The sequence below is a fragment of the Lepidochelys kempii genome, chromosome 1, assembly GCF_965140265.1.
Source record: "Lepidochelys kempii isolate rLepKem1 chromosome 1, rLepKem1.hap2, whole genome shotgun sequence".
NCBI lineage: Eukaryota > Metazoa > Chordata > Testudines > Cheloniidae > Lepidochelys > Lepidochelys kempii.
The window spans coordinates 117,327,762-117,395,627 of record NC_133256.1 but is presented as its reverse complement, the minus strand read 5'-3'; the positions used below and the strand labels follow the sequence as shown (position 1 = coordinate 117,395,627).

At 43.1% G+C, this 67,866-nt stretch overlaps 4 protein-coding genes across 4 annotated transcripts; 2 read left to right on the top strand and 2 right to left on the bottom strand.

Annotated features, from left to right (window-relative positions):
• The first annotated feature begins 16,633 nt into the window (after positions 1-16,633).
• Positions 16,634-25,764, top strand: NMS (neuromedin S). The gene is made up of 11 exons (XM_073327663.1): positions 16,634-16,706; positions 17,907-17,962; positions 18,664-18,711; positions 19,207-19,266; positions 19,359-19,385; positions 19,475-19,528; positions 21,188-21,262; positions 22,273-22,308; positions 22,705-22,746; positions 23,746-23,795; positions 25,717-25,764. Exons 1-10 carry the CDS (start codon positions 16,634-16,636, stop codon positions 23,782-23,784), a joined length of 510 nt encoding a protein of 169 aa, XP_073183764.1. The 3' UTR covers positions 23,785-23,795; positions 25,717-25,764.
• Positions 25,765-42,834: 17,070 nt separating this feature from the next.
• LOC140905066 (histone H2A-like) lies at positions 42,835-43,979 on the bottom strand. Its single transcript, XM_073327648.1, has 2 exons — positions 43,899-43,979; positions 42,835-43,269 (listed from the first exon to the last, which is right to left on the bottom strand). Exon 2 carries the CDS (start codon positions 43,255-43,257, stop codon positions 42,835-42,837), a length of 423 nt encoding a protein of 140 aa, XP_073183749.1. The 5' UTR covers positions 43,258-43,269; positions 43,899-43,979.
• Positions 43,980-50,262: 6,283 nt separating this feature from the next.
• LOC140905063 (histone H2A-like) lies at positions 50,263-50,797 on the bottom strand. Its single transcript, XM_073327634.1, has one exon. The coding sequence runs from the start codon at positions 50,795-50,797 to the stop codon at positions 50,360-50,362; it is 438 nt and encodes a 145-aa protein (XP_073183735.1). The 3' UTR covers positions 50,263-50,359.
• An 8,154-nt stretch (positions 50,798-58,951) lies between these two features.
• Positions 58,952-59,443, top strand: LOC140897857 (histone H2A-like). Its single transcript, XM_073311429.1, has one exon. The coding sequence runs from the start codon at positions 58,952-58,954 to the stop codon at positions 59,441-59,443; it is 492 nt and encodes a 163-aa protein (XP_073167530.1).
• The last annotated feature ends 8,423 nt before the right edge of the window (positions 59,444-67,866 follow it).

The window sequence follows — 67,866 nt, the reverse complement described above, 5'->3', positions numbered from 1 at the left end:
GAGGATATCATCAATAAGACTACAATTATCTCACGGAGTCACAGAAGTCACAGAATCAGTGACTTCCGTTGACCTCTGTGACATTTTCTGCCCTGGGACTGGAGTTCCCAGCCAGCCCTGCTCTCGCAGCTCCCAGCCCCCAACCTGGTGGGGGGACTGCCCAGCCATGGAGGGCAGCTGGCAGACCCTGCAACTGCCCAGTGGTGGCGGGCAGCCAGGGGACCTAGCACATCCGCCCAGCCATGGCGGGTGGCCAGCGGACCCTACACAGCTGCTCAGCTGCAGCAGGAGGGCAGGTAGGGGGACCCCATGCAGTTGCCCAGCCACAGTGGCCAGCCGGGGAATCCCGCACAGCTGTCCAGTAGCAGCAGGCAGCGGGGACTCCCCAGAGCTCCCCAGCTGAAGCTGCAGCCAGGGCCAGTGGTTGGGGGATCTGCAGCTACCAGCTGCCTGGGCAGGGGGACCCCACAGCAGCCCAGCCCCAGGGGCAGAGGGACCCTGGAGCTCCCAAGCACCCAACTGGTGGGTGGGAGCCCCAGCAGCAGTGGGCACTGCACCCATCTATCCCTTTTGTCAGGGATATTTTTAGTGAAAGTCGGGGACAGGTCACAGGCTGCCGAGAATTTTTGTTTATTTCCAGTGACCTTTTACTAAAAATATCCATGACAAAAACTTGGCCTTAATCATCAAATCCTTCCCCACATAACTCCAGAAGAAACTCTACAACCTCACTTCCCACGAGCCCACCTCAGGGACCTTATATATGTTTCCCAAGATACACAAAGAAGGGAACCCAGGTAGACTCCATCATATCTGTCCATGGCATTCTTACTGGAGAAATTTCAGGACTCATAGAAACCATCCTCAAACCACTCACCACACAAAGTGGCAGCTTCCTCCAGGGCACAACCAACTTCCTCCAGAAACTGTCCAACATTAATAATCTCCCTCAGAACACCACCCTTGCCACCATGAATGTCACCTCTCTTTACACAAACATTCCTCACAATGACAGCATTGCTGCCTGTCTCAGCTATCTACAAGACAATGTACAACACTCAGATATCTACCCCAAACGCTTTGCCAAACTCATCCATTTCGTCCTCACGCATAACAATTTTACATTCAACAACCATCACGGGATTGTCCAAATCATGGGAACTGCCATGGGTAATAGGATGGCTCCCCAATATACCAGTCTTTTCATGGGCCACCTTGAAGAAGAATTTCAGGACAGATGCACCATGAAACCATCAGATACCTGAGATACATCTGTGATATTTTCATCCTCTAGACATGTGACCTAATCTCCCTCGAAGATTTCCATTGTAACTTTAACAACTACTACCCATCCATCAAACTCTCTCTAGAACATTCCTGCACCAGCATCAACTTCCTGGACACCATGATCAGCTTCAGCAATGGAGCCCTAAAGACAACTGTATATAAGAAACCCACATATCACCACACTTACCTTTACAGATTCAGTAAGCATCCTAAACACACCAAGAAATGTATTATCTACAGCCAGGCACTCAGATTCCACAGAATATGCTTGAGGAGACAGTCTGGAATACACATTTTAACACACTTAAAACTGCCTTCACTAAACAAGGTCACTCCACCAGAGAAGTAGAGCGCATCAGGGAATGGGCCACGCAAATACCCCATGAGAGCTTGCTTCAATACAGAAAAAAAAAAATCTCCCACTGCATACCCCTTCTTGTAATCTCCCAACCCACACTGGAATCCATATGGGGTATCATTAAACAATTACAACCCATACTTGATGGGGATAACGCCCTGAAAGAAATCCCAACCCCCCTCTTCTGGCCTTCAAACAATCCCCACAACCTCTCTAAGCTAATCAGAAGAAAGCTCCCCACAGACCAGAACACCAACTCAAAGCAGCGTTGGACCCTCTTATAACAGGATGCAAAACCTGCAGACATATCCCCACTGCTACAATGATCAATACCCACCCCCCAATATACCTTACAAGATCCCTGGGTCTTACATATGCCTATCACAATATGTGGTGTTGTCATAAATATAAAGGGAAGGGTAAACCCCTTTGAAATCCCTCCTGGCCAGGGGAAAGCTCCTCTCACCTGTAAAGGGTTAAGAAGCTAAAGGTAACCTCGCTGGCACCTGACCAAAATGACCAATGAGGAGACAAGATACTTTCAAAAGCTGGGAGGAGGGAGAGAAACAAAGGGTCTGTGTCTGTCTGTAGTCGTCTTGGCCGGGGACAGAACAGGAATGGAGTCTTAGAACTTTTAGTAAGTAATCTAGCTAGGTATGTGTTAGATTATGATTTCTTTAAATGGCTGAGAAAAGAATTGTGCTGAATAGAATAACTATTTCTGTCTGTGTATCTTTTTTGTAACTTAAGGTTTTGCCTAGAGGGGTTCTCTATGTTTTGAATCTAATTACCCTGTAAGATATCTACCATCCTGATTTTACAGGGGGGATTTCTTTATTTCTATTTACTTCTATTTTTTATTAAAAGTCTTCTTGTAAAACACTGAATGCTTTTTCATTGTTCTCAGATCCAAGGGTTTGGGTCTGTGGTCACCTATGCAAATTGGTGAGGCTTTTTATCCAACATTTCCCAGGAAAGGGGGGGTGCAAGTGTTGGGAGGATTGTTCATTGTTCTTAAGATCCAAGGGTCTGGGTCTGTAGTCACCTAGGCAAATTGGTGAGGCTTTTTACCAAACCTTGTCCAGGAAGTGGGGTGCAAGGTTTTGGGAAGTATTTTGGGGGGAAGGACGCGTCCAAACAGCTCTTCCCCAGTAACCAGTATTAGTTTGGTGGTGGTAGCGGCCAGTCCAAGGTGTAATATTTGTACCTTGGGGAAGTTTTGACCTAAGCTGGTAAAGATAAGCTTAGGAGGTTTTTCATGCAGGTCCCCACATCTGTACCCTAGAGTTCAGAGTGGGGGAGGAACCGTGACATGGTGGCACAGTGGTGGGATTAACCTGAAATCATTTTGAGATCCAGTTGAGATTTTTTGAACTAGAAATACAGATTTTAAAAAGGAATTTTTAGGAAGTCCAGGAAGCAGCTTTGAAACTGAAAGCAGCTTGGTTTCTCTCTGCTTTGTGGCCAAGCAGAGACAAAAGGGGATTATCTTGTGAATTGCAGGTTTTCTTTGCCTGGAGGCAGGGTACTTAACTCCTGCAGGGAAATTCACAGTCTTCCAACCCAGAGGTTTTTTTTTTTTCTTTTCTTCCTAAAAGTAAATAGGGGGTGTGTGCTCTACCCATTTGCCTGGAGACAAAAGTGGCAGGGTTTTTTTTTAGGATTTTGATTTTTTTTTTGTTTTACAAGGAGCACAGGTTTGAAAAGAAATTTTTTTTTTCTTTGGGCTGGGTAAGCAGGTTTCCAAGTAGTTGGAGGTTTTTTGCTTTAATTTGGGCCCAGAGCAGAGACAAGGGAATTGTCTTTTTCTGTAGGCTGACAATCACTATCAGAGAATAGGTATTCTATTCCAGCACAGCAAAATTTTACAGCCAAGTTTTGTTTGTTTATTTCTAAACCTCGGGTGTAAAGTTAGTTAAAAACAGAGAGGTTAGAATGGCCAAATCCTCGGCTCGACTACAGCTGGAATTAGCCAAATTTCAGGCTGAGGAAAAACAAAGGGAACATGAAAGACAGATAGAACTCATGCGGCTGGAGAAGGAGGTACAGGAGGCTGCCCACAAGAGGGAAATGGAGGCAAGGAAGCATGTGGAGGAGATGGAGAGGATAAAGGCCCAGCAGAATATACCAACAAACCCTAGCAATCCTTCTCCAGGTACCACTTCCCATCCCAGAAAGTTCCCCACCTACAAGGCAGGTGATGATACTGAGGCCTTCTTAGAAAACTTCGAAAGGGCCTGCCTTGGGTACAACATCTCTACTGACCAATACATGGTAGAGCTGAGGCTGCAGCTCAGTGGACCCTTAGCTGAGGTGGCAGCTGAAATGCCTAAAGAACATATGAACAAGTATGAACTGTTTAAATCCAAGGCGAGAGTCAGAATGGGGATAACACCCGAGCAGTCTCGTCAGAGGTTCCGAGCCCTAAGGTGGAAACCAGACATGTCATTTACCCGACATGCCTACCACATTGTGAAACATTGGGATGCCTGGATATCAGGAGCAAGTGTTGAATCTCCAGTAAAATTGCCCTTCCTAATGCAAATGGAACAATTCTTAGAGGGTGTTCCTGAGGAAATAGAAAGATACATCCTAGATGGGAAACCCAAAACTGTAATCGAGGCAGGAGAGATTGGAGCCAGATGGGTGGAGGTGGCAGAGAAGAAGAAAACTGGTCGCAGTTGGAGCGGAGACCAGAAGGGACCACCCCAGACCACACCCTATTACCGGGGGCCGCCCAAAGCCCCACCTACCTCCCAAAGAACCCTCCAGACCCCTTATCGTCCCACCACCCCGTTCTCCAGCAACCCACCTTGCCCCGGTGACCCGTCAGCTGGACGATGTTTTAAATGTAACGAGCTGGGGCATGTAAAGGCCAACTGCCCCAAGAACCCCAACAGATTACAGTTCATTGCACCGGAATCACACCAGAGGTCCACAGGCCCAGATACCTCCCAGATACCCTTGGAGCGGAGGGAAACTGTGAGTGTGGGCGGGAAGAAGGTCACCGCGTGGAGGGACACCGGAGCACAAGTGTCAGCTATCCATGCTTCCTTAGTGGACCCCAATTTAATCAACCCAGAGATCCAAGTGACGATTCAACCCTTCAAGTCCAACTCTTTCAATTTGCCTACAGCCAAGTTGCCTGTCCAGTACAAGGGCTGGTCAGGAATGTGGACTTTTGCAGTCTATGATGATTATCCCATCCCCATGCTGTTGGGGGAAGACTTGGCCAATCACGTGAAGCAGGCCAAGGGGGTGGGAACGGTCACCCGCAGCCAGGCTAAACAAGCCGTGGGGCCTAGCTCTGTTCCGGAAACTTCTATCAGGGCCCGGTCAGAGGTGATGGACCCGGACCCCAGGCCAATGTCTGCAAGAGCAGTAGTGGATCCAGTCCCAGAGACCCAGACGGAACAAGTCCCAGAACCGGAACCAGCCAAACAACCAACACCAGACCCCGTGCCAGCACTGAATCCAGTACTTGCAACCTCAACACCAGAGGGCCCCACCGAACCTGAACTGGCAGCAGCCGATAACCCTACACAAGAGGCTCAGCCGGAGCCTGAATCCCAACATAGTGCACCAGCGGAGAGCGGTTCACAGTCAACAGAAACAGCCCCATCCCCTATATCGCTTCCAGAGGGACCAAGCCTAGGTCCACAATCCCATGAGGAACTGATGTCTCCAGCATCAAGGGAACAGTTCCAGACTGAACAGGAAGCAGATGAAAGCCTCCAGAGAGCGTGGACGGCGGCACGGAGCAACCCACCGCCTCTCAGCTCTTCTAATCGATCCAGGTTTGTTGTAGAAAGAGGACTTTTATACAAGGAAACTCTTTCTGGGGGACACCAGGAAGACTGGCATCCTCAGAGACAGTTGGTAGTTCCAACTAAATACCGGGCCAAGCTCTTGAGCTTAGCCCATGATCACCCTAGTGGCCATGCTGGGGTGAACAGGACCAAAGACCGTTTGGGGGGGTCATTCCACTGGGAGGGAATGGGCAAGGATGTTTCTACCTATGTCCAGTCTTGTGAGGTGTGCCAAAGAGTGGGAAAACCCCAAGACCAGGTCAAAGCTCCTCTCCAGCCACTCCCCATCATTGAAGTTCCATTTCAGCGAGTAGCTGTGGATATTCTGGGTCCTTTTCCGAAAAAGACACCCAGAGGAAAGCAGTACATACTGACTTTCATGGATTTTGCCACCCGATGGCCGGAAGCAGTAGCTCTAAGCAACACCAGGGCTAAAAGTGTGTGCCAGGCACTAGCAGACATTTTTGCCAGGGTAGGTTGGCCCTCCGACATCCTCACAGATGCAGGGACTAATTTCCTGGCAGGAACTATGAAAAACCTTTGGGAAGCTCATGGGGTAAATCACTTGGTTGCCACTCCTTACCATCATCAAACAAATGGCATGGTGGAGAAGTTTAATGGAACTTTGGGGGCCATGATACGTAAATTCGTAAATGAGCACTCCAATGATTGGGACCTAGTATTGCAGCAGTTGCTCGTTGCCTACAGAGCTGTACCACATCCCAGTTTAGGGTTTTCCCCATTTGAACTTGTATATGGCCGTGAGGTTAAGGGGCCATTGCAGTTGGTGAAGCAGCAATGGGAGGGATTTACACCTTCTCCAGGAACTAACATTCTGGACTTTGTAACCAACCTACAAAACACCCTCCGAACCTCTTTAGCCCTTGCTAGAGAAAACTTACAGGATGCTCAAAAAGAGCAAAAAGCCTGGTATGATAAACATGCCAGAGAGCGTTCCTTCAAAGTAGGAGACCAGGTCATGGTCTTAAAGGCGCTCCAGGCCCATAAAATGGAAGCATCGTGGGAAGGGCCATTCGTGGTCCAGGAGCGCCTGGGAGCTGGTAATTATCTCATAGCATTCCCCACCTCCAACCGAAAGCCTAAGGTGTATCATATTAATTCTCTAAAGCCCTTTTATTCCAGAGAATTAAAGGTTTGTCAGTTTACAGCCCAGGGAGGAGACGACGCTGAGTGGCCTGAAGGTGTCTATTACGAAGGGAAATGGGCTGGTGGTGTGGAAGAGGTGAACCTCTCCATGACCCTTGGGCGTATGCAGCGACAGCAGATCCAGGAGCTGTGCACTAGCTACGCGCCAACGTTCTCAGCCACCCCAGGACTGACTGAACGGGCATACCACTCCATTGACACAGGTAATGCTCACCCAATTAGGGTCCACCCTTACCGGGTGTCTCCTCAAGCTAAAACTGCTATAGAACGGGAGATCCAGGATATGTTACAGATGGGTGTAATCCGCCCCTCTGAAAGTGCATGGGCATCTCCAGTGGTTCTAGTTCCCAAACCAGATGGGGAAATACGTTTTTGCGTGGACTACCGTAAGCTAAATGCTGTAACTCGCCCAGACAACTATCCAATGCCACGCACTGATGAACTATTAGAGAAACTGGGACGGGCCCAGTTCATCTCTACCTTGGACTTAACCAAGGGGTACTGGCAGGTACCGCTAGATGAATCTGCCAAGGAAAGGTCAGCCTTCATCACACATCTTGGGCTGTATGAATTTAATGTACTCCCTTTCGGGCTGCGAAATGCACCCGCCACTTTCCAAAGACTTGTAGATGGTCTCCTAGCGGGATTAGGAGAATATGCAGTCGCCTACCTTGACGATGTGGCCATATTTTCGGATTCCTGGGCAGACCACCTGGAACATCTACAAAAAGTCCTTGAGCGCATAAGGGAGGCAGGACTAACTGTTAAGGCTAAGAAGTGTCAAATAGGCCTAAACAGAGTGACTTACCTTGGACACCAGGTGGGTCAAGGAACTATCAGCCCCCTTCAGTTCCTCAAGGATCAGTTTTGGGACCAATCTTATTTAATCTTTTTATTACTGACCTGGGCACAAAAAGTGGGAGTGTGCTAATAAAGTTTGCAGATGATACAAAGCTGGGAGGTATTGCTAATTTAGAGAAGGACAGGGATACCCTACAGGAGGATCTGGATGACCTTGTAAACTGGAGTAATAGGAATAGGATGAAATGTAATAGTGAGAAGTGTAAGGTCATGCATTTAGGGATTAATAACAAGAATTTTAGTTATAAGCTAGGGACGCATCAACTAGAAGTAACGGAGGAGGAAAAGGACCTTGGAGTATTGGTTGATCATAGGTTGACTATGAGCTGCCAATGTGATATGGCTGTGAAAAAAGCTAATGTCGTCTTGGGATGCATCAGGAGAGGTATTTCCAGTAGGGATAAGGAGGTTTTAGTACCGTTATATAAGGCACTGGTGAGACCTCACCTGGAATACTGTGTGCAGTTCTGGTCTCCCATGTTTAAGAAGGATGAATTCAAACTGGAACAGGTACAGAGAAGGGCTACTAGGATGATCCGAGGAATGGAAAACTTGTCTTATGAAAGGAGACTCAGGGAGCTTGGCTTGTTTAGCCTAACTAAAAGAAGGTTGAGGGGAGATATGATTGCTCTTTATAAATATATCAGAGGGATAAATACCAGAGAGGGAGAGGAATTATTTAAACTCAGTACCAATGTGGACACAAGAACAAATGGATATAAACTGGCCACTAGGAAATTTAGATTAGAAATTAGACGAAGGTTTCTAACCATCAGAGGAGTGAAGTTTTGGAATAGCCTTCCGAGGGAAGTAGTGGGGGCAAAAGATCTATCTTGCTTTAAGATTAAACTCGATAAGTTTATGGAGGAGATGGTATGATGGGATAACATGGTTTTGGTAATTAAATATTCATGGTAAATAGGCCCAATGGCCTGTGATGGGTTTTTAGATGGGGTAAGATCCAAGTTACCCGGGAAAGAATTTTCTGTAGTATCTGGCTGATGAATCTTGCCCATATGCTCAGGGTTTAGCTGATCGCCATATTTGGGGTCGGGAAGGAATTTTCCTCCAGGGCAGATTGGAAGGCCCTGGAGGTTTTTCGCCTTCCTCTGTAGCATGGGGCATGGGTCACTTGCTGGAGGATTCTCTGCTCCTTGAGGTCTTCAAACTACAATTTGAGGACTTCAATAGCACAGATATAGGTGTGAGGTCTTTTTTAGGAGTGGTGGGTGAAGTTCTGTGGCCTGCATTGTGCAGGAGGTCAGACTAGATGATCATAATGGTCCCTTCTGACCTAAATATCTATGAATCTATGAATCTATGAATCTACAGGCCAAAGTGGATGCTATCCAAAAGTGGCCTGTCCCAAAGTCAAAGAAACAGGTTCAATCCTTCTTAGGCTTGGCCGGTTCTTACAGACGATTTGTACCGCACTACAGCCAAATCGCTGCCCCACTGACAGACCTAACCAAAAAGAAACAGCCAAATGCTGTTCAGTGGACCGGAAAGTGTCAGAAGGCCTTTAACAAGCTTAAAGCGACACTCATGTCTGACCCTGTACTAAGGGCCCCAGACTTTGACAAACCGTTCCTAGTAACCACAGATGCATCCGAGCGTGGTGTGGGAGCAGTTTTAATGCAGAAAGGACCTGATCAAGAATTCCACCCTGTAGTGTTTCTCAGCAAAAAACTGTCTGAGAGGGAAAGCAACTGGTCAGTCACTGAAAAAGAATGTTATGCCATTGTCTACGCTCTGGAAAAGCTACGCCCATATGTTTGGGGACGGCGTTTCCACCTGCAAACCGACCATGCTGCACTAAAGTGGCTTCACACCGTCAAAGAAACTAACAAAAAACTCCTTCGGTGGAGTTTAGCTCTCCAAGATTTTGATTTCGACATCCAACACATCTCAGGAGCTTCTAACAAAGTGGCTGATGCACTCTCCCGTGAAAGTTTCCCAGAATCAACTGGTTAAAATCGTCCTTGAGATGTGGAAAATATTGTTAGTCTTTATGTACTTGGTAGTATATTTAGAGATGCATGTGTCTTATTAACTCTGTTTTCCTAGAGCTCCAGGAAGAAATCCCAGCCAGTGTTTCACCCTAGCTGAGATTTGGGGGGCGTGTCATAAATATAAAGGGAAGGGTAAACCCCTTTGAAATCCCTCCTGGCCAGGGGAAAGCTCCCCTCACCTGTAAAGGGTTAAGAAGCTAAAGGTAACCTCGCTGGCACCTGACCAAAATGACCAATGAGGAGACAAGATACTTTCAAAAGCTGGGAGGAGGGAGAGAAACAAAGGGTCTGTGTCTGTCTGTAGTCGTCTTGGCCGGGGACAGAACAGGAATGGAGTCTTAGAACTTTTAGTAAGTAATCTAGCTAGGTATGTGTTAGATTATGATTTCTTTAAATGGCTGAGAAAAGAATTGTGCTGAATAGAATAACTATTTCTGTCTGTGTATCTTTTTTGTAACTTAAGGTTTTGCCTAGAGGGGTTCTCTATGTTTTGAATCTAATTACCCTGTAAGATATCTACCATCCTGATTTTACAGGGGGGATTTCTTTATTTCTATTTACTTCTATTTTTTATTAAAAGTCTTCTTGTAAAACACTGAATGCTTTTTCATTGTTCTCAGATCCAAGGGTTTGGGTCTGTGGTCACCTATGCAAATTGGTGAGGCTTTTTATCCAACATTTCCCAGGAAAGGGGGGGTGCAAGTGTTGGGAGGATTGTTCATTGTTCTTAAGATCCAAGGGTCTGGGTCTGTAGTCACCTAGGCAAATTGGTGAGGCTTTTTACCAAACCTTGTCCAGGAAGTGGGGTGCAAGGTTTTGGGAAGTATTTTGGGGGGAAGGACGCGTCCAAACAGCTCTTCCCCAGTAACCAGTATTAGTTTGGTGGTGGTAGCGGCCAGTCCAAGGTGTAATATTTGTACCTTGGGGAAGTTTTGACCTAAGCTGGTAAAGATAAGCTTAGGAGGTTTTTCATGCAGGTCCCCACATCTGTACCCTAGAGTTCAGAGTGGGGGAGGAACCGTGACAGGTGTATTTCATCCAGTGCACTAAATGCCCCAGTAACTCCCATGTGGGTGAAACCAGACAATCACTATGGTCTCAGATGAACTCACACACAAAAATTATAAAAGATAAAAACACCATACGATTTGTGGGTGAACATTTTTCGCAATGTGATCCCGCTATATCTGACCTCTCAGTCCTCATTCTCAAAGGAAACTTGCATACCTCCTTCAAAAGATGAGCCTGGGAGCTTAAATTCATAACTTTGCTAAACACAAAAAATAATGGCCTTAATAAAGACCCTAGATTTATGGCTTATTACAACAATCTGGAACCCACTAACCCCCTTTTTTTGTCCTATGACTGCAGGGGTATTAATGGGCCTTTTCACCTTGAATGGTCTCTTAGAATATATGTTAACTATGTATGCTAAACAATTTGTTCCATCTTGTGTTTAGCTGTGATACTCTGGTTACATTTTGCAGTCCTGAAAAAGCGCTTTGTGTAGCTCAAACCATGTCTCCTTCACCAGCCGAAGTTGATCCAATAAAAGATCTTACCTCACTCACCTTGTCTTACCTTCTGTCCACCTGAAGGATGAAATTCATGACCACCATGAACATGAGCTACCCCTCTAGCAGTGAGCAGAACAGCTGCAGGGCCCCCCAATAGTGCTGTGCCAGCCTCAGGGCTGAAGCAGTGGCCCTTGAACTCTGAGCACCATATGCAGAGGTGTGAAATACAGAGCACACCCCATCCCCATTTGATCACAAACTCCTAGCCTAGTTGGAGATGGGATGTGCTATGTTCAGGGGATGCGGCATTCTTGGTGACTGCTCTGGAGCTACCCTTTCTGCAGCCCAAGCAGAACTGCAGTCCCATTGTAATGGGAGCCTTCCACAGCCCCTACACCGCTGGGCAAATGTCACATAAAATTAAGTGAAGTTGCAGTTGCAAATTGCTCCAGTGGATTTCAGGAGACTTTCACTCCCATTACAGAGAATTTTTAGTCCATTGTAATCTATTTCCACTGTGCTAATTTCCTTGGAATGCAGCAATTAACCTAGGAGGTGTAAATGGCTGCATTCCACTGGGATTATCATTTTTCTGCCTCTAGTTGAACAGAAGAGAAAAAAAAAGGTCTCTTAGCACTATTTGCGATTTACGCTCATATGATGGACTCCTGCATTTTTTATGCTCCGTATTAATATAGTGTATGTTGAACTGATCTATTAGGCGCTGGATAGGTACCGGATATGGTGTGTAAACGTTTGTAAGACAAACATTCCTATTTACATTGGCATCTGAGTGAATTAAGGCAGAACTTCCTAGTGCGGGACTTGCTTTTATCCCAGGTTTTTGGGGTTTTTTTTTCAGTTCTTAAAATTATTTGTAAAACATCTAATCTCCATACATACTCATCAGGGGGTGTAGTTTGATTATAAAAGTTCATTTGGGATTGAAACTTGGCATACACAAGATACAGCCTGGGAGGAAGTGTTGTTTTGTATTCATCATATATTGCTCAGATGCATTCAGCATATAAACATAGAATATTTGTTACATAGAATATCAGGGTTGGAAGGGACCTCAGGAGGTCATCTAGTCCAACCCCCTGCTCAAAGCAGGACCAATCCCCAATTTTTCCCCCAGATCCCTAAATGGCCCCCTCAAGGATTGAACTTACAACCCTGGGTTTAGCAGGCCAATGCTCAAACCACTGAACAGTTATGAACGTATGAGAATAAGGCACAAGATATGACTATATTTTAAATGAGTGCCTTGACAAGAAGACAGCATGGTGAAGTGGTAAGGCTATTAGACTGGGTGAAAAGAGACACGGCTCTATTCCCAGCTCAACCACAGATCTTGTGTATGACTGTAGGTATGTTACTTTGCCCTTGTTTATCCTCTCACTCTTTATCTGTCTCCCCTATTTAGACTGCAAACTCTTTTGGACAGAGTATATCTTATGTTTGCACACACTGTGTTATTTCATACATATTACAGTAGTGCCTAGCCCCATTGTGCAAGTGTGATACAAATAATAAATATTAATAATTGTCCTGTAAAAAGCAACCCCAAACATATAGCTTTTCAAAAGGACCACTTCCTACACTGACATTGTGACCAATTAGAGCTGGTCAAAACCAGGGAAGCATGTTTCTTGAAAATTGTTGAAAGAAACATTTTGTTTGTTTCTTCAACATGTTTCATGATATTTTTCATTTTTTGAAACTTTTTCTGTTTTTTTTTAAATGTGTTTTGGTGGGGGAAAACCTACTCACTTTCTTTATTTACACACACACACACACACACACACACACACACACACACACACACACACTTTTTCCCCAGTAGAAAGAGTGTGTGTGTGTGTGTGTGTATACACACAAATAGATAGATAGATAGATAGATTAGATAATATGTGAGAGAAAGTGGAATTTTCCCACCCCCCCTTATAATTTTTGTTTAGGAATTTTGTCAAAACATGAACATTTCACCAAAATTCAGGTTTTCCTGCAAAATTTTTTGCTTTAGTCAAAATGTCATTTTTCATCTAAAAAACTTTAGCAAAATTTTGACTGACTCTACTTCCAACCCTTTAAAAAAAGCTATAAGTTAGAATAGGAAAGACTGAAACAAATAGGAAAGTGACTATTCAGTCTCTCCATAAATAAGTCTGTACTCCGGTGCTTATCTGAAAAATTGTAGTTTCAATTTAATGAATGTTAGTAATAGTTATAAATCTGTGTGGATGGATATGGAAGGGATGTGGTGATCTATCAGGATCACACCTTTAGAAGGAACTCCCCATATATCCTTCCTAACAGCATCCTAGGTCCTTTCTCCAAGGGAGGGATTTAAGTCCATGCTTAAGTCCTGGCCTACATTAGAAAATGTTACCAGCATAGTTATGTTGGTTAGAGCTGTGAAAAAAAAAATCACACCCCTAAATTGATATAGTTATGCTGGCAAAAGCCCTGGTGTAAACTCAGTTATACTAGCATAAAAGTGCTTTGTGGCATAATTTATTCTGTCTGGTGACCTGGTGGCAGACATGATGGTAAAACTCGCACGTTCGGTCCTCTCGGTTTTCAGCTGGCAGTTGTTGTCAGACAGGTTGGTGCCATTGTCCCCCCCCTCCACATCCCCAAAGTCTTTTCTTTTAAGGCACCACAAAAGGAATGATCAGTTTACTAGCACATCCTCTTGTTATTTAGTCCCCCAATTTCTGACACGCCAATTTTGGTACATTGATTTCTCATCCCACACGTCTCTTGTTCACTTGACACGATCATATAAAACAGTCCTTGAGTTCTATTCATGATGCTGGGGGCTTAGGCAAACTCTAGGCTATATATCGAGTAAGAGTCTGTCAGGCTTAATACCGGTTGAACATTATTACAATTAAGTTGCAAAAATTACAGTAAAAACTGTATTGTTTTTCATATCTGTACATTTGTGCTACATAACTTTCATGTGGCTGGGACAGACCCCATGACAACAAGAGCCATTAATCATTGCTGAGTTTCGCTGATAGAGATGGTTACACCCCTTAAGGAAGAGAGTGATCAGCTAATACCCAGTAAAAAGCAACATGTCCAGAGGAAACTCCTTGTTTCTCAATACAACAGGTAGGAACCAGTTTACGGGACAATGGAGAAGGGGCCACTCCCACCCAAGGATGAGTTACAAAGGATTACATCATGGACCCTCCTCCCCCTTACCGTTGAATCCATGAGCCCTAGGGTCAGAACAGTCACATGGCCGGGTTTTCGGATAAAAGCTGCCTACTGAAAGGAAATAAGGTTATTGTTACCAGACTGGATCCTAAGAGATGAGGACTTTGCCAGGTAAAGGACCCAGAGCTGTCACAGCCGAGATAAGCCTCAGAAGCTGAACCTATAAGATTTTGTGGCTTTGAAGTTTTATGAGATAATAAGCTAAGTTTATGTCTTTATCTGTATTCTTAGCATTGAGCAAATCTCTCTTGCTTCGTTTTCATTTAATTTATAAAGCCTACAAAAGTTTATTTTAGGATCAGACTGAGCACTGCCTGGGTGGGTAAAGGAGAGAGATCTAAGGAGGAACTGACCTGTGGTATGAATCTGGTCCTTTTGGAACAGAGGAAGTTGGATTTTCTGGGATGTCATGGTAAAAGGTCCTAATATCACAGGCTCCACTTACTTGGTGTCACGAGAGAGTGGAGATCCCAAGGGGACTGTTTAAACTCTATATTGAGGCTGGCAAAAGCCTAGGGGGTTAATAAGCAATGTGGTTAGCTGCCATGTCTAAGGAGCTTGACCCACAGCTGGCACTGGATTAACTTGACTCTTACTGAACAGTCTGCCCTTAAGTGGAGCCCACGATCTTGAGATACAATATCAACAGGCTTTTTTGTTTGGATTAATTTAGTCTTTTCTGTCTCCTTTTGCACCTTCTCCCATCAGCATTTATTGTTACAGGTCAGAGTCCATGCTTTACCCTGAACTTCTACACTGCTATTTTTACCCCCTTAGCACGAACCCAAGTTAGTTGACCCAGGCTCTGAGACTTGCTGCTGCGGGTCCTTTTTTGCAGTGTAGACATACCTATGAACTTTCACTCACTTTTTGCAATCAAGCACACAATTAGGACAAATTTGTAGCCCCAATTATTACAACTTCACTCTGTTTCTCTCTGTCCCTCCCTCCATGAATTGTCCTCACTCACTGACCCCCAATTAATCCTATTTCCTCTCCTCTATCTTCCTAGTTCAGCCCTGCTTTCTGTCCTCTACACATAGTTGGGCTCAATTCCTCCCTTATTCTCTGGCTACGTTTATCTGTCTACCTCCCCTCATGGTTTTTCTCCCCCTCAGACTGGGCCAGGTTCACTCCTGGTGTAGTCAAGTCAATGGAATTACACCAGGGATTAATCTGGATTGCTATGTATCTCTCTTACATTATGCCCCCCACACTAGGTTCTCCCTCTTTCCATTCCCATTCCATCCTATTCACACATTAGCTTTGCCTCCTGTGTGGAGCACTGCCCATGTAAAAACAAAATGAGGTAATAACCTTCATTTTTAGGTCCCTGAATAGAGGAGGGGCTTGTCTGATCTATTGGGCTGGTCTGCAATGGAAAAATCCATTGTGTTAGAACATGAACATTGTTAACTAACACAACATCAGTTATAACCTAGCACACAGTGTAAACAGGGACTGTCACATTTAACATCACATCACTGGTCAGCACTTGCAAGATGCCTGTAGGACTCAATGGACTTGGTTCTCCACCACCTTGCGCCTCATATAGTTACCTTGCACATGGAGTGCAGGATGGGTGTAAACCACTACTACATCAGAATGGTAGCATTTTATACCCACTTGTAAAGGACTACACTCCCTTAAAATAGAAGAGACTGTTGTACACTCTGATTTAATAATCCCTGGAAAATATTTCTACTTGTGACACCCTGGAAAATAAAGTCTGCTTTTTCATTTAAAAGAATGGGAAATTTTATATAAGACAATTATTGTCTTGTCAGTTTTATTAAGGAGGCCATCACTTGCATCCATAGCTATTTCATGCCTAGGTTTTATGAAATTTTTAAAGTCTTATTAAAAAATTAATCAAAGAACTGCAGAATGATTGTAGTTTACTTTTCCTAGCAAACTTTCACTGAACTCTGATTCTGCAGTAGACAGGCCAGTTTGCATGTAATGATGAGAAGATGTTTGTGATGCAGCAGTAATGTATGTAGTACAGCCTGTTTGCATGAGAGCAGTTTTCCTATAAAGCCTCCTTTATACAGAGGGGGGCAATGCGGATTCCAGACTTCTCCATTCTGTGTTCTTGGAGCCTTGACTACTGGCTGAGGTCGCCTTGCAGAGAGCTTTGATTTGAGAGATATTGCTGCATAAATAAAAGCACAGCGTGACACGTATGACTGAGAAAACAAGGCCCATGCAAAGTGCTGATTGGCTCCCCTTGCAATGGGATACAACTTGTTACAAATACACCTCTCCAGTTTGGGCCAGTAGTCCACAGGCTGAGCATCCTCCCTGCCATCTGAAGTCTGATGTGAAATGCTCAGGTCCTGGGAAAACAACCAAAGTCTGTCTCCAGCTCGAAGGAACAGGTGGCTGAAAATGAAACAGCGCCCTTCTCCCTTCCCTTGGATCTTCGCTCTCTACTGCTTCTGTGCTCTACAGTTCACCCCAGGTAAGACCCGATCTCTCCCCATAACTGCCTCCTACGTACCTGATCGATGTGGATAAAGAATAGTCACTCGATCAGGGACTAATACAGAAAGCGTAACTCATTCCTCTCTCCCTCCCTCACACCCCCGGCTCTGCTTTGTAGTTGGGAGAAGCTAGGCTCGCTTCAGACTGGGAGAGCAGTTGTTCCAGACTGCCCTGAACCTGGTCTCTAACATCAAGCGCTTGAAAGGAGCTGAAGGCGGCAGATAGTTTAAACAAAGGACATGGCTATCGGCGTCCTTCCTCCAAAACCAGCAGCAGCAAAAGACCGGAGCGGGTTTTTAAGTTCTCGTTTGAAGTGGGCAGGGCAGGAGGGGGCTGGGTGGCATGCCCCTTACCAGGGAGAGACAGGGGATGCTTGATGAACGGGGGGGCACTGTTAGTAGGTGCACAATAGGTTCTTCTAAAAGCGACTTGAACATGAGAAAGGGACATTTTCACTAAGCCCCGAGGGAATGGTGGGCAAAGAGGGAATGAATATAGCTCTGGGACCAGAGCCTCAGCTGGAGTCCGCCCCAGCTCAGCGGAGCTGCCCCCATTGACACCAGCTGTCCGTGCCAGGGCTGGGCAAGAGGCGAAAGCGAGCAGGGAAAGTTTGGGGAAGAGAAGGCTGGGGACTGCCTCCTCCGCCGGCGCCTCTGTCCAGGGTGCTGAAGGGGGGGGACCTGCTCTCGGCTGCGCGCCCGGGACCCCGCCGGTGTGGCCGGCCCAGAGGACCGGGGGACTCGGCCGCACAGCGCATCCCGGGAGCGGGTCGGGGCGCCCGAGTGTGTGTGTACACAGCCGATAGGCGTGGGGGCTGCCCAGCCCGACATCTAGATCGGCAATGTCAGAGGCCGGGCCAGGCGAGGAGCGGGGGGGGGTTGGGTTGGGTTATTTTTGTGCTCTAGGGTTTCACATTGGAAGGATACTTTTTTTTTTTTTTTGCTTTGTTGAAAAATATTTTTAAAGAGGACGAAGCTGAGCATCTCTGCTAAACCCGCTGGCTCAGTGTTTTAACCCTGGTCAGGTTTCATTTGTACCCGAGCTGTTGGCCGGGTACAGCTTCCTCGTGGTCTTGGAGAACCCGCTCCCTGAATTTGTACTGAGGCAGCTTTCAAATGCAGGGCACGGTCACCCCCTTCTAGTGGAGAGTATATCTGTGAATGCTTTATCTCAACAGGGTTTCCTCAGCCTGTCTCCCGTTCTATGGATGCGCCAGAGGTTCCTAAAAGAGAGGTAGGAAACGTTTCCATTACGTGGCAGTCATAAACTGGAAGCATGTTCATGACAGGGCAGGGCGCTCTGAAACGCGGCTGAATTACCATTAGGGGATGAGAAACCCCGGACAGGCTCCATCCTTTTCCGGTTAGTCAGTGGCTAAGGGGGCATTATTAAAAACCCTTTGCTCCCATTCCAACAAAACACACACATACATCTGCAGAGTGGAAGACTAATGGGGGTCAATTCAGGAGTGGGTCTAGGGGCTCACCTGTGCCTTTTGTAGGTCATTGGCTATGCTGCAATCCTCAGAGAGAAACAAGTTTGGTAGTACTTACATGGGTTTTACTAAGAGAATAAACAAGCAAATAGGACACTAAACAAATCTACTGCTGACTAATTTACTTACACTTTCCCTAAACTAATTGAAAATATCAGACAATGCAATGATCAAGTCTAGGTTACAGTTGAGGTTGAATTGATAAACCAATGAATTAACAGTAACATGAAATGCGGGAAAGTCCACTTGATCACCTCCCGGTTAGTGTATGTCCCTAAAGCAACCTTTTGCTGCCCATTTTAACAAAATATACACATTAAGAGTAAGATATCTGAGTCGGGAAAGGCCTTGATAGAATATTACTAAAGCTAAAGTTTCTCAGGCTAAAACAGGGGTTTAAGTGTATAACTGACCTTAATGTCTAATCTTTATTTTTAAGCTGGCGCTGTGTTTCAGTCAGTGGACAGAACTGTCTAATCAACCCCAGGTAAACTGATTTAACAATGTATTGAAGTGACTCTACTCTTCCAGGTACATTGGCTATTCCATAACAATTAAACTTAGTTCACATTAAAATGATCTGAAAAGATAAAAAGAAATGTCTCTTCCCTCTCCTCCAAGGAGTTGAATACTCAGCTGTAATGAGGTAGGTGGTTCTGCTGGCTTATGTTCTATTTTCTCATGCAATCAAATTTCACTAAATGATACTATTTGTTTTGTATGCAGCATAGGATTATGCTGACATAATTAATATACTATCAACTTTTTCCTGATAGAAAATATAATGTAAAATATATAGAAAATATAATTTTTTATATCTGGTAGCTGCAGTAAGATTTACTCGGGAATAATGCCATTGGCTTCAGTAGAATTACTCCTGGTTTAAGCTGTTGTGAGATGAAAATCAGGCTTCTTACCTCAAAAGTCATGTACAAAACATACCATAAATGAATGTATGTTTAAAAAACTATTTTTCTTTTAGATCTCCAGTAAAGCAATGGATCTTTGTAACGCTATTTTTAGTAGCATGCAGATAGATGAGGTAAGGTCTAAAGATTTTCTTTCCTTGAAGAAAACTTTCCCAACATTTTGTCTAACCAAATAGAGTTTGACTATCATCATTATCTTTACTAGGAAAACAACGAGGACATATATAAAAGAGTAAGTATTTCTCCATCTTAGTAATATATGCATAACTTCAACTCTTAGATTTGATAAGGCTATATACTAAAATTGCTCTTTTTATGCAGTTTTTATTTCACTACTCCAGAGTTCAAGAACCAACATATCCACTTAAAACCGGGGTCAGTATTTTAACATAATCATCACTTTTGCATAGCGTAAATGTGTGAACAAGATGCTTACTAAGTCTATGATTCAGCAATGTACTTACGCAGATGCCTAACTTTAAGCATGTGAGTAGACTCATTCATTTCAGTGGGGGTGTCTTACATGCTTAAGTACCTTATTCAATTATCTATAAAAGTTCAGGCCTGTGAGATACTGAGGCCCTCAACTCATGTTGATTACAGCCAACGTAAGGTTCAGCTCCAAAGCCATTTTTTCCTAGTGCACTTTTTTGGTTAATGCTAGCTATTCAAGAGCTTTACTCACAAAAATTACAGAGCTCTTTGAACCCTGTTTATATCTGAATGACGTTAGTCAGAAAAGGATAAAATGCACCATGATTATCGAGTTTCAGACAATCAGTTTACTCAGATCACGTGCAATGACTTTAAAATAATTACAGGAAGTGTTTTAAAAAGGTGCTTCTCTATCTTTTCTATACTTGCCAGTTTCTTTAGCTTCTAATTCTGAGCACATTTGTTTGAAACATTTGAATAAAAAAGCAGTACAATATTTACATTGTATTCTAATTGTACAGCCCTCCCCCCAAACAAAAGCAAAACAAAATAAAATCCAAACAAACACCTTTTAGACCTTGACTGTGTAGTAAATATATTTACTACAATGTTAGCTAAACCACAAACCCGCAAAATGCTGATTAGGGGTTTTCCAAAGTCAGCTAGAAATTATGGGTGGAATCCTGATCCCATTGAAGTCAATGGTAGTTTTGCAGTTGACTTCAGTGGATCCAAGATTTCACCCTATCTGATCATTCTTGAGGCCTGGAAGATGACCCACATTGCAGCTTTCCAAGCAATGTAACTGACCTTTGCCACATAGCAGTTTGTGGCCAGGTTTCCAAAATGTGGTCTATTTGGGGCCTTATCAGAATCTATAAGAATGGCTCAGCACCAGGATTAGGTCCAGCTCTGAGGTGTGGAGGAGAGATTCTTGCAAACTCTAAACTTTTGTCCAGCTTCACAGATCTATTATGATATGAATCTCCCTGTCTCTGGCCCACCTGAACTTTCCCCAACACCCTGGGAACTATGGGCTAAGTTCAGCCTTAGCATAAAATGCCATTTCTTATTGCATAGATCCTCCTTTTACATGGTCCTATGAATTTGTGGGGTATCATGTGGATTAGAGTTTGATTAAGGCATTAAGATTATATCTTAACGCAAGGGATGACATCTTTGCCCACTGAAGTCAATGGCAAAATGCCCAGGATTTCACCCAAAACGTGTAGCGTTTCTTAAAGTCACCTGAAAGAGCTGGGTAGAGAGTTTAGTTTCTCCCTCCAATTTTTGTGTAAACTTTACAGCTGGGGTTTTCAAAGGAGCCCAAGGGAGCACGCACATCTCATTGAATTTAGGTCCCTCTCTCGACTAGATTCCTTTGAAAAATTCAACATATGATTATTACAAAGCTCTGTCAAGAAGCTCATGTTTTGCAGTGATTCTGCACTAAAATTAATTAACTTGTATTATAAATAAGTCTGATTTTTGAAGCTGCAGGCTATCAAAAACTTTTAGTCAGTGACTATGTTTGAATGTTTTGTGTCTCATTGATCATCTTAATATAAAACTAGTGTTCACAATCTCTCTTTGTTGTAGTCTTCCCCTGTGCATCCTTTAATGCGCCTTGCTTCAAAGCTCTCTGAGAGAAGAATGAAAAGATTCCTTGATCCTGTATGCACTTGTTTCTTCCATAGTATTTTATGGCACTAAATGTTAATTTCAGTTGTTTTATAAATCATTGTCTTAATGGTCGAACCTTGAACATCTAACAAAGGAAAATCCCCTTGCTTTATATCCTGTCCCTAGCTCTCCTCTTTCCTTCTCTATTTTTTCCTTTTTTAAATTTACATTCCTTCCCTTTTCAACCTCTTCTTCCCCTTTCTTCCTCTCACTGTCTGTTCCCCATTTTCCGGCCCCTCTCCTCCTTTATTTTTACACCTTTGCTCTCATCTTCCATTTTACTTACTCATCTTTAAATCTTGTGCCTGATAATTAAATCCAATCACTGGTGCAGCTGCTGCTGTCACTGATCTCTGCTGATGCTATTAAAAGGGTCTTTTCCATTTAAGGTCCAGTCAAAGCCAGTGGGGCTGTACAAGGGGTTGTCCTTGCAGATCAGATTGAAGAATCAGAGCCTTCATCAACACCGGGCTTGACCTTGCTGCTGCTAAAGTCAATGGCAAAACTTGCATTGACTTCAGTGGTGCAAGATTGGTCCCACAATGAGCTACCTTCTGAAAAATAAGTACAGCATGAGCTGATTTTAGCAGCAGCAACCCAGACTGGATTTAAAATAAAATCAGTGGCAATCTTAATGATGGGGAACCAACCTCATTTCAACAAGGCAAGAAAAATCAATATTACTTTGAATCCTAGTGAATGCTGTTCCTTATGTTCCCTTCAGTTCAAGCACTGCATTGTTCTCAAGAGCATGAGTGTCTAATTTGAATTTCAGTGACAAGAATGTATTTACCTTGAAATCAGTTAAAGTAATACTTAAAATAAAGGCAGAAAATTTTAAGCTGCTTCTAGATTTCCTGTAACTATCTGATTTGTGTTTAAAATTCTCACTTCCAAAAAACAAATGGATTGGAGCGATGTACTTAACCTGTACTAGAGGATTATGAAAATCCCATGACCAGGCGGATATGTTAAAACTGATACGCGCTATCACCTTACAGGAATCACAAATTGCTGCTGCAGAGTTTATAAAGAAGGTACGTTAACTTAATTTCGATTTTTTTAAAAATCGGAGACCACAGTTGCTCTGAGCTAGCTCACAAGCTGCTTCTGAGAGATAATCAATCACTTCTAAACCGGCCTTCAAGCTATTTTCTAGAGCCCATGCAACATCATATTTAATTATGGTATTTTCACATATTTACATCAGACAAAATGGATGGTTCTTGACAATGCCCTCTGGGTGTTAATGTTTAATCGGTAGTTCCGGTGAAAGGGCACTGGGGACTATTAGTATCTAGTTATTTGCACACTGCTGAAAAGGCTCCTGCATTACTGATGACAACAGCTCTGACAATGACACAGAGACTTGTCAATATAGCCATACGATAGTTTACAAATATTTTATTAATGGGTTGTGTTTTATTTTACAGGATAGTGCTGGTACCATGGGACGGCCTTTTTTTCTTTTCAGGGTATCAGATTTGTCTTTTCCTTTTTACAATTTTGAATCGTATACAATTTCATGTATCCATAGAAAACAATATAAACCTGTTTACATCTAAAAATTCTTGCCTGGTATTCTATAGACGCTGCCGTCTAAAGTCATTGCTTGAAAAGCTTAGGGAGTCAATGTGGTGCTGGGGTTAGAATAAAAGGTCTATACAACTGTGAAATCCTGGGCAGTAATGGATTAAAACTTTCTGTTGCACAGGGGTGACCAGTAAAATGTTAGGCCTTGAGCTGTTCTACCTAGAGATAGGGTTTGGGCCAAGTGTTTATTTCCTATTAGACTGACTAGTGCACCGGCCCTAAATTCAGCAGAAAAACATAAGTGTTAGCAGTGCTCTGACTAAATGATCCGATTACCACACTCCGTGCACAACGGAGAAAAAAAAATAGAAATTATGAAAATAATCTGTGGTTAATTTATTTCTCATTGTGACTGTTGGATCTTTGCCCCAAGTAAGTATCTTGCTGATCCTGTTCTAACCCAGATTCAGCTAGTGACACACTATGTTGACCTGGGCAAAATATTTTTCACACGCCTCTAGCAACACAGCCAGAAAAATCAGTTCAAAAGAGGCCCTGACTATAACCTGGGCCCTAGTTTATCAGGATACTTAAAAATGTGCCTAGCTTCTAACCAGGTCAGTATTCCAAGTGATACCAGTGGAATGACGCACATGATCAGAGTTAGGCATATGCTTATGTATCTTGTTGATTGGGGCCAAGTTGCTGCATGAAAAATTAATCAGATTCTTCAGCTGTTGGTCCAGAGGCTGACTGAAGACGTTACAGGCTGTAGGAATTCACCCACCCCATAGATAAGCCCCATTTCCACTCAAGACCCATCACCCATGTGTGGTAAATTTGGAACAAGATTTTATGAGTTTCCTAAATGCACTATGGGAGTCATCCCTTGCTGCGTTTACTTGTCTGACCTCAATATGATTATTTAATTACATTTTCAGCCTAGAAATGGAAGAACTATCGAAGACGGTGGTGAGTAGGCCTCTGAAAGGTGATTTTAAAAGGCTTCATTCTGTTTACTCAACAAATAATAATCTTTGACAGAGAAAGTGTTATTTAGAAATAATTTGTTACATGCCTAAGCCCCTTTACTGCTAACTGCTCTGCACAGGGACAGGTGTCTGTCTGCACAGAACCACTTGAAGGATCAGGGGGTCTTATATATATATATACTGTAAACAAGCTAATTAAGTTGAATTTTTTTTATAAAGTGGGCTCATTATAACTTTAATGCTCTGTCAAAGAGGTAGTAATACAAGCATAAAACATTTGTTTTATGCTTGTATTATTACTTCATTGACAGAGCATTAAAGTTATAATGAGCCCACTTTATAAAAAACTTGGAAATACTGTTATTTACAAGTACAATACTATTCCAAACTTGGAAATACTGTTATTTACACAACACCCAAAAGCATGTGAGGCGCTCCACAGAGATAAATATAAAGACAAGATCTCGGTCCTGAAATGCTTATAATCCAGAACCACCTGATCCTACATCAGAACCCACTAACATGGATCCTTGCACTCATATGGAGTTCCATTGACATCAGGATTGGGACCTAATTTTAGATGAAAAACAACAAACAATAGGGGTGTGTGTGTGACGAAAGATAATGGGTTATAATAATATGTGCTCACTCAGCTTCAGTGTGTTCACATCTTGATTGTTCTATTAAAGTCATGATTAGGTTTTAATGGTAAATTAAGTAGATATTTGTCTATACAGGAAACCACATGCTCTTTTCCCCTCCCCCATCCTCTCCCAACCCTTCTGAACTTTTCAAAAGAAAGGGTCACTATTTTCTGTTTGTGAATTATCTGCTTCCACTGCAAGGGATAAAGCTCGTGATAGGAAAGGATGGTGACTAGAATGACAGCAACAACAAAAAAAAATCTACAAAAATATATTTTTGATATTAAACCATTTAAGGAAGGAACAAGCCATGAATATGCTAGTGGTTCCCAAACTAGGGGTGCCACTTGTTCAGGGAAAGCCCCTGGCAGGCCGGGCCAGTTTTTACCTGCCACGTTCGCAGGTTTGGCCGATCACATCTCCCACTGGCCGCAATTCACCACTCCAGGCCAATGGGGAGCTGCGGGAAGGGCAGCCAGCATGTCGCTCGGCCAATGGGAGCTGCGGGAAGCAGTGCAGGCTGAGGGACATGCTGGCTGGCCTTCCCGCAGCTCCCCATTGGCCTGAACAGAGAACCACGGCCACTGGGAGCTGTGATCAGCTGAACCTGAGGATACAGCAGGTAAACAAACCAGCCCGGCCCGCCAAGAGCTTTCCCTGAACAAGCAGTGCCCCTAGTTTGGGAACCACTGCACTAGCCGATCAATGGAGAGATGTGGAATGACCATGCCTAGAACTTTTTGGCAAAATAATTCTAACCATGGTTAGTGTAAAACATGTTGAAACACTCTGGGTGAAAGTCACCCTATGCCAGGGCCAACAGAAGGCTTATGGCAACAAATAAATCCCACTCAAGTGTTACTGTATGGACTAAAGTGTGCCTTACTTCTGTGCCTCCTTTAAGTTTTCACCCACTGGGCAGTGTGTCTTCTAAAGGGCCAGCTTACTGGGCTGCAAGATAAACACTATGCTCCCAGCCTTCAAGAAGAAGGCCTCCGAGACGGTGGTAGACCTTGGTGATGAAGGAAAAAAGTGTGTAGGGAGGAAGGATTCATAGAGTGAGTGAAAGACCTCACATGTTCAGATAAGCATCCTAGACTCTGGATAATTATTCAAACTTTTTGAGGTTCATCAACCATTACTTGCAGGGGCTAAAATTTTGTGCCATTATATTTCTAGCTTTGGGATGGAATGACATACAGAACTGAATTTTTTCAGTACATCATTTAAGAGCTCATCACAAAGTATAGTCCTAATTTGTGCTAATTTCTTTCAGAATTCCATGGAATATGAAGCTCATGGGTTGACTTAACAGCTTGAAGACTTGATTTATACAAAGAAAAACAATCCTGTTGGACTATGTGTCTATTGTTTTAAGTGACTCATTTGACTAGAGGCTACTGTTCCATAATAAATTTGCAGTCATTAATTATTTTGTACTTCTTTACATCTTTTCTTTGTCAAGTTACACACACTTGTGGTCACTGAGCAGTTATCAGCCTTCTTTATGTTACAGTCCTTTGTCTGGCTCCAAAATAGAGTTCTTTATTTACAGGAACCAAATCAAATTTATTAAGGTAATACAATGAAGAACCATTCTCAAAATGTTTCCTCTATCATCTTTTTATGTAGATGACCTCTGTTAGAATTATACATGATCAACATGCCCTTTTTATGACTATGCAGTGTGTTTTGTTTAGGATTTGAGGTACACATTGCTCTACCGCAAATTGCACAGCACAACATCACTTTCATAACTGAATTATCTTCTCCAAAACAAGAACAAAAGGCGGATCATGATAACTGATAGGTTCAAATCATCTACTTTGAGTGTCACTAATCAACGACAATTGTTATTGACTGACAGTATCTGACCAAACAATTTGCCAAAATGGAAACTGTGGTCTACCTTTTCCACCCTTCCCCTGCTAGGCATCATAAAAAATACATCAGGGACCAAATTATGAGATGTGCTTGTCCCTGTGCCTCAGTAGGTCACAGCTGAGAATACGAGATTCAGGATAAACTGCTGAGAAATAGGGCAGACTCACCTCAAACTGGTGGTTATTCTATCATTAGATTATACCAAGCCAGTAACAATAGCAAACTTCTGTCTCATCACACTGGTTAACAAGAAGCCAGAGGTGCAGTCTCCTTAGGCCTTCCAGCCCTTGTCTCACCATCTAGACACTGGACTCTATGATGAGTGGTTACTGAAAACCAATTTAATTAAATATAGGGTCCTTCTAATCCCAAGAGATCATCCACAAAGCCAGGTCAATATATAACGCAGATCTTATCCAATAATCACACTACTGCTAATCCTTTAGTAACTAAAATCTAAAGGTTTAATAATAAAAAGCAAGAAGGAGAGACTTATAGATGGTTAATAGATCATATGCATACACATAATTGCAAAGTCCTTATATCAGGTTTGTAGCAGTGATGGAATAGTCTGCTAGCTTGTAAAGTCTCTCTGGTAACTTCCAAAAGATTGGAAGGCCCTCATTCCATAGTTCAAAAGGCCCCTTTTAGTTGTAAATCAGAGAATCAGGGCAGGAAAGAGGCAAAGTGAAGATATCTTGGAGGCCTTTTATATCCTCTGCCATGTGCCTGGAAATTTACCATCTCTGTTTGTGGAAAAGTTATTGAGCTAAAATGGAGTCCAGGAGTCACATGAGCATATCACATGTCCTTACATGCTTTAAAGACTCAGAGGGACAGCCATTGACCATATTCTTGCTGATGCATCCAAAGGAAGAGGTGTCTGGAAAACTGATTCTTCTTAATCAATCTTGAATAGGCCATTCACAATGGGCTGGGAAGACTGGATGTAAAGAACCTTCTAGGTGTTACTGCAGGAACAAACACATTTGAGATACAGATATATAACCAATATTCAAAACTTCAGCTAGAATGAGGATACATGGATTTAACCAGCATAATGATATTTGATAGACTTTTTCATTGACACTTTACATGATACACTTTGTATAAGATTTGTTGCAACTGTAGAACAAAAATACAACGGGTCATTCTCAATCAGACAGCATTGCAGTGCTGAACATCTGAATGTTCCATTGAAGTCATGGTCTTTTGGGTCTGTCCAGCAGCTTGTGGTATTTGTGCCCTGAGAAATAGTCAGAACTAGAGTTGAGAGGGACTACAATGCTAGATGAATTGTATGCATAATATTAAAATATGTCGTTACTTGATCACAGTGTACCAGTACTTTCATGGGGAGAAACTATCAGGTATTAAAAGGCTCTTTAATCTAGTAGAGAAAGGCATAACAAGAACCAATGGCTGGAAACTGAATCCAGACAAATTCAGATTAGAAATAAGGCAGACATTTTTAACAGTGAGGGTGATTAACCATTAGAAGAAACCACCAAGGCAAGTGGTGGATTCTCCATGTCTTCAAATCTTTGCCTTTCTGAATAAAATACACTTTAGCCAAACACAAATTTTTGAGTTTAATAAAGGAGTAATTGAATGAAGTTCCCTGGCCCACGTTATAGAAGACATCAGACTAGATCGAATGATTCCTTCTGGCCCCAAATCAAACTGATTGTTGACAAATCCATGGTAATTCACATTTGAAAGGATCATTTGAACTACTCATATACAATTCTAAATTAACTGTAACCACCCAGGGAAAATTTCTGTGGACTGCCCAATGAAAACCTTTGCTCTCTGAACAGTGACAATCAAAAAAGCAAATATACCAAAGGAAATGTGAGGAGAAGGAGGGAATATTAAAATTCCATGACTTAAATTAATATTTCACCTTCAGTTAGAATATTGTGTTCATTTCTGGTCATCCTTGCTGACAAAAGATGTAACAGAAATAAAAGGGCTTCCGACACTTGTGATCAAAATGATCAGAAGCATAGAAAGATTTCGTAGGGAGACAGACTGAAACCATTGGTCCTCTTTTGGTAAGAGAAGAGACAAATAAGAAGGGAGATGGTAGAAATACTGAAAAATAATGAATGGTGTAGAGATAATAAATTTGGTGTCCCTATTTATGGTCCCATAATAAGAGAACAAAGCAAGACATTTGATTAAATTGAGAGGCAACACATTTAAGAAAGTAAAAATAAACTATTTTTATACAACACCTAATTAATCTGTGCAATTCATTGCCAGAGACATGAGTTTAGTAGCATTACAATATATTAGGTATTTATGATGAGAACATCAACTATTATTCAATAGATTCAAGATATATAACAATAACTCATGCTTCAAGTTATGCACAAACCACTAAATGACAGAGGTTAGGAAGAAAATTCTCTTATGGCCAGGTTATTCCATATTTGTTCACTATGGAATTGCTTGCACCTTCATTTTAAGCTCCTGGTACAGAGACTGGATACGGGGCTACAAGGATCAGAGCTGGTATGGCAATTTCTAGGTTCCAAACAAGCATGTTTTTAAAAGAGGTCTGCCTATGTTATCCTTTCATGTATTTATATTGATCAATCCATTCAACAAACTATCAGTTAAAATTCTTCACCACAGCATCTTTGCTAGATTACTAAATTCCATTATATTGCTGCACACAAATAAATACTAGAAAACATTGTTTTTAACATTTAGCATTTATACAGTGTACTACAGGGGTCTCAAACACGTGGCCCGTGGAGTTATTTCCTGCGGCCCACCACAAGCACTGACTCCACTGGCAGCCAAGCTCCCCTCACCCCCTGCCCTCCCTCCTCCCCCACCCTGAGCATGCCACGTCCCTGCTCCTCCACCTACCTGCCAGTGCTTCCCGCCACCAAACAGCTGTTTGGCATCGCTTAGGACTTTCCAGGAGAGAGGGGGGAGGAGTGGGGATGCGACGTGCTCGGGGGAGGAGGTGGAGAAGAGGCAGGGCCAGGGCGGGAATTTGGGGCAGGGGTGGGAAGAGGCGGGGCAGGGGAGGAGCCTCATGGAAGGGGTGGAGTGGGGGCTGGGCCAGGGGCAGAGCAGTGGGGCTTTAACTGAAGTAATTCTAAAAGTAAATGCGTGTTTTGTCGTTTGAGTGAGGTGCATTACTGAGTGGCTATATTTTATTAAAACCCCTCTTCGCATTACAGGTTTTAAAAAGTGAATACATTGACTTTTAATAGCACACTATATTACTTTTCATTTTTTTCATTTTTGACTATACTTTTGTATCGTTGTACGAAAAGGTTTCAGTGATGCGACCCTCGGGCCAACGTACTAGTCCTCATGTGACCCTTGTGGTGATTGGAGTTTGAGATCCCTGGTGTACTACATCTTCAAACATTAATTAATTAATGCCCTAAACAGAGCCCACAGTAAGGTAAACTTCCACTGACTTTAGTGAGAGTGTGACTTCTGAACTCTTGGCTAATACACTGGGGGAACTGAACCAGTGCCTGGGTCTCGGCACATGAGCTAAAGAGCCAAGTCTTTGTACCTGGGGACTGTAACAAGTCATCTCCTCTGCAGATTTTGATTGGGATATGCTGCTACGGTACCTAATGGGAGCTGTAGTCTGATTGCCTTATCTCCCAGTCCTCCTCTGTGGGCTGGGATCCATAGCTGGACTATATCTCCCATAATGTACCATGGCCAGGAACTCCCATGGTGCACCTCCTCCCCTTTCCAAGAAAGGAGAACTAGGGGACATCATGAGAGATGCAATCGGATCAGGAGTCCAGTCTAAAAAAGGAAAATGGGAGCATGAAGCACTACAGAACTGAGATTTTTCAAAGGCTTGTAACTTAGCCAAATACAATTGGATTTTTCCTAGGGATAGAAAAGATGCATCCATGGCACAAAGGTCACACACCCCTTTCCCTGCCAAACTTTAATTTCCCTGCTCCAAAGCACAGAGGCACAAGAGTTTCTCAAAAGAAAAGGTCACCAGAATTTTTTAACTTGAGCAAATCAGTGTTTTCTTTTTCCTAGCCTCGTTTTCACATACAGTTGAACTGTTTTAGCCTTAGTCAGACACTCAGCTTGGAAAATTTCAGCCCACGCAGAGGATGGCAAAGGTTATATGCATCTGAAAACAGGGTTTTATAATGAGAAATTTCAAGCAACTTTAACAAAATGAGATGCTACCAGTTCCACCTATAATATAGGACCCAGACTGCAAAAGGCTTGATAAGTTAAAGTCATCTTCCTGAACTGCACCCAGCAACAAAGCCACTGCAGTCTATGCAGCACATTTGTGAGCAATAATACATGCCAAGATAAGTCATAATGGTGCATTGCCACACTTCAGGTGCATTGCAGGCTGATAGGCACAAGGCCAAGGGCTTAGTGGTACCTCAACCCACTGGTGAATGTGCGCTACAAGTTGTTATGGTGCAAGTACACCCCGTCCCCCTTCTGGGGTGGGGTAGGGGCAGGGGCAGGGGGATGGTAGCCCCACAGTTAAGTTTGCCAGTCTACCCTCAGCATTAGGGCAGTGGAGCCTAGTGGGCAAAATCTATAAAGTCACCCTTTCCGGTAGGACTATGGGGCCTGGTGGCCAAATTCAATGTATCTGCCCTCTCCCTCTGGGCTGTGAGGCCCACCAGAGACAATATGGCTGCCCTTCTCTGCAGGGCTGTGTGGCCTGGTGGCCAGTCCAGTAAGTGAACTGCCACCTAGGGGTTGGTGGCAGACAGGGTAGGGGGACCCGGGCCCTTCCTGCTCCACCAGGTCCCAGCCCAGGGCCCTGGCAGTGGCAAGTGTGCTTGCCACTGAGTATGAGGGGATCTGACCAAAACACACACTGATGCCACCTGGCACAACCACTAGTCCCCCTGAGCTACTTCCTACCCTATCTCTGACACAGTGGTCTGGGCGTCTCCAGGCTCCTCAGCCTGTGCGGCTCCCAGAGGCTCCAACCTTCCTTAGGCATCTGCAGGTGCTGGTATCTGCCTGGGTCTCGGCACTTCTAGCTTCTGTGGAATGGGCTTTCTGCAGTTCCCAGCTGGAGACTACAAGATGCATCCTTCCTCCTCAGTGTTCAGACCAGACTGAGCTAAGTCACTGCCTTTTATACTCATGCTCCAGTTGGAACATGCCAAGCAGGGATGAGGGGGCATGGCTTCCTCTGCCCAGAGTGTGGGGTTAACCCCTCCTTGACCAGTGTGGGGCAAGTACACAAAAGTCCTCCTATAATCCCTAAAGGGGCAATATCTCTGCATGACAGACACCCTCCAATGTTTTATTGCTGTTTTAAAATACCTTATACTGATATTAGAAAAGAAATGGATTGAATGCTTTTTAAAATTTTTATGTCACTAAATAAAGTTTTAGAAAGAAACTGCCAATAAAACTTACCCCTCAACTCTGAATGACTATTTTGGGTTTCCTTCATCTCTGGATAAAGGTGATCTTCACTTCCTCCCACCATCTCTTTCCTTCCAAGTGTGTTTTCCCCTGTTTTCTGGGAGGATTTTTAGCTCAAAATGTAATAGCAAAAAATTATTTAATCCTATCATAGGCTCCATGGGACAGCAACCATGTCTACTTCTGTGTCTTGTACAGTGCAAAGCACAAACACCAGAGCTGAACAGTAAATAATACAATACTTCTAATGTAACTGTTAGACCAGGAGGAAAGAATCAGAGGACCCTTATTATGACTTAGCTGCCATGCTCAGAAGGGGTCACTTCTCAGAAAGAAAATTGTAAAAGCAGAAGGAAGACTCACTCTCTGAAAGTTCCCAGGTAGTTCAGAGTTGGTGTTTCAATTGCTCAGATGAGGGCATGCTAAGGCATTCATCTCTTTGCAAAGTCATTCCTTCCATGGCACACCGGAAAGGAAGGAGAAGTCTGCCAGCATTCTTCTGGAAGACAGCAGCCTTTGCCCAGAACAGGGGCAAGTCTTACTTTGGATATTATTTGCAGCAATTCTCAACTTTATATCAGCAATGTGCCACAGTGATGGACTCTACAAAAATGCTCATAGAGAAATAGGACATGAGCCTGATCTTCCATTGGTGTTACACCAGTTTAACTCCAGAGATCTCAGTGGAATTACTGCTGATTTACAGCTGCTCAGTGAAGGCAGAATCGGGCCCATACAAACAGAGGGAAGAGAGTCAGAAGAGTAACGGGGAAATACATTTAGTGCAGCTAAATGACTATATGAGCTGCAGGTTTTCCAAGTGAATGAGATAAAGTTTTGTAGCAACTAAGCTAAAGCAATTAGGTCTCAACTGAGTTAGTAAACAAGTCATGATAACTCCACTGGAGGAGATCAGAAAGGAAAAAAACAAAATGTGTAACAAGGAGCGATAAGAAAGCTGGGAGGTGGTGGGACAGTGACGTAGGACAGATGCTTAATTCTTCCTCAACAGATGTATAAATGAGCTATGTTTGACTTCTCCAGGAGCAATATGTAGCATTCTCAATGAACTTGGCTAGCACAAATAATTTAAGCCTCATCAAGTAACCACATGATGTTGAAAGGGAGAGTGAAACACAATAAAATCAGTTTGATAGTTCAACAAGCTGTCTGAGCTTTATCCCAGATGTGTCTGAAAAACTTCAATAGGAGGACTACAATATTGGGCAAAAATCAGCAAAGTTACTTGGTCACTTGAGGAACCTCAGTGCTTCTCTTCACATGCTTCCCTCATTCCTGCATAGGGAGGACCCTGGATTCAGTTGCTATCTGGAATGAACTTGATGAAAAAGCTTTGGACATTTCTCCTTCATTATGATCCAGAGGAAGGAAAGCTGTTTCCAACTTATTAGCTTGCTTTTCTCATATCAGCATTCCATGTAATGAAAAGTAATCCTTTTAGACTTACTACCACTTTATTATTAATTATTAGTAGTAGTAGCAATATTAACATATCATCTAGGAGCCCCAGTCATAGACCAGAAACCCATTGTGCTAGGCGCTGTACAAATGCAGAACAAAAAGAGAGTTCCTACCACAAAAGGCTTACAATCGAAGTATAAGACAAGAGATGGACAGACCAATAGGGAAACACCAGGAAACAATGAGACAATATTGGTCAGTATGACAGGGGCTCTGCACATCAGCAGCCTGACTGGTGTCAAATTTGTGTAGGGCTCACAGCAAAAGGGGGCTTTAAGCAGGATGTTGTAGGTGGATAATGAGACAGCTTTGCAGATGTTTACAGGAAGCGTTGCTGTGCTCATGGGGTCTACAAAGTGTACCTCTAGTGTGAGCTCAAATGTAACAGTATGTGAAAGCTCATAGTGTGTTACAATAACCATGAAAAATAAGTCACGTTGTTTAAGATGTTGAATTACTTTAACAAGTGCATGAGAACCAGACAAAGAAGCTAAATTAATCTAAACCAAAATATCCATGTTGATATAATTCAAGGACTATTGAAATTACCTTGATAAAAACTGAAGATTTTTTTTTAAATGGCCAAAAGTTAAAAGACCAAAATCAGTGTGAGGGATATTAGGCCTAATTGGTGGACAAAATAATGAGGAGGATGAACTATGCCACCCGCTTTTGCCCTTTGGGAGTTTCTTTAAAAGAGACTGAAAAAAACCCACTATCAGTTCAGTTGTCTCTCTCTATTTCTCCTGTCCCAGCTTGCATCCCAGCCCATCTCCCAACCTGCCAGCACTGCCGCTCATCTTGGCTCATCTGAAGGACTTTCCTCCTGAGAGGAAGGCCAGCTGGCCTTGATCTTGTTCAAGGACCTTTGTGGTCACCTGTGATGCTGAAAGTCATCACATTATCATGACATCCAGTCCTCCGCCTATCAGTGGGATATCTATTTCCCAGCCCTGCAGAGGTGGATAAGAGCCTGTCTTGTTTTCCCTTATCTGCCCCACTTTCTTTCCGCCTACCATCTCTCTCACTCTCCTGGCTTTTCATCCCATCCTGACGTCAGCTATGCTGTATTTATCTAACAATGTCTTGGCTAAGAAGAAAAGGACCAATCCGATGACATCCCTGACCAGATTGTAAAACAGGGTCCAAGTAGCACATGTCATGGTCAACTTGCCAATCAAACCATCTGCTTGTAACTATCCAGTTGCCCAGTGTTCCAAAACATCAACAGAAGTTGTATTTCAGCCATTTTTCCATCCTCTCTCTCCTCCACTTTGTGTCTGTCTGTTTGTTAAGAACACGATAAGTAAATGCCCTGTACACATCAGGGCCCAGAGTAAAATTAACCCTTTCCTTTTCATCAAAGAAAGGTAGTTCTGAAAATAAGAGACTCTGATATTTGGCCTCCAAAAGGAGAAGGTTTTAACTAAGCTTGTTTTGCATAATCACTCAACCACAGTTGCTGTGCAAAGGGCTATGTTACTTTCCTGTTCTTTCTTGTGTTTAATCAATACACTTTTAATTTGAATTAATGCTTTTGCGTGTTTGCCAACTAACCAAGTAAAACCAAGTCCTCTGTTTAACCCCAAATCTACCTATTAAATGTACTGTTAATGTTGGACAGTGAAAGAGTTTACAAACTCCTTTGACTCTTTAGATCAATATCAATACAACAACTTATTATAAGCATGAGGGGCAGCATGGGAGAAAGCCTGATGGTTTAAGAACGTTTGAAAGTTAAGTTAAGAAACTGAAGAAAGTTTGAAAATTTAACAGGTGGACAATGGAAGCTGATATCATGGCCTGATCGGAGATGGGAGTCGACCTCTTGATAGTGAATGAGATATGATACGTGTGTGGGGATAGTCCACAAAGGGCCTTGAAAGTGAATCCAGCATAAGTTTAATGCAATAAAAAAGGGGGAGCCAATGGAGGGATGCAAAGAGAAGGTGATATCATCAAAGCAACAAGTTAGGAAACAGGGATGCTGGAACAATTTGTATAGTGGGGGTGCTGAGAGCTATTGAACCAAACTGTAAACCCTATAAGTGATGGAAACCACTTCAAGCCAGGGGGTGTGGCAGCACCCCCAAAACCCTTAGTTCCAGCATGTATGCTAGGAAAATGATCTTTATAGCAGTGTTCTGACTGGAGAAGAGTGGAGCAAGTCTGCAGTTCTTCAGGCCAAAGAAAAGGGTGTTACAGTAATTCAGACATACAATGATGAGAGCTGGAGGAGAGTTTTAGCTGTGTGGATGGATAGGAAAGGCCATATCTTAGAGGCGTTATGCAGAAAGAATTAGCAAGATTTAGAAATAACCTGAATGTGAGGACCTAAACAGAAGTCTGAGTCAAAGATGGACAGGTTACAGGCTTGAATGATAGGTAGGATGGTGGTGTCCACACTGACAAAGAAGGTAGCAGGGAGGGCTTGTGATGCAATATTAAGATCTCTATTTTAGTCATGCTGAGCTTCAGATGACAGAAGTGGGTATAAGAGGCTTGGGGAGGCTACGCCTCTCCAAATGTGGCAAGAAATGCCAGATTCGGCACACCTCCCTTTGGAGGCACACTGGCCCGCTGCCTTTGGAGCGCTGCTGCCGGGAGCTCCCGAGAAGTGGGGGGCCAATGACACCCTGACTATGGCCTTGTCCATGCTCTGCCCCCACTCCACCCCATGTTCCAAAAGCTCAGTTCTCCCTCGGTCTCACCCCAAGGATCAGCTCTCCCTCGGTCTCTTCCCCTGTGGCTCTGCCCGCACTTTGCCTTTTCTGCCCCCACTCTGCCTCTTCCCCTCCAAGGCCCTGCCCTCGCTCTGCCTCTTCCTGCCATTCTCCAGCTCTTCCCCTGAGCCCCTTCCCACCTCCCCTGAGGGAGGGGGCAGAGCAAGGGCAGGAAGAGGTGGAATGGGGGCAGGGCCTTGAGGGAAGAGGCCGAGTGGGAGCGGGGCCTTGGGGCAGAGCGGGGGTGGAGCGCGGGCAGGGCCTTGGAGGGGAGGAGGCCAAACAGGGGCAGGGCCTCAGGGTGAAGCAGGGGGCAAGGCCACTGTCCAGGCGCCGGTGGCCCCTTCTCCTTCTAGGGAGCTTCCGGCACTCACGCCCAGCCTCCCCAAATGCAAGAGTATTGTGTTGCCTATGGATGACAGCTAGATATCCACAAGGAGATGTCAGAGAGCCAGGCTGAGATTTTTAGTTTGGACAGAAGGAGACAGGTCTGGAGTAGAACAGTAGATCTGTGAGGCATCAGAATAGAGATGGTGGTTGAATTTGGGTTAGTGAATGAGATTACCCAGAGATAAGATGTAGAGGGAGAAAGGAAGGGAACCAAGGACAAAACCCCCTGGGACCCCACTACAAGCTGGTGGTGCGTGAGACGTTAATGAGAAGAGTATAGGGTGGGGTGAGAGTGGGTGCAAAGGAGATCAGGAGATGGGATTGGATAGGGTCACTGGCACAAGTAGTGAGGCTAGAAGAGGAGGGCAGATGAGAAACTTCAGTATCTGTGACAGGAAGAAGGAAGAGAGAGTTGCGATGAGGAAGAGAAAAAGCGGGAGGTGAGCCAAGAGGAGGGAGGAAGGTCACATCATATTTTGTCAATTTTCTCTTGGAAGAAGTTGAAAATCCAGTGCAGACACAAAAGTGGAGGCAGAAGGAGGGGACAGTTTGAGGAGTGATTCATAGGTGTCAAAAAGGGTGCTGGGTTTGAAGACATGGGATTCAATTATGTTGTAGAAATAGAACTTAGCTTAGCTAGGAAAATCACAGAAGGAGAAATTTATTTCGTAGTGGAGGAAGCTTGCAACAAGTAGTTAAGAGAAAACTTTGTATAACATGTTTAATATACTGGCAACCCTGTCAATGGAAGTAATAACTGGATCTTCTGTTCATTCAATACTGTTCATTCAATCCCCATTTCAAATTCCTCCATTCACTTCTTCCCTAAAGACTGTTAGTTGTTTTTCACCATTATAAATTCACAGAAAACAAAACCTTACATTATTCCCTCCTCTGGCTTTCCCTGTGTGACCAGTCTCCTCTTGACTTTTAGGCTGTAAAGTCTCCAGCACAGGGACAGATTCTTTCTTTGTGACTGCTACAGTAACTCCTCCTTTAACGTCGTAGTATGTTCCTGAAAAATTCTACTTTAAGCGAAACGATGTTAAGCAAATCCAATTTCCCCATAAGAATTAATGTAAATAGGGGGCGGGTTAGGTTCCAGGGAAATTTTTTTCACCAGACAAAAGACATTATATACATATACAATATAAGTTTTAAATAATTTTAAACAATGTAATACTGTTTAAATTGATGATTGTGAAGCTTGGTTGAGGCAGGGGCGTAGCAGAGTCAGGGCATGGGGGCTTGCCCCATTCCGCCTGCCCGGCATTCCAGCTGGGGAGCAGGGTCAGGGACTTGCCCACTTCTTGGCAGGGGCACCAGGCGGGTGGAGCAGGGCAAGCCCCCACGTCCCGGCCCCACTCTCTGGCAGGAGTGCCGGGCGGGCAGGCAGAGTGGGGCCAGCCAAACAACCTTATAATGGAACATTGCTCGACTTTAAACAAGTATGTTCTCTGATGGATCAGCGACCTAATAACGAAACAATGTTAACCAGGACAACTTTAAGTGAGGAGTTACCGTACAGTGACCAGCACACTCTCAGCACTAAGAAAATAATAACTTACAGATTGCTAAGGATAGATGCTCAAAGGATTAAAACCCTTGGCATTGTGGTGGTGACTCTTGTAAGGGATTCCCGAGTTGAGCGTTCCAGTTCAATAGGGAACTCACTCCAAAACAAGGTAAAGGCATGTAGGCACTATATAAATAGCCGTGTTATCATTTTTCTACAAACAAACCTGAACTAAAGAAACAGCCAACTACGCACAATACTGAGAGCCAAAATAGTGGTGGGTGGTAGGGAGGAAGCACTGTTATCACTAGCTACACAGAACTCAAAACAAGGAACAAAGCAATAGCCCAGTCCAGCTCCCACAGAAGTCAATGGAAAGAGCCCCGTTAATTCAATAGGAGCTACATCAGGCTGCCTAGCGAATCACTTAGGGCCTAATCATGCATTCCTTGACTCTGATGGGAGTTCAGGGTAGACAGAGACTATCAGGTCAGTCCCGAAATTTTACTTACTGTGGGTGTGATTTCATCAGCTTTAAAGAGTCTGATTGACTTTTTAACATAATAAAAGTTTATATGGTTAATAACTCACTTTCAGTGTTTTTCTTTTTCCTAGATGGAATGAGCCTTGATGGATGGAACCCCATCACCATACTGCTGGCAAAAATATCTTCACAGATGTGATGCACAGCATCTCTAAGAAAGCCACTCATGGAGTACAGGTAGTTTGAGCTGTTAGAGAAAGTGTCATTTTCACTGCTGTGCTAAGAAATCAGCTGTTCCATTCCTCCGGAAACATGCTTTAAATACCTCTTTATTGGAGGTTTTAATGAGATACTTTCATAAACAAAGTCATGATAGTTAACATTTCTAGCACTTTACAGCTGCCAAGCACTCAATAAACATTAGCTAGTTAATAAGCAATCTGCCCATGAGGTTGGAAAGTAAATACAAGTGGCCAGATAGGAGACCTGAGGCAGTAAGATTAAACCCCAGAATTTTAAAGGTATTTCGGTGCCAACTGGGATTTTCAAAAGCACCCTGGCACCTACATAAGAAGCTGTGGGGTGGCTGACACCTGTAGTCTGTGCTCTGACCTTCTGAAACAATCTAGTAGCCAAGATTCTAGTGCACTGGTGACAATAATGGGCATTGTCTGCAGTCTGCCCCTCCTCTTTCCTCAGTCATGCTCAGCTGCTGCATCATTCACAGGCTTCACGTGACTTCCCGCTTTCAGGTCACACACACGCCCCCACCCTTCCAGCAGCCCAAACGCCTACCTCATTCACCCAATCTCTCACACTTGCACGGAGTTTTCCGTTATATAGTTTTCTCCTTTAAAGGGTGCTGTTCTACCAGCCAATCCACTGCTGGCCTCCACGTGGACCTCCTGGTGCAGCGCATAACAGGTTAGGTTTGGTTCTGGCGCACCTACATTTTAGACCCCACACTGGAGAGATACATGTGCCCAAACCTACTTTGCAAATGCCACTTAGCCTCATGGCTATTTTAATGGCAAAGGCTATGAATAAAACTAAGGGCAAAGAAGGAAATTTAGCCACATTATGCCATGAAATGCCAACAGCACTTAGGTCTAGATCCACAAAAAGTGCTGAGGAGTTGTGACACTGAGCATCATAAAGCCTAACTTGTAGGCACCTAGAACACCATTGGTACAATATTGCAATCCACAAAGCCTGAGTTAGGCACCCAAGCTCCCTATACAATAAACGGGGAGAGACAGGCATCTAGGAATGGGATCCACAAAGCCAGCATGCTAAGCAGGGAGCCGCCTACACTAGCCAATGGGAAATGCTGATGGCAGGGTATTTACTCAGACCTGCCATGAGACGGGTGGGCCTTAGTACACATCCCTGTCATTGGCATCTCCCAGTGGCTAGCTTTGACCACTCCCAGGCTAACATGCTGGCTTTTGTAGATTGCATTCTAAGGCACCTCTCTCCCCTCATTCATTGTCTAGAGAGCTTAGGCACCTAACTCAGGAATTGTGGATCACATTGCAGTGGTGTTTCTGTGATTTTCTAGGCACTTAAAAGTTAGACGCTGTGATGGTGAGTATCACACTGCATAAATTCCTTTTGTGGATCTAGGCCTTATAGTATCCCCAAGAACAAGCCAGAACTTTTGAATTTAAAGTTAAGAGTAGTCAAAACACTAGAAAGCACACTATTTGGAATAATCACCGATTGGCAAGGAAATGAACTAAATGATATAGTAGTGCAAGAAAGATATTTTAATCTCTATCATCTGATAGAGACAATAAAACATGATTTTCCCCCAAACATTCCCTGTAAAATATGTCATTCATCTTGATACAATAACCATTATACCTGATTTTTAACTCGCATGAATATAAATGTTGAATAGCATTTAATGTCTCTTTTCTAAAATGCAATGGTCTTCAGTCCAATCTTTTTGCCTGAACAACATGAAACAAAGAAGCCAGACTACATTGCACTTAAAGTGCAGGACTGCTAGCAAGTGCCATCCCCAAGGGAGTGGGGAAAGGACAGTTATCAGTCACACTTTATGGGTTACTGGATGCTTCCCTCTCTTCTTCAGGTATTGAAAAGGTTGTTTCTGTGACAGGCATTTTTGACATCCTACACTTTTCTTCGCTGGCTGACATTCGTACTGTACCTTGAGTCAAATTTCTTAAGCAACGTGGTTTCAATTAGCCTTCCTTGTTCTTACCTCAGTTCACGTCTCCTCCTTTGGGAGCAGAAAACCTTATCTAAAAAGGTTCATGCATTTCTCTGAAGCACCATCATTTTCTAACGAGACCCTCACCTCCTTATGTTCTCATGCTGTGTCCAGTTTTGGCTGTCCAGGTTACCATATGCTGGCTTCTTTTTAAATAGGAACAGCTCTGCTATCAGCCAGTCTTGACGGACTGTTATGTAGCCTACCAAGCCACACAAAATGAGACCTATGTGCAGAGCCACCCCTTCCAAAGTTTGTCTTCAGACGCTCATTTTGTAGATGTCAGAGGGCTACAGCGAGTGAGAATAACTCTAGCCTGGTTTTCAGGAGACCCACACGACCAGTGGGAGACTCAGGTGTAACCGATTGGCAATTTCCTTGGGAGACCTCATTGGATTAAGTTTAAGTGTCTTTGGGGTCTTAAAGAGTGGTTTATGTATTGTTGTGGGCTGTAATTGTATGTTACCTCTCGAGGGGGGAGCTGTGACATATGTGATTCCTGGAGGTTCAAAGGACTATATTGAACAATGCACCAGACAAGCTTGGACTCTTGGAACAAAAAGTGTTATATGTTTTTCCTGGGAAATATATAGGGGGAGAGGAATACAAATTCCACACTTCTGATTATACAAAAGCCCAACCTTTAAAGCTACAGTCTGAAGAGGGCCATTGTCTGCTGCTCACCTGTCACACGCAGCCAAGATCAAAGGCCCAAGCTCATGGTGGGTCTGAATCTGAGACAGTTATGAACTTGTAACCATAAGGAAAATCCAGTTGCTGGTTATGAAAGGTGCAGGGTTGCAGCTGGAATTGGTATGATCTCTGGTAAGCTTTTTAGCATGGGTATAGGTTCTCTCTTTAATGCTTTTATCCTAAGAATAAATGTGCTTGCTTAGAAGGAGCTGTGTGATGACTTATAACTGCTGGTAATACACTGTTCATAACTTCTGGAAAGAAAGCAAGCCATCTACGCTGGTCTTTTAGATGGTATGGCTTGCTGGGGACATGACAGTGCAGGCAGGGAACTCTGCAACCTGGAGAAAACACAGGCGGGGGGAGAAAGATGTGTACTTATGCATAAGAGAGGTGACAATGGAGGAGCCAGGAGCCTAGAGTAGGTACCCTCAAGGGACCACAGAGGGATAATACGGCTGCAGTTGCCCCCAACTGTGACACCAGGGTCCAGGCCCTCTGCTCCAATGACTAAGTATTTATCCATAGAGGAACAAGTTCAATTAGACAGATTGAGGGAGCCCCACATCTGGGTGGCCCATAGCTCACTGGTTAGAGCGGACATCTGAGAAGTAGAGCACCCCTGTTAAATCCTGTCTCCCCTATTGCAAGGGAGTGCTTTAATCACTGCACAAAGAGTTAAACATTTGGAAGCAGCAGCACCTCCTCTGGCCACCGACCGTCTTAGGCCCTTTCGGCAAATTAGGCAGCCATACATCCTTCTTCCCCGTTTATGGATTGCCTAGAGTGAGGGAGCAGCATATATGCCCAGGGGCATAAACCTAAGTACTGAGTAAACTGAGGAGCCTATGGGGTTCGGAAGGAATTTTGTGGAGTGTAGTGGAGCCTATAATTGCTCATAGGGGCCTAAATCCAGATTTAAGCACTTAAATACCTTTGTGAAGCTACCTCTAAGACCAAATAATGCACAGGTGACGATCATTAAAATTACCAGGGCAGTCCTTCTCCACCCCTTACAGCACAGGAGAGAAATCCACACCTACTGTATCATTACTATAGGGAAACCCGAGTCAAGGTTTCCCTAAACTGCCTAGAGCTTTTGAGTGACCAAATCTGAGACACTATAAAAAGGCCCCCACTTACCAGAAAGCGCTGAGCACCCACCCTCTGAAAATCAGGCCCATTCAAATTAGTCTCACCTCATTCACACGCAATCATTAGTTTAAAATCTTGGCCCCAAGTTTCCTTCAATTAAGAAGTAGCGGGACAGCAACTTCCTTCTCAAGTGTCAGATCACAGTTCCTCCATCCGCCAATTTTAGAAAACCAGTTTCATGGAGTTCTCTATGCACTAAGTATTTATTTCAAAGACATTAAAAACAAAAAAACAAAAACAACCCCCAAGAGGGAGTCCTTCGGAGGTTCAATATTTACAAGCAGTGAAGACATACAGTCGATATATAAATATATGGATTACAACCAAGAATCCAAGGTGCATGAAGTGCTAGTGTTGTGGAGAAAGCCACCCTTAGAACCAGCACACTTTCAGCCGGTTAGCAGTTACTAGAATTCCTGTGACTGGCCATCTTTCAGTCCTTGCTTAGGCACCTTTGTGGTCTTGGGAACAAGAGCAGGAAGGATGTTGGGCATAACTCCTCCTTCAGCAATGGTCACACCTTCAAACAGCTTGTTCAGCTCTTCGTCGTTCCGCACGGCCAGCTGGATGTGTCGTGGCCCAATCCTGCCTTTCTTGTTTTCACGGGCAGCATTTCCTGACAGTTCCAATATCTCAGCCGTCAGATATTCCAGCACAGCCGCCAGGTAGACCGGAGCACCAGCACCTATTCTCTCAGCATAGTTTCCTCTTTTGAGAAGTCGGTGGACACGACCCACCGGGAATTGCAGGCCAGCCTTTGCTGACTTTGTTTTTCTTGGTAGAAGTGTAGGTTTTGCAGCCACCACATTTTTCTTTCCACGTCCAGACATCCTAACATCAATCTAGTGTAGAAAAGGAGGTGAGGGGCAAGTAAGAGTGACCATTAGCCAGAGGCTGGTCTACACTAGAAACTTAGGTTGGCTTAACTGTGCTGCTCAGGGGTGTGAAAAATCCACACCCCTGAGTGGCATAGTTATGCCTCCTGAAGTCCCCATATAGACAACCCTAGGTTTATGGAAGAATTCTTTCATTGACTAAGCTCCTGCCTCTTGGGGATGTGGATTATCTATGCCAACAGGAGAACCCCTGGGCAAGGGTAGATTATGGTTTTGTGGGGCCTCAGGCCAGAGCAGTGGGAGCCCCTTCCCACCCCTTCTGCTTGCAGGATAAGTCCCCACACCATGACCCTACTCCTCAGCAGGAGAGGGGCAAGCCCCCATGCCCCAATCCCACTCCCCGGCAGGAGTGCTGGGTGGGCAGAGAAGGTCAGGGTGCCCATTTTTCTAGGGGCCCCATTAGCTAATGTGCCACTGGGCATAGGAAGGGTCTACAGTTAAGCATTATAGTGGCATTGCTGTAGCATTTTAAGTGTAGACAAGCCCCAGGATGTCATTATAGTATCCAAGTGTTTCTTAAGCTATAAAGAAGCAGGCGCAATAATATGGTGGCAAGATTACATTCACCTTCCCACCTTTATTTGTTCTCTTTAGGAGGAAAGTCCTGATTTTAAGAGGCCAACTTATTAGCTGTAGTTTATCAAGTGAAATGCCTCACTCTCTCTTCTGAAGAAGGAGCCTGTTTGAGTCAGGCAGCTGGTTAGAAGTCCGGTGAAGGAAAAACCGCAGCCCATCAAGAGTCTCCAGTAAATTCAGATGTCAGGTAGAAAAAGCAATGAAATTTTTTCCTGCTGTCCAGAGAGAGAAGTGTTGTCAAGGCTCAGGGTCTTCGACCCAAGATATCTGCTTCTGAAAGAACAGGCGAGGCCCCTTTCTAAGAGGAACGGTCAAATTGGTCAAGAGGTAGAATACATAACATTAAGGCTTTACACATTCAGGATTCTTACAGCTTTGAGAAGCTCTGCATGAAGACTGTATTAAGAGCCTCTCCTACAACACTGGGGACCCCAGGCACGAAAACTAAGCAGTTTCACCAAATCTGCCCCAAAACACACAAACTGGTAAGCAACTGCAAGACAGAAGGATTTTAGAATTTTCTTATGTTGTAGAAGCCCCTTGAAGTGAATTTTGCGATCTTGGAATAAGGGGACTTCAATACAGTTTGAAGCTTTTTTTTAAAAAAAGCCATTAAGTTAATAGTAACTGCTACTGTTCACCATATGCACCTTATTATTAGGTAGCTAGAGAGCGGTAGCTAGGTTTCAGTACAGTTATTTCCAGGATTTGGTAGGGAAGGGAGCCACTATGATTATTAGAGAATCAAGATGTGGGAGTAGTGAAAGTTTTCTATTTACAGTTGGTGATAGTTGAGTAGGGTGCCAGATACAAAGCAAGAGGAGTTTAGGTAGAGGGTTCAGAAGTTGAACAGCAATGTCTTCAGGAGATAAGACCTTACCTCATATCATGATTACAGAGAAGCTAAACTAGTGACTTACACAGAATAGAAACAGTAACAGCAACTGAAGTTATTCCATTTAGAAACCTGCCTTGCACTACATGTCAAATACAGCTACTTAAGGTCTACTTAAACTAAAATTCATAATCATTACAGAAGATACTTCCCCCCCCCCCCAAAATAAGGTATACTTTCCCTTGTGAGAAACAAACACACTTTTACCTTAACTAAATCCTTTACTTATTCTCCTGTCTAGGAACACTACTTTCTGAATCTAACAGATTCCTCTTCTTGTAGAAACTACTCTTTAAACCCTTCAGTAATAGCCACTCATTAGCAGTGTCTACTCCAGATTGTTTGAGCCCCACCTGGATTATTGATGATTCAGTTACACACGCACACACCCCAAAAAGATTAACTTGATTGTAGGGAGAAGAGAAAAAAGCATAAACACCTGTGAGGTTGAGGATGTTTCTCTATTAGTTGATGAGTTAGGTAAGCCTTGATCCACAAAGCCTTAGTTAGGTGCCTAGGCAATGAATGGGGAGAGATAGGTGCCTCAGAATGCAGTCCACAGAAGCCAGCACACTAGTAGGTGGGGAGCCACCTACACTAAGCAATGGGAGCTATTGATGGGTGTGTTAAGCCCTACCCCTCTCACAGAGATAGGTGCCTCCTTGTAGCCTGGATTTAGACACCTATCTCTGCTGGCGATCCACAACAGGAACCCCTCTCCTGTAGTCAGTGGCTAAGCCATTTCTTGTGAGAATGAGCTAGGGAAGTCCTTAATTCAACTCAAAACAATCTTATAACTTTTAGCCCATGAGCCTTTGACAGGGGAGATTTTGGTTCAATTCCACCCCCCTACCCTGAAGAGGGCAGAAGGATTTGAACAGGAAGAGGCTACTTCCTGGGAACGGTGCTCTAATGACTGAGCTGTGTGACATTCTGATGCAGGGCTCCCCCAGTCTCTGCTGTTGCAGCTGTTCCACTCTGCATAAATATTAAAGAGTGTCTGGAGCTTCAGCACTGCATTCTGGGGCCCTCTGCCTCCAGGAGGTGCCCTAGGCAACAGGCTATGGCAGTGTTATTTTTTCCTCACTCCCTCTCCTCCAATGACTATTTAAATATGTATACACAGTGGGACAGTTCCACCAGAAGATATTGAGGGCTTCCCACACCAATCAGAATATCCCATAGCTTGGTGGTTAGAATGCTCTCCTGCCAGGTGGAAGACCCCTAGTAAAAACTTTGCTCCCCCATCAGGCAGAGGGAGAAATTGAAGCCAGGTTCCCTACATACCAGGTGAGTGCATTAACCACTGGGCTAAAAGTTATAAGGTTTGCAAGGGTAGCAATGCCTCCTCTGGCTATATTTTGAATGGGTCCTGATCCAGTAGGTGACAGCTGAGCACAGCTACTGGATCAGGCAACCCTCCTATCTCCACCCAGTTTGTGGATGGCTTAGGCAGGAGATTGGGCATGTGCCCTGCTGCCTAGGGAACTTTCCCAGTGAAGATACAGGCACCAAGTAAACATTAGGCACATACATGGATCAGCGGCAGCTGGAGGGGAGTTTTGTGGCTTGCAGTGGAACCTAAAACTAGGATTTAGGTGCTTCAATCTGGTTTAGGCACCTGTACCTTTGTAGATCTGGGTCTTAACTGCTCTGTGACCCATTTTCCCCATTTGTAAAATGAGTATAATATATTACTCTACCTCGCTGGGTTGTTCTGAGCTCTGATTGGCTGATAGTTTAAAAAGGGCTTTGAGCTCTTCAGGTGGAAAGTGCTATGTAAATGCTAAGTAACTAGAACTGATTTTAAAAGTATCTAGGACATACCTAACGGCTTCCAAATTACAAACCTTTATTTAATTCCTCAACAAACTCAGGGCTAGTTTAATGTTTCCATGAGAGCTGATTTACTACTTTTAAAATGCTTGTGAATATCTATTATCAAAATGTTAATTAATTTGCATAGTTAATGTGCATAGATGTGCCTAGGTGTCTGTAGGTAGCTACTCTCACTCACTTCTAGCCAAGCACAGATTGGAACGAGTGCCTTACACCATATTCCTTTAAGATACCCAAGCCTAGGCAGACCCCCTTCCAACAACATAGAGCAATTTGAAGACTCAAGGCCTTAGAAATCTCTGCCCTGTTACATTTCCCCATGTCTGTCTGTCTGTCTGTCATTGAGGCCATGATTTTCATATTAATATATATGTAGTCCTGACTTATGACATACTGGGTCTTTTGTTGTATGCAGCATAGTTGTAGCCACATCAGTCCCAGGATATTAGAGAGACCAGGTGGATGAGGTCTTGTCTCTCTAATATTGGGTCTTCTTCTGGTGTGGGAAGATAACTTCTTTAATTGAGAGCTGACCAGCTGAACGGTGAGCTCCAGGGAAAGCTCACAGAAACAGTCATAATGATGGCTTCCTGTACTGCTGCCACTGTAAAGCTGAACTGGCAAACATTGGAAAAGCTGCAATAAATGGTTTTAAGAGGTTAATTATATGAATTCAAACAGTTCATTGCAAAATAAGTATTCTGATCAAAATAAAGGGACCTCTGACTCTTTCCATTACCATGGTTGTGTAAGGTGTGGCAAGTGGGTTGTGTAGGTTTGGCCCCAGAGTATTAAGCTGTCTGAAGTGCCATCTTTCAGAAGTCTTTTTGCCTCCCTTAGGTACCAGCACACATCCCATCCTGCTCTCACCTTGAAAAATTCACTGCAGCCTCTCTCACCTTCACCAACTTGCCATATCCTACACAACCCATAGAGGGGTTGCTACTATACTCTCCCAGTCCAATGTATACTCTGTGAAGGGAGGTAGTTAGCCTGGGGCACGGCTTCCTTTTCCCTCATATGTGCTACCTACATCTCTGTAGAGCCAGACTTAGGATCTTTGTTTAGAAAAAAAGAAATTAAAGTTAAGTGGATAATCTAACTGATGCCATCCTCTGCAGGAATCTGGGGGCAAACCTACCCGTTAGAACCTACATTTAGCGAATCACTTTCTCCCATGGCTGCCTGAAGATGTTAGCAATGGAGTGAGTTATTTTTTCACAACACTTTCAAAACAAAAGGTGTTAGTTTCTTCTCTCTCCTGCCCCTCGCTCTCCCCAAAAAAGAGTGGGTAGGGAAATTTCATTTTAATTAAAAAAAATTGTCTTAGGGTAATATAAGATTATTCACATTTTCTTTATTTTTCAAAAAGCTTTTTCTCATCAGAAAGGAGCTAGGTGAAGTGTTTGGCTAGTCTTAGCCCCTTGTTCTTCTACAGCAGCAGAGGTCAGCCTGCATGGAACGTGGAGGGAAGATAGTGGGACCATATTTTCCCAAAGGGAAAACAGGACACTGCACTGGGCCAGCCTGAGGCACCCACCACCCCATGGATGGGGCTGGCCCAAGCCCCCCGCCACCTGCTCACTTGGGGCTAGGCCAAGACCCCCCCTCTACCTCTGTGCACGGGGCTGGCCCAAAACTCCCTGCATCACACTGGCCCAGCCTGAGCTGCTCTCCCAAGTCCTCCCTCCTGCATAGGGCTGGCGTTGCCTCACCTCTCATCCCCCTCTACACGTTCCTCTGCAAGGGGTTGCACCCCACTTCTTTTTCAAAAACTGTGCATTTGATGATCAGTTGGCAAGAGCAAATAGGCAATTGCCCAGTTTTGCCAAAAGAGACAGGACAGGGTTTAAAAAAAGGGTCTGTCCTGGCCAAAACAGGACATATGGTCACCCTAAGGGAAGAGGATGGAGACCTCATGCTATTACCCAGCATGAAGTACATGAAACAAGCATAAGTTTCTCTTTTCTCACTGACCCCACTTCCGTGAGGCAACAACAAAAGAGCCACATATGGTGAGACTACAGGTCCCTTGAGCCCAGCATCTTGTCTTCTGATGGGGGCCAGTGCCAGGTGCTTAAGAGGAAGTGAACAGAACAGAGCAATTTCAAGTGATCTATCCCCTCTTGTCCAGACTCAGCTTCTGCCAGTTGGAGGTTTAGGGACATCCAGAGCACAGGTTGCATGCCTGACTCTTAGCTAATTAGAGACAGGGCTGGCTCCAGGCACCAGTGAAGAAAGCAGGTGCCTGGGGCAGCCAATAGAAAGGGGTGGCACTCTGTCAGTCATCAGGGCGGCATGTCCTGGACTTGGGCAGCAGGGCCTACAGTCCCTCTCTTCCTCTTTGGCAGCAGCTCAACCAGGCTTGGGATTTTTTTTTTTTGTTTCCCTTTGCTGCTTGGGGCAGCAAAAAAAGCTAGAGATGGCCCTGATTAAAGAGACAAGTTGAGTGAGGGGATATCTTTTATTGGACCAACCTCTGTTAGAGAGAGACAAGCTTTCAAGACCGAGCTCTTCCAGTCTGGGGGAAGGTAGTCAGAATATCACAGCTAAATGAAACGAGGAACAGCTAGAATGTCTTAACTACTTATGTTAAACTAAGGGACACTTAGAGTAGCCTGTTACTACCTGTGCAGTCATAGGATAAAAGCACACCAAGTCCTAGTCGACAGAGTTAAATAGATGCAAGGCAGTTTACATCAAATCTGGTTTGAATGGGACATTCCAAATCCTGGGTAAAGGCTCTACTAGCTAAATGGGAAAAATCCAGCTATTCAACTACAGCAGCATCACAACTGACCTCTGTGGCCCAGAGGAAAGACTCTCAGCTGCCTGATGAATACCTCAAAATGTAAGGAAAGGCCAAACCATGGCCCAGGGCTTCCTAGCCTGACTAACTGGTGGTGGTTGAAGAAAAAGTAACCAGCCCCAAAATAGCTAAAACATAGCTATGGCAGGAGTTACCCCTTATTTGAGTACGGAGCACCTCAAAGGACACGACCTGGCAAAAGGCAGTGAGAAAGGAGTGACTATTAGAGATTTAGATTTAATTCACGATCAGCATGGAGGGTATTCTACCTTTTTAGACAAGGTCTCTGAAGAGGTAGAGAGCTACTATGCTGATCCATTTAAAAAAAAAGTCAATGGCTTGCAGCTGATCAGTGAGTAATGAATTCATTCTACAATGTTCATGACTATTGAAGGTACTGGACTCAACTCCATTACAAATTCATAAAGGAAGATGGATTTGTTATTATTTTAGCATGTAGAAGCAGGTCTTCTGTTTCCCTTCATCCCTCCTGGCTGCAGAGTCCTCCCATCCGCATTACATCCATAGGTGCAAAGAATCTGTGCTCTCTCCCTCCCTCTTCTTTTTGAGAGGTTTAATTAGACCTTGGAGTTCAACACAGGGTCTGAGGCCAGGCTAGCTCTCCTCTTAACATGCTTGCTTTGAAAGTGCTAGAGAAGCACGTTTGTGGCTTAAGAGCTACCAGCTAGACTTTTCCTGGAGAAAGTGTTAATACTCCCCACTCCTTGAAGGGAAAACTGTAGATTGAATCAACTGCTGAATGCTATAAAGTTTATTACAAACATCTAAAACACATACAAACCATTAAAACTATCACCCTGAGTAATATTAGCAGTGTTAGCATATATAGAGCATTGATAAACATGAGTCAATGGTCACCAAGTACAGAAGTCCAGCCAAGGAAAGGCAGGAGTAAGTCAGTGGCTACTGGATTGTTCTTGGGAAGCAGCAGCATCCCCTCTTGGTAAAGGCTCTCTAAGAGTTTTCTTGGGAAGAAGCTGGGAAAGGATGTTGGGCATAACTCCTCCTTCAGCAATGGTCACATCGGCAAACAGCTTGTTCAGCTCTTCATCATTCCGTACGGCCAGCTGGATGTGTCGTGGCCCAATCCTGCCTTTCTTGTTTTCACGGGCAGCATTTCCTGACAGTTCCAATATCTCAGCCGTCAGATATTCCAGCACGGCCGCCAGGTAGACCGGAGCACCAGCACCTATTCTCTCAGCATAGTTCCCTCTTTTGAGAAGTCGGTGGACACGACCCACCGGGAATTGCAGGCCAGCCTTTGCTGACTTTGTTTTTCTTGGTAGAAGTATAGGTTTTGAAGCCACCACATTTTTCTTTCCACGTCCAGACATCCTAACATCAAACCAGAGAAGAACTAGGTTACGACAGTGTTACAGCTATAGAATTAAGAGCCAAAACGGTACCAAGGTTAAATATACCCTCTTAGTCCCATACCTAGATTTATTCACAAATGCACGAGAGGCCCCCCTAAAACCCACCTAGACAGCTCCCTAATAATTTGTTCAGCTTGAAATACAGCTCACCACTAGTAATCCCCTCTTTAAGCCATGGATCTCAAACAGATTTTGTTTAACTTTGGTGAATCATTGTCTCCTATGCCTGCCTTAAGTTAGCAGGGCAGCTAGTCAAGAATAGTCTACCCAGAAACCACTTTTAGAAAACAATTTTGGTTCCCCTTGCCAAGAGAAGGCCCATGTGTCACCATCCACTCTATTCATATTAGATAGGAGCAGATAGCCATTTTCAGATTTTTATTTTAAAAAAAATAAAACGGAGGGATAGTTGGTTCTCCTATACAGACGCAGCATCTTTAGACTTATTTTCTGCTTCAGAGCAGCCAGGCCTATTCCAAAGAGACACAAGTAAGGTCTTACCAACGACTTTCAAGTGCCAAGTATTCCTTTAACAACTTCTGAAGCAATGTAATCTTAAAATGCTCCCAGTAGTTTTTTCACAGGACAGGGGGTATTTCGTGGGGTTTTTTCCTGCTGAAGGAAGATACCATTAGGCTCCTTAAGGCTGTTTTTTTTGTTTGTTTTTTTAAAAAGCTAAACAAAGGCCTTCAAGAACCCTAAAGTAGAAGAGTATGGAGTCATGAAACTTTTATGTTGTAGAATCCACTGTCAGACTTATTTCTCTCAAAGCACAAGCATCAATAGGGATTACTCTTCACAGTTTTTACCTTCTCAGTAGATGCTCACTAACTAGTTTTCACCACAGTTAGTGCAGGATATATTAGAGTTCAGAGGTCATCAGCTTAATATAGAGCCATTAAAGCTCTTCTGTGTAGTACTGGTGAAAGGCAGAGTACAGTAGGAAAACAAACTGATCTTAAGTCTAGGACTCATGGTTTTGTGAGTATAATCTCCCTTGATAGCTCAAAAACCCCTATATCTATTAGGCTAGGACAAAACAGTAAGGAAAACAAAATAGCCCTACATAGTCACATAGAGTCAAGAAAAATCCTAGATATGAACTAAAGACATAAGTTCTACCTTACATACATCTACTAATACCCACTATTGTTTTTTTTCCAAAGCAATGCTTCCTTTGAAATACAATATCTTCACCTTTCAGGTATATAGCATAACTAAAAATCAAGACAAACTTCCCATTACCTTCAATGAACTTTACTTCATCCTCTCCCAAGCTTGCTACCAGCTCTATCCAGCAAACTCTTCTTATAGTAGAAGCTAATTGCCTTCTTTTTAATCTCTCAGCAGCAGCCATCCTATTAGCAGCTTTTATTCTAGATCAGCTGACCACCTGGATTATTGATGAGCCATTCATTCCCCAAACTAGTAAACTTTATTATGGATGAAAGCAAGAAATTTATTACCAACACCTGAGAGATGGAGGAAGTTTCTTTTATCTTATCTGAATTAAGACTGGAAATAAGGGTGAACTGCCTCCAATTGATTTTTAGCTGAAGTCAGTAATTGGTAGTGACACCACTTGTTTGTTAAAGAGTATAAAAAGTAAACTGTTAAAGAGTTTATTGCTAATACCTGCCTGACCATGCTGAAGCTGACTAATATGGGCCTAAGCACCTTTAGGTTTAGCCTGTTTGTAAGTACCTTGATCAAATGCTTATAAAATGTTTTGTTATTGTTTGGATGCAATAAATTGCTTATTATTTAGGTATATTTAGACCAACTGCATAAAGTACTCTTTGGATTTAATAAAGGAATTCATGGTTAAATTGGTATTTGGTGATTTCTCATACTAATAATTTCAAATATTAGTAATTCCAACAATCCATTTGTTTGTTTGAATTACTATTAAAACTGCAGGTCAGTCTGCATACCTAGGCTCTGTAGCCCAGCTGCATAAAGGGGCTTGAATGTTGCAATACTCAGCATTGCAATGCCTTATTTTTAGGCACCTTGAAAATCACGGGATCTACAAAGCCTGATGTAGGTGCCTATGCTCCCTATACAATGCTTGGAGAGAGACAGGTGCCAAGGAAAGGGGTCTACAAAAGCCAGCACAGTAAGTAGGGAACAGTCTATGATAGACTATGGAAGATGTTGATAATGGGAGTGTGTCCTAATCCCCACTCCTCTCACAGAGTTTGGCATCCCAGTCTCAAGGTTGGAGGGGAGTGCCTGTCTTTGCTTAGGGTCTATCAGAATGAGTTAGGTGCCTGCCTCAGACCACAAAAAAAAAAGGGTGGTGTGGACAAGGCATAAACCTCCCTTAAAAATCTTTAACCCAGTGATTTTGCTTCTTGTGCATCCTCAGAGATTGCAGCAAGGGGCCTGGTGGGGAGTTAAGTTGGAGATTAGGGAAAAAATTGATAACTGTCAGGGTGGCTAAACACTGGAACAAATTGCCTAGGAAGGTTGTGGAATCTCAGTCATTGGGGGTTAAGAGCAGGTTAGACAAACACCTGTCAGGGCTGGTCTAGATAATACTCAGTCCTGCCATGAGTGCAGGGGACTGGACTAGATGACCTCTCGAGGTCCCTTCCAGTCCTATGACTCTATGATTAGGGTATGCACATCAGATGTGGAAGACTGCAGTTCTATTCTCCCTTGTTGCTGGATGAAAAGGGATTTGAACAGGGAATCTACTCCCACTCAGGTGTGTGCCCTAACCACTGGACTATAAAGTCATTCTTATTTTGCCTTCTCTCCACAAAGTAGAATGGTTTCAACAAGAGAGATTGTGGGAATACCCTCTGCTGTCACCCCCACATCAGACTGCTCCATAGCCCCACTTAGCTAAGAGATGATCAACATCTGTTAACTTTGTTAGGCAGAGCGGGGAATTGAACCAGGGGGTTCTCACAGCCCAAATGAGAACCTCCGCCACTGGTTTAAAGGGGAGGCTTCTTCACCCAGCCATTTTCTGTGAGAGGCCTATAATCACCCCTACTGGATTGAGCCCTGCTGGCAAGATGTTCCTCTGCCCATCCTTCTCTGGTTTCAGGGCTCTGCTGGGACTTAGGCTGGAAATAGACACCCAGCTGCCTACCTGAGGCAGCAGCGTGCAACCCCAGAGGCAAAAAGTTAAGCATAGAGAGGATTTTTATGGCAAAAATGTAGGGGCTGAGTGAGTTTAGACACCTACAGGGTTCAGCAGTAGCTAACCAGGGGTTTTGTGATCACAATGGTGCATAAAACTAGGACTTAAGCACCCAAATCTAGGCTTTAGGCACCTAAGTTCCTTTGTGGATCTGGCTATCACTGACTCCCAGCATAGCACAAACTGGAACCAGCAACTAAGGCCTCAGTTCTGCCAACATGTTGGAATTGGTAATAATATCTGAAGTTATTTATATTGATATGGGGAACCCCCAAAACACTAATTTAACCATAAATTCCTTTATTAAATCCAAAGGCCAAATTGTACTTTATGCACTTACACTAAACATGCCTAAATAATAAGCAATTTACTACATCCAAACAATAACAAAACATTTATAAGCATTTGACCAAGCTACTTACAAATGGGCTAAACCCCCGGCTGCTTAGACCCATATTGGTCGACTCCAGGGTGGTCAGGCAGGTATTAGCAATAAACCCTCTCAGAGTTTACTTTTTATACCCTTGAACAAAGAAATGATGTCATTGCTAGTTACTGAGTTCAGTTGAAGACAGTTAACCCTTATTTCCAGTTTTAATCCAGCTAAGATTTACAACCTCATTTACAAAGGCCTTTCCTCCACTCCATCTTGCTATCCAATGATTTTCCCATTGCACCTGGATTCACACAGGTTGTAACACTGGTATGTGGGTTGGGGAAGGGCTGTTTTGGCTCATTTTAAAACAGATTCTCTGTTTGATTTAAAACCATCAGCAGTCACCCCTAGCAGTCAGAGACCTTTTCAGGAAACTTCCCCTTATCTCTTTAGTTATTCTGTGCATCAGACATCCTCCCTACTTTATTCTTCTGGTCTTATTACTTATTATTTCCAAGGCCTTCCTTATACGTGCTAGTCAGGGCCTTTCTTTATAACACATATGTAGTTCCTTAACCAAACTTAAACTAATTTTAATTCTTTAATTTTATACTTACCCTACAACAGATATGCACTTTACACATATGAGCCCCAATCCTGCAAATACTTGTGTATGTGCTTATCTTTACTATTGTGAATAGCCCCATTGAAATCAAAGGAACTACTCATAACAGTCAAGTTACACACATGTATAAGTTTTTGCAGGATAGATGCCTAAATCAGTAGGTTAGAAAAGGGCATAGTGATTATTTAAACAAAGAAACATAGAAATGCTGAAAATGAAGACTGGATGTATTGCAAGGATTTCAATAAAAAGAAAAGGAGTACTTGTGGCACCTTAGAGACTAACCAATTTATTTGAGCATGAGCTTTCGTGAGCTACAGCTCACTTCATCGGATGCATACTGTGAAAACTGCAGAAGACATTATATACACAGAGACCATAAAACAATACCTCCTCCCACCCCACTGTCCTGCTGGTAATAGCTTATCTAAAGTGATCATCAAGTTGGGCCATTTCCAGCACAAATCCAGGTTTTCTCACCCTCCGCCCCCCCCCACACAAACTCACTCTCCTGCTGGTAATAGCCCATCCAAAGTGACCACTCTCTTTAAAATGTGTATGATAATCAAGGTGGGCCATTTCCAGCACAAATCCAGGTTTTCTCACCCCCTGACCCCCCTCCAAAAACCACACACACAAACTCACTCTCCTGCTGGTAATAGCTTATCCAAAGTGACCACTCTCCTCACAATGTGTATGAAAATCAAGGTGAGCCATTTCCAGCACAAATACAGGTTTTCTCACCCCCCCACCCCCTTTTTTTTAAAAAAAAAAACACACACACAAAAACTCACTCTCCTGCTGGTAATAGCTTATCCAAAGAGACCACTCTCCCTACAATGTGCATGATAATCAAGGTGGGCCATTTCCAGCATAAATCCAAGTTTAACCAGAACGTCGGGGGGAGTGGGGTAGAAAAAAACAAGGGGAAATAGGCTACCTTGTATAATGACTTAGCCACTCCCAGTCTCTATTTAAGCCTAAATTAATAGTATCCAATTTGCAAATGAATTCCAATTCAGCAGTTTCTCGCTGGAGTCTGGATTTGAAATTTTTTTGTTGTAAGATAGCGACCTTCATGTCTGTGATTGCGTGACCAGAGAGATTGAAGTGTTCTCCGACTGGTTTATGAATGTTATAATTCTTGACATCTGATTTGTGTCCATTTATTCTTTTACGTAGAGACTGTCCAGTTTGACCAATGTACATGGCAGAGGGGCATTGCTGGCACATGATGGCATATATCACATTGGTGGATGTGCAGGTGAACGAGCCTCTGATAGTGTGGCTGATGTTATTAGGCCCTTTGATGGTGTCCCCTGAATAGATATGTGGGCACAGTTGGCAACGGGCTTTGTTGCAAGGATAGGTTCCTGGGTTAGTGGTTCTGTTGTGTGGTATATGGTTGTTGGTGAGTATTTGCTTCAGGTTGGTAAAATATTAATGAATAAAAATGGTTGATATTTTCCAAATCAGAAATCTCAGTCTCTGAAGTGTTCCTCTCTCTCCTCCTCATAGTTTTGTTATGTCTTTTGGAGCTGATTAATGCCAGAGGTGTCATTTCCTCTGGATTAATTGTTCTGAAAGACGTGTTAATGAGCTGGTCCTTGCTTAAAACAAGAGGAATAGCCCTAGTCTAGAAGGACAGGAGTCTTAAATGCACTTTAGTTTTTTCTGAGAGGGGAAAAAAGTATGAAAAGGTAAATTATTGGCTTACAATATTTTAAATGTACTGTAATCCACTGCTGTCTTAGTATGTGATGCTTTTACTGTGAAGGACTTTTTCCTTCTAAGAGTGGACCTTTATTCTCTACTACCACACATATGTGACTAAAATGTCACAAAGAAACATTAAAGCTTTTTTACTTGGGTGTAAGTTCAGACCTGAACTTTACTACATGTAAGTGAGAAGCTATGGGGAAGTAATAAATCACATGAAAAGAGAACAGGAAGGGGTCTTTCCTCTATCATTTTGAAATACCAAGTGTAATTTCCTGCACATAGAAAAATCTTAAAGGGAATTTATATTAGATGCTCTCACACACTGTTTTCCTCATTATCTAACTAACCTCGTTATCCCTAGCCTGATTCTTGCTTGCATATTTATACCTGCCTCTGGAAATTTCCACTACATGCATCCGACGAAGTGGGTATTCACCCACGAAAGCTTATGCTCCAATACATCTGTTAGTCTATAAGGTGCCACAGGACTCTTTGCTGCTTTTACAGATCCAGACTAACATGGCTATCCCTCTGATATTTGTTTTCCTTCTGAGGATCTGTTGGAGATAGTGATGGTGAGCAGGGAAGAGCGTGCTAGAGTTCTTGAATGTAGGGGCAACTAAGAGACTCAGATGTTAGACCCACATGGGAAAAATCAGTTGAGTTCTCAGACTCCCTCTGTTCTAAGCTTATGATTGACTTGTCTAAGCTGTTACTACTAACAAGAAAAGCAGGAGATACTTTGGGAAGTGACACCTCTCTGTAGCACTAGACCTGTGTAAATGTATGAATATATATCTCCATAGAAATTAAGTTAGTGACATGTCAGAATGGTTAAATGTGGTACGTTGCTAAAATATCCCTACACTGAACAGTCAATATAATTAAATAATTACTGACCTACTTTTAGTACTTGTATAGAGAGCTGGCTGGAAAACCATTCTGTTTTGTGAAAAATATTGAGGTTTTGGAATTGTTTTTGTTCTCCATCAGAACAAAAACGAGACCTTTAAAAACATTTTGCCAAAAAAAATACCCTCCTCCCCCACCAAAATAGCCAATCACTCAATGATTTGGGCTCTCACTTGGGGATGTGCAACTTCAGGTTTAAGCCCTATTCTGCATGATTCAGAATAGACACTTGAACCTAATGAGTCTCCTACACCCCAGCTAAGTACCCTAAACACTGGGCTGTTGTAGGGTTTCTGGCTTTCTCTTCCTGGTTTTGGCCAGAAAAACTCCATCCTAGATCTGAAACACCTTCCCAAAAAGGTTGGTTGAAACCAACCTGTTTCCACTAAAAGTTTTGGTTCTGACAGTTTGAGATTTTTATTTATTTATTTATTTTTACAAATCAGTTCTACTTCTATACCACCTAGTCCTACAGAACTTCAGCCTAGGACTGAATAATGGAGACATTACCAATTTACCACTCTCCTGATCTCCAGGCAAAGAACAGAGCTTTCCCACCAAGGTAGTGAGCAACCGAAGCTGGTCTGCACCTGAACAGAGCTAGAATTCAGAAACTCTGAATTTCTGTTCCTTGGGAAATCCTGACATCCTGAAATTTGGTTTTGTTCCAAATTGGAATGAAAACAACATTTCTGAATTTCCTGTAAAACAAATCTTTTGAAAAAATATTTTGGACCAATTGAAATGCTCAGTTCGAATTTTTAAAAGAAAAGTTGTTTTGAAATGACAACATTGAAATTTTTAAATTTTTTTAAACATTTTGTCAAACATTCCCATGGAAAAATCAGATAGAAAAACATTTCATTGGAAAGTATTTAACCAGCTCTACTCCTGAACTCCCTAGGTTTCCAACTCACCTTAAGAGAACAAGCTACACAAATACAAGGCCAAGGTGCCATTGAGTTAGTACCACAGTAAATCAGCTGTTGTCCACTACCATTGACACCTTGACCCCAAACCATCCACTCACCACACACTGACCAAGAATATAATTGTGGCTCATACAGATGAGCTATGACAGATGGCATGCACAAGCAAAACATTAGAACGCCAGTGGTCCAAAAACCATTCTCTCTGACAGACTGGTATTTATCTAGTGCGATGTATAACTACAGCAGTCTATCAGTGAAGAAAAATTGTAAGGATACTGACTGGGATTTTTACTAGTTTTTCTACTAGTTTTATTAAAAATATAAATCTTATGGGCATGATGCTATGAATGATGAGATTTCACCATCCACCACACCCAGCTGAGTAAAAATGCCACCAACTGGCAAAAAGATCAACAGAAAAATTGTGCTTACAAGGAAAACAAAGTCACCAAGGGCTGGTCTACAATTCCCAGTGGGTCGTGTTCACCAGCTTCTCCGAAGAGGGAACTATGCTGAGAGAATAGGTGCTGGAGCTCCGGTTTACCTGATGGCTGTGCTGGAATATCTGACTGCTGAGATACTGGAACTGTCAGGAAACGCTGCCCGTGAAAACAAGAGAGTCAGGATTTTACCACGACACATCCAGCTGGCTGTGAGGAACGAGGAAGCACTGAACAGGCTCTGTGCAGATGTGACCATTGCAGGGGGAGGAGTTTTGCCAAACATTCTTGCCCAGCTTCTTCCCCAGAGAACTCCTAAAGATCCTTCAACAGAAAAGATAGCTGTTGCTTCCCAGGAAGAATCCAGTAATGACGGACCCAGAGAAAATGTATGCTTCCTCCTCGTCTCCAGTTCTTCACCAACATGGAACCCTTGTTAATCAATGTGTTGTGTCTGCAAATTGCTGCTAAATATTCAGACTGATTATCTTAATGTGTGGGGTTTTTTAACTGTTGAAACAAACAATTCCAATCTACTAACTGATTCTGTTCTCCTGTCCGTTAATTCCTGTTAATTCCGTTAACATTTTCCTAGAAAAGTGTTTAAGCTTGCAGCTTTTAAACAATATGAACTTGGCTCTTTAATGCTACTAAAGCAATTATACGAGGAGTAGGGCTAGCCTGACTGACCTCAGTCTCTGTTTGGTATTGCAGGCAGGGCTTAAATTCAGCTGGAGCTGTCCGCAGCAAAGCTCCAGTAAATATTTTCAAACCCACGGGACTGAAGCCCCAAGCCCTTGTACCCCCCCACATTGCTGAAGCCCTGAGTCCCAGTGCTCTGGGAAATACTCTGAGAATTTAAGCCCTGATTGCAATCTATACTCAGCTCTCCTTAAGAGGAGAGTTTTGTAGAATAAGATGTGCAAACAGAAGCCTATTATTGCTGTGCAAACTATTGGGTTGGGTACGCTGGTAACTGGGAGCAGAAGTTCTTACGCAATGTGTACCTAATCTAGGAAGCTGGTCATCAGGTAGTTATTACTAATTTGAGGTGGATATCTGGGAGGGTGGAGGCTTATCCGTATCTACCACATTTCTGAGGACATATTACATACAGACAGCCTATCAGAGAGGCTGTAGGCAGTGCCACTGGCATATAATTTTGCTCACTGTTAAAAGCAGCAAGGTATTACCTGTTCCAACAAAGGATGGTCCTGGCACTTCCAAACTAGGAGCTGAAAACCCAAAGAAATGGGGGGCCTGATTTTACCCTAACTTAATACTAGCATAATTCCATTGATTTCAGTGGGAATTATTCCTGATTTATATCTGAATCAAAGGCCCTGGGCCTCTGACTGTAGTTACAGTAACAAAACAAAAGTAGGGTTGGTGGGAATCAAATATAAAAAGGGACATTGTGAACAGCCTCCCTGGCATACTCTAGAACGGCCTGTGCATCGGGAATGATATCAACCATTCTGCTTTGATATTATTGAAGTTGCTTTCCACGCTACTTACCTCTGCCTCCATTCCAGTTGGTGTTAATCCATCTCCATCTTGGGATGAGTTAAAAATGCAGCAGCTAGACCACAGGACCCTTTCTCATCTGTCCCAGGAACTTTTTCATGGTCTCCATGTGCCAGGTTTTCTAACTGTCTATTGCATTAGACTGGCTCCAGTCAGATTACCCACTTTGCCTCTTCAATAAATAGTATTTCCCTGCTCCTGACATGAGGGCCAAGAAAGGACTCTCTCTGTGCCCAACATTACTGAAGGCAGAGCCAGCACCTATGGCTGGAAGATAGGGAACAAGTTTGCGTTGACTAAGGTAAACCACAGCCTTTTGGCTCAGTACAACTGAGGATTGGAGGAAGCTGGTAGCTGTACAACTCAGGCTCTGTTGTCATTGGGTGGATGGTTTAGATCCAAAGGTAAAGAGTCAGCTTTTTGAAAAGTCCTCCTCCACCCTGAATAGCAGGCATCAATAACTATAAAATCTCCAAAGCCAAACACTTACATTTTCCCTTTCTACAGAGAAGGGTGAGAAATAAAACCTTTATGGGTAGACTCTCATGCTACTGCTTTAATTAATGTGCATGGCACTTAGATACGAAAGTGATCGTTGCTTTAGGAATACTCTAGATATATAGAACAACACAGGGTTTCAGTAACTAAGAGGGGGTGCCAGGGTGCTTGCCATCAGTTCTGGGGGAAGATCAAAAGGTTTTATCCATCCTGTAACTTACGAAGGGTCAGATGCATTTTCATACAATTTGATAAAAAGTACCATTTTCTGGAATGCAAAGTTTGTCTGGAATTAATATTTTAAAATGAAGTTTACAACAGAAATATTGCCAGATTCTTAAATATAAATGAACCAGCAGGTGCTGTTCTACTGAGCTTCAGCACATCAAAGGCATATCATTACATGCATGTTTGGTAATATGCATATTTATTATTTTATCATGGCAGAGCCTTGGAGGCCCCACTTTGCTGAGCACACATGAACACATAAGCAAAAGATGGTCTCTTCCCCAAAGAGCATACAATCTAAGGCCCTTGTCATAAATATACAGCTAAGGGTAGCATAAAATTCTTCCTTACCTGTAAAGGGTTAAGAAGCTCAGATAACCTGGTTGGCACCTGACCAGAAGGACCAATGGGGAAAGAAGATACTTTCAAATGGAGGAGGGGGGGAGGCTTTGTTTGGTGCTCTGTGTGTGTTCTCCCCAGAGACAAAGGGAGCGACCAAGCAAGTAATCCAGCTCCCACTGAAATGATACATCTAATATTACAGAAATAATAAGTAATAGCAAGGAAATGTGTTATAGTATCTTTTGTTTTAACTTGTGAATTGTCCCTGTGCTAAGAGGGAGGTTTATCCCTGTTTTTGTAACTTTAAAGTTTTGCTTGGAGGGGAAATCTTATGTGTTTTGAATCTTTTTGTTACCCTGTAAAGTTATCTTCCATCCTGATTTTACAGAGGTGATTCTTTTATCTTTTTTTAAATAAATTCTTCTTTTAAGAACCTGATTGATTTTTCATTGTTCTTAAGATCCAAGGGTGGGTCTGTGTTCACCTGTACCAATTGGTGAGGATATTATTCTCAAGCCTTCCCCAGGAAAGGGGGTGTAGGGTTTGGGGGAATATTTTGGGGGAACAGGACTCCAAGTGGTCCTTTCCCTGATTCTTTGTCTAAATCACTTTGTGGTGGCAGCATACTGTTAAAGGACAAGGTGGAATTTGTGCCTTGGGAAAGTTTTTAACCTAAGCGGGTAAAAATAAGCTTAGGGGGTCTTGCATGCGGGTCCCCACATCTGTACCCCAGCATTCAGAGTGGGGAAGCAACCTTGACAGCCCCAATCCTACAAACATGTTTATAGTTTTATTCACGTGAGTGGTCTCTCTGAAGTCAAGACAACTGATGGCCCTGACCCTGCAACCAGCTTTGAAGAGATGGACCTTTGAGGTCATATGGATCCCCAGAGACGTATGTCTGTGCATAGCCAGTTGCAGGATTGGGGCCAATAAGAGTATGATCAAGCATGTGAAGAAATGTTTGCAGAATCTGTGCCCAGTAGCTTGAAGTTATTTTAGCACCAAATACATCTGTGTGAGTAAACCTCTATTCTCACGTGAGGCCCAATGGAAATCAATGGGCTTTGCACTGGAACAGGGAGCCCACCCATCTAGATACAGTTGCAAGACTGAGGCCTTATCCTTGATTTAATTGCCTTTATTGTTATAGGAAGATTCAGTAGTAGGGGGAAGCGAAGCAGTACTACAAAATCTTGCGTTTGAGGTTCTTTATTTAACTGGAACATTCTTGTTTTTATTTTAAACTGGAAATTTTTGATAATTCCTTTTGGTATATTTTCAACATTTCCACATTTAACATTTTTTCTGTAAGATAAATAACAAGTACACAGATTCAACACGTTATCAAATACTTTAACATGAAAATTTGAGCTTTTCCTAGCTGGTAAAATTTCCACAACATTCCCATATAGTAAACATATAAGACCCCAATCCTGAAACCACTTATGCAGGCAAGCAACTAAAAGACCATAAGAACTTTGATATTTGAAGTAAGCAGGAGAGGAAAAACACATTGACAACTGAAAATTAAAAATAATAGACTCCTAGATTTTAAAACCAAAGGAAACCAATTGTGATCATCTACTCTGACATCCTGCATAACACAGGATGTTATTTTATTAATTCCTGTTTCAAGCCCAATAGCAGTGATAGAACTAGAGCACATCTTTTAGAAAGACAGACACCTTGATCTAAAAATTTCCAGTGATTATGAATTCACCATGACCTTTGGTCAGTTGTTCCACTGGTTAATTATCCTCACTGTTAAAATATATATACCTTATATCTAGTCAGAATGTGTCTAGTTTCAATTTCTAGTCCCTGGATCTTTTATAACTTTTGTCTGCTAGACTGAAAAATCCTCTATTATCAAGTTTCCTTTCCCCATGTAGTACTTACAGAATATGATTGTCACTCCTTAACCTTCTCTCTGTTAAGCTAAATTGATTGAGCTCCGTGAGTCTCTTGTTATAAGGCTTTCCAATCTTCCAGTCATTCAAGTGGCTCTTCTCTGAATCCTCTGAACTTTTTAACATCCTCCTTGAATTGTGGGCACCATACACAGTATACCAGTGCTAAATCCAGAGATAATATAACCTCTCTGTACCTGCTCAATATTCCCATTTATACATCCAAAGATCACATCAGCCCTTTTGGCCAGAATCACACTGGGAGCTCATGTTCAGCTGATTATCCACTATGATCCCCAAGTCTTTTTCAGAGTCACTGCTTCCCACAATAGAGACCCTCAGCCTGTAAGAACAGCCTACTATGTTTTTTGTTCCTAGATGTATGTAACTTACATTTGGCTGTACTGAAATGCACAGTGTTTGTCTGTTCCCAGTACTTCACTTATTTACTACTGTTCCAATCTTTGTGCCATCTGCAAACTTTATTTGTAACGATTTTATGGGGTTTTTTTCTAAGTTATTGATAAAAATGTTAAATATGGTAAGGCCAAGAACTGACCCCTGCAGGACCCCACTAGAAACACCGCCACTCAACAGGTTTCAGAGTAACAGCCGTGTTAGTCTGTATTCGCAAAAAGAAAAGGATCCGGCCCTAATCAAGGATTTCATAATCTTCCTTAAAAAGAAAAGGAGGACTTGTGGCACCTTAGAGACTAACCAATTTATTTGAGCATGAGCTTTCGTGAGCTACAGCGCCACTCAACAGCCACTTAACCAGCTTTTAATCAATTTAATGTGTGCCATGTTGATTTTGCATCACTCTGGTTTATTAATCCGGATGTTCTATTCTACTAGTCAAATGCCTTACAGAGGTCTAGGTATTTTACATTAACAGTATTATCTTTCTTAATCAAACTTCTAATCTCTCTATTAAAAAAAAAAAGTTAGTTTGACAATTCCTGTGTTCCATAAATCATGTTGATTAGGATTATTATATTACCCTCCTTTAGCTCTTTATTAAATGACTCCCATATCGGTTATTCCATTTTTTTCCCCAAAACTGATGTCAGTCTGATACAGGCCTATAGATCTCTGGGTCATTTTTAAATACTAGCACATTAGCGTTCCTCTAGTCACCTGGAACTTCCCTGATTATTCTAAGGCTTATTGAAAATCAACATTAATAGTCCAGAGAGCTCCTTGATCATCTTTTTTAAAGCGCCTGGATGCAAGTTACCTGGTGTTAGGATATAGATATTCAGGCCTGTCTGTAAAGGCCTATACTCTAAGAATTTAGGTGTATTCTTATCACTTGGCTAGTTATAGAGGTACAAAAGAAAGAATCAAAATCACTGTCTGCCGGTATAAGGGCTTTCTCTTACTGTGACAGTTTGTGGCCCTGTGCTTAGGCTAAGGCCTTTGGCTAAGCAGCAGAGGCAGCCATAAACTGGGAAGCGAACGGTCACATCTTCACATTCCAAACTAGTCACACTGCAATAAGGTGCTATTCGGCTGTTAGGAATACAATCCTGTCCTGATAGTGCCTATCACCTCCAGAAAAAGGGAAGTGCCTAGAAAATGTAAAAGGAAACTTAGTTTGATAGCATCCTGTCTGGCAAGAACTCACTTATCAATAGCTGGGATGTGAAATCCTCACTTCTGTATTGTTTTGTCATTATAGTTCCCACTTTGCTATTGTTTGTCTGTATAATCTCTGTCTGGTTCTGTGATTGTTCCTGTCTGCTGTATAATTAATTTTGCTGGGTGTAAACTAATTAAGGTGGTGGGATATAATTGGGTACATAATCATGTTACAATATGTTAGGATTGGTTAGTTAAATTTCAGTAAAATGATTGGTTAAGGTATAGCAAAGCAGAACTCAAGTTTTACTACATAGTCTGCAGTCAATCAGGAAGTAGGGGGGTGGAGATGGGTGTGTGGGTGGGGGAGATGGGAACAGGGAATGGGGGTGCGGAAATTGGAATCGTGTTTTGCTAAGGGCAGGAATGGGAACAGGGACACAGGTGTAAGGCTCTGTGGTGTCAGAGCTGGGAAGGAGGATACTAAGGAAGGAAACTGGAATCATGCTTGCTGGAAGTTCACCCCAATAAACATTGCATTGTTTGCCCCTTTGGACTTTGCACATTGTTGCTCTCTGTTCATGCGAGAAGGACCAGGGAAGTAAGTGGGTGAAGGAATAAGCCCCCTAACACCTGGCCTGCTGTTTTAAAAATGTCTCACTTTAGTAGTTAAGTTTTCACATCATCCTTTGTTACTAGGGTTGCCAACCCTCCAGGATTAGCCTGGCGTCTCCTAATCTTTAAGATTCTCATGTGATGAAATCTCCAGGACTACATCCAACCAAAATTGGTAACCTTACTACAGGTTTCAGAGTAACAGCCGTGTTAGTCTGTATTCGCAAAAAGAAAAGGAGTACTTGTGGCACATTAGAGACTAACCAATTTATTTGAGCATGAGCTTTCGTGAGCTACAGCTCTCTTCATCGGATGCATACCGTGGAAACTGCAGCAGACATTATATACACACAGAGATCATGAAACAATACCTCCTCCCACCCCACTGTCCTGCTGGTAATAGCTTATCTAAAGTGATCATCAAGTTGGGCCATTTCCAGCACAAATCCAGGTTTTCTCACCCTCCAAAAACCACACACACGAACTCACTATCCTGCTGGTAACATTGGTCAAATTGGACAGTCTCTACGTAAAGGAATAAATGGACACAAATCAGATGTCAAGAATTATAACATTCATAAACCAGTCAGAGAACACTTCAATCTCTCTGGTCACGCAATCACAGACATGAAGGTCGCTATCTTAAAACAAAAAAACTTCAAATCCAGACTCCAGCGAGAAACTGCTGAATTGGAATTCATTTGCAAATTGGATACTATTAATTTAGGCTTAAATAGAGACTTAGTGAGTTTGTGTGTGTGGTTTTTGGAGGGGGATGAGGGGGTAAGAGAACCTGGATTTGTGCAGGAAATGGCCCACCTTGGTTATCATGCACATTGTGAAGAGAAAAGGAGTACTTGTGGCACCTTAGAGACTAACCAATTTATTAGAGCATAAGCTTTTGTGAGCTACAGCTCACTTCATCAGATGCATATCGTGGAAACTGCAGCAGACTTTATATATACACAGAGAATATGAACCAATACCTCCTCCCACCCCACTGTCCTGCTGGTAATAGCTTATCTAAAGTGATCATCAGGTGGGCCATTTCCAGCACAAATCCAGGTTTTCTCACCCTCCACCCCCCACACAAATTCACTCTCCTGCTGGTGATAGCCCATCCAAAGTGACAACTCTTTACACAATGTGCATGACAATCAAGTTGGGCTATTTCCTGCACAAATCCAGGTTTTCTCACATCCCCCCACCCCACCCCCATACACACACAAACTCACTCTCCTGCTGGTAATAGCTCATCCAAACTGACCACTCTTCAAGTTTAAATCCAAGTTAAACCAGAACATCTGGGGGGGGGGGGGTAGGAAAAAACAAGAGGAAACAGGCTACCTTGCATAATGATTTAGCCAGTCCAAGTCTCTATTTAAGCCTAAATTAATAGTATCCAATTTGGAAATGAATTCCAATTCAGCAGTTTCTCGCTGGAGTCTGGATTTGAAGTTTTTTTGTTTTAAGATAGCGACCTTCATGTCTGTGATTGCGTGACCAGAGAGATTGAAGTGTTCTCCGACTGGTTTATGAATGTTATAATTCTTGACATCTGATTTGTGTCCATTTATTCTTTTACATAGAGACTGTCCAGTTTGACCAATGTACATGGCAGAGGGGCATTGCTGGCACATGATGGCATAGATCACATTGGTGGATGTGCAGGTGAACGAGCCTCTGATAGTGTGGCTGATGTTATTAGGCCCTGTGATGGTGTCCCCTGAATAGATATGTGGGCACAATTGGCAACGGGCTTTGTTGCAAGGATAAGTTCCTGGGTTAGTGGTTCTGTTGTGTGGTATGTGGTTGTTGGTGAGTATTTGCTTCAGGTTGCGGGGCTGTCTGTAGGCAAGGACTGGCCTGTCTCCCAAGATTTGTGAGAGTGTTGGGTCATCCTTTAGGATAGGTTGTAGATCCTTAATAATGCGTTGGAGGGGTTTTAGTTGGGGGCTGAAGGTGACGGCTAGTGGCGTTCTGTTATTTTCTTTGTTAGGCCTGTCCTGTAGTAGGTAACTTCTGGGAACTCTTCTGGCTCTATCAATCTGTTTCTTTACTTCTGCAGGTGGGTATTGTAGTTGTAAGAAAGCTTGACAGAGATCTTGTAGGTGTTTGTCTCTGTCTGAGGGGTTGGAGCAAATGTGGTTGTATTGCAG

Bases quoted from the DNA above. Each gene is read 5' to 3' on its own strand.
- NMS (XM_073327663.1), top strand. From the start codon at position 16,634: ATGAAACAGCGCCCTTCTCCCTTCCCTTGGATCTTCGCTCTCTACTGC. The intron at 19,386-19,474 runs GTAAGTATTTCT...CTTTTTATGCAG, and splicing joins ACGAGGACATATATAAAAGA to TTTTTATTTCACTACTCCAG. The intron at 19,529-21,187 runs GTCAGTATTTTA...TCTTTGTTGTAG, and splicing joins CATATCCACTTAAAACCGGG to TCTTCCCCTGTGCATCCTTT.
- LOC140905063 (XM_073327634.1), bottom strand. From the start codon at position 50,797: ATGTCTGGACGTGGAAAGAAAAATGTGGTGGCTTCAAAACCTATACTT.
- LOC140897857 (XM_073311429.1), top strand. From the start codon at position 58,952: ATGCCACCAACTGGCAAAAAGATCAACAGAAAAATTGTGCTTACAAGG.
- LOC140905066 (XM_073327648.1), bottom strand. From the start codon at position 43,257: ATGTCTGGACGTGGAAAGAAAAATGTGGTGGCTGCAAAACCTACACTT.